Source organism: Taudactylus pleione, unplaced genomic scaffold, assembly GCF_031769625.1.
Source record: "Taudactylus pleione unplaced genomic scaffold, aTauple2 ptg000547l, whole genome shotgun sequence".
In the NCBI taxonomy this organism is placed as follows: Eukaryota; Metazoa; Chordata; class Amphibia; order Anura; family Myobatrachidae; genus Taudactylus; species Taudactylus pleione.
In genome coordinates this window covers 2,990,080-3,062,168 of record NW_028284949.1, presented here as the reverse complement: position 1 = coordinate 3,062,168, position 72,089 = coordinate 2,990,080, and the positions used below count along the sequence as shown (strand labels likewise).

The 72,089-nt window shown below is 44.5% G+C and overlaps 2 protein-coding genes across 5 annotated transcripts; both read left to right on the top strand.

Moving 5' to 3' along the window:
• The first annotated feature begins 22,201 nt into the window (after positions 1-22,201).
• On the top strand, positions 22,202-51,476 carry LOC148500779 (uncharacterized). Of its 4 annotated transcripts, none has more exons than XM_088451331.1 (8): positions 22,202-22,258; positions 23,915-24,081; positions 26,431-26,554; positions 26,671-26,768; positions 27,093-27,207; positions 30,953-31,050; positions 31,204-31,315; positions 49,470-51,475. In XM_088451331.1, exons 3-8 carry the CDS (start codon positions 26,470-26,472, stop codon positions 51,239-51,241), a joined length of 2,280 nt encoding a protein of 759 aa, XP_088307457.1. In that variant the 5' UTR covers positions 22,202-22,258; positions 23,915-24,081; positions 26,431-26,469; the 3' UTR covers positions 51,242-51,475. The 4 variants fall into 4 exon arrangements, with proteins under 4 accessions (XP_088307457.1, XP_088307458.1, XP_088307459.1 ...); XM_088451332.1 differs by having other exon boundaries at positions 22,254-22,312; XM_088451333.1 differs by lacking the exon at positions 22,202-22,258 and adding an exon at positions 22,260-22,338 and having other exon boundaries at positions 49,473-51,476.
• Positions 51,477-62,143: 10,667 nt separating this feature from the next.
• Positions 62,144-71,214, top strand: LOC148500778 (uncharacterized). Its single transcript, XM_088451342.1, has 8 exons — positions 62,144-62,221; positions 62,659-62,781; positions 63,791-63,947; positions 64,368-64,559; positions 64,881-65,004; positions 66,773-66,870; positions 66,976-67,087; positions 69,117-71,214. The coding sequence occupies exons 3-8, from the start codon at positions 63,870-63,872 to the stop codon at positions 70,667-70,669; spliced, it is 2,157 nt and encodes a 718-aa protein (XP_088307468.1). The 5' UTR covers positions 62,144-62,221; positions 62,659-62,781; positions 63,791-63,869; the 3' UTR covers positions 70,670-71,214.
• The last annotated feature ends 875 nt before the right edge of the window (positions 71,215-72,089 follow it).

The window sequence follows — 72,089 nt, the reverse complement described above, 5'->3', positions numbered from 1 at the left end:
GCCATAAGGATATATTCCCCCTCCATGCCCACTTGGATGGTAGGGAATGACGTTGGACACTGGCTGATCTTTACGCTACTTACGTATCTTCACTGACTAGTGAAGATATGTAAGTAGCGTAACCAGCGCCTCCAGTAGGGGGCTGCAATGATGAGGAAGTACCGATATCTCTAATTTACAGCCCTAGGTGACCCCTGTCCTCTATCGGTACAGGGCACCACCCCCTGCAACGTGAAGAGGTCACAGCACCAAAGATCCATACAGAGGTGACCATCTTCCTATATGTTACATGTCATAGATTTATTCCCAGAGAGAGGAGAGAGGACAGACTATTCCCCCATACACCACTGACCACCCTGCAATAATAACAGCTGGCTCCCTGCAGTAAGAGGGGGATGTACTGGCATAATGTACAGGTTACACAGCACCAGTACTTGTGTGACATCCCTGCTGCTCTCATACCACTTACATGAGCCATTAGTTATACATTGCAATATGGATGTGGGGATATCCAAGGCACAGATATATAATGATTATAGATGTATTTACCTTCTGCCAGTCACATTAATGTCTACTATCTGTCTGCTTCCTCCCACTCACCTCTGACACGGGAAATAATATATCTAACTTCCAGTCTTTGCGTTCCACCTGTCTCCAGGGTTACAGTACAGGGAAAGCAGCGTATTATGGGAGATGCAGTCCAGGTATCTGTAAGTTCCGTTTGTATTCAGTAACAGACTGACTACAACTCCTAGAATGCATTGCGATAAGAGAAATAATACAGACCTGTGACACAGCGCCCTCTGTCTCGGTACTGCAGCTTTTTCCCAAACATCATTACTCCGCCATCTGGTGTTCAGCTAGAGAACTGCAGCTCTTCTCACTAGGTATCACAATTCTAATTATAGTAATAGTAATAATAATAATAATAATAATAATAATAATAGTAATAATAATAATAATAATAATAAAATAATAATTCATAAATAATCAAAGTGCACAAACAACCTACAGGTAAGGAGCAGGTGGCGTGTCAGCACAAGAGAAGGAACCAGCCACGTGACAGCCGGGGACACCAGGTAACGGATTCGGTATGGGTGGCGGCGCAAATCCCAGCAGCGGCAGCCGGACACAGGTGGAAATCCTGAATGTCGGAAGGTAAGTATAAACTAACCTATTCTACACCCTAACCCTCCCTTAGGGGTGCCTAACCCTAACATCCCCCCAAGTGCCTAACCCTAATCCCCCATCTAAGTGCCTAAACCTACCCCCCCCTTCCCCGCTGCCTAAACCTAAGTCCCCCAGGGGGGTGCCTAACCCTAACCTCCCCTCGGGGGTGCCTAACCCTAACCCTCCATTCCCCTAGCCTGACCCTAACCTCCCGGTGGGGTGCCTAACCCTAAGTCCCCCCCGGGACCTCTAAACCTAACCCTCCCCCCCGCGGCTGTCCACCCCCGGTGCTCGGCATCCCTTCGATCGGGATGCCGGGCGCCGGTCTCCCGGTGCAGGTAAAATGACCGGCGTCGAGATTTCCACGCCTGTCATGTAACCTTTGCCGGGATTTAGCAGTCGGGAAGCCGACGGTCGGCATTGCGTCCGCCGGTTTCCCGACTGTTTCCCCAGGTAACACGGGGATAAGATTTACACTTGATCCTTATCATAAGTACTATCAGAAACTGAAGCCTATAGGAGCTGGGTCTGAGCAGATTTCTCTATAGAGATATGAGGGAGGTGATCTGCAGGTATATTGCATGTATACCACAATACAAAAGCACTGATTTTTACCCTCAAACTCACAGGCTGAGTGCCGCATGAATGTGAAAAATAAACATGAAACTATTATTTATAGATTATATTAGACATAGCTAATGGAGCAACGGGAAATAGCTGTTCACAGGGGCAAATGCAGGAGTTTAAATGGGGGGGGTTTCAAACGGTTGATTTAAAAAAAAAAAAAAAAACAACAACTATATTATATATATATATATATATATATATATAATATATATATATATATATATATATATATATATATTATATATATATATATATAATATGAGATATGGTAAGAACTTACCCTTGTTATCTCTATTTCTACGAAGTCCATAGGGTTCCACAGGATACCTTGGGGTATAGGCGATGGCGGCAGACATCCAGGCACCACAGAGTTAAATTTTCAGCCTCCCAGGATGCACTGGGGTCCCTCTTCTATACCCCGCCCCCGAGCCTCAGGCCACTCAGTTTCGTTACAAGCCATAGGCCGGAGTAGGAGCAAAAAAGAGAGAGAAGAGTCTGGAACACACAGGAATCACATTTTCACCAGAAGGAGACGGAGAAACCGGTGACCAGATCAAAGCCCATCTGCAGTACAGGTGCGACAGGGCGGGAGTCCTGTGGAACCCTATGGACTTCGTAGAAATAGAGATAACAAGGGTAAGTTCTTACCATATCTCATATTTTCTACTTCAGGGTCCATAGGGTATCCACAGGATACCTTGGGGATGTCCCAAAGCAGTATCCTTTAAGGGTGGGGACGCTCCTGTGCTGTAAGGAGAATCCGCCGCCGAAAGGAAGCATCCTGAGAGGCGAAGGTATCAAAAGTATAATACCTTACAAAAATATGGACAGATGACCACGTGGCTGCCAATCACCGCTGAGGCGCCATGTCGAGCTGCCCACGAAGGACCCACAGACCTAGTGGAAGAGCTTTAATAGAGGATGGAACAGGAAGACCTGTGAATCCATCCTGCCAAAGTTAGCGTAGTGGCAGGCCAACCCTTTTTATGGAAACCAGAAAGGACAAAACCGAGAGTCTGATTTCCTAAATGGACTGGTACGGTCAACTTAAATTCTTAGCGCCCGTACCACAGCCAAATAGGCCTCACCAGCAGACAGGACTGGGGAAGTTAAGGCAAGCACTGCCCTGTTCCTAGGAAAGATGAGAAAAAGGGAGGTCTACATGACAGAGCCTCCCATTCTGAGATCCTACTGGCCAAATTAAGAGCCAGAAGGAATACAGTCCTAGCAGTAAGCCATTTGAAATCCACTGAGCCCAGTGGATCAAATGGCGGTCCTCAGAGAGCCCTAAGGACCACAGCCAAATCCCAAGGAGCCACAGGTGGAACAAAGGGATGCTGAATATAACGTACACCCTGCACAAAGGTGCGGACATCAGGAAGAATAGCAATCCTACACTGAAACCGTACTAACAGGGCAGAAACCTGCACCTTCAGGTAAGCAAGGCGAAGACCGTTATCTAAGCCCACCTGTAGGAAAGCCAACCTCTGGATATCCGGAATACCCGAGGAGCCTAGCCTCTAGGGCGACACCTGAAAGAAAGTATACCATACCTAATGGTAAATTCTTGCAGATAAAAACTTCCGAGCTCTTAGCATGGACAGAGCCCCTGTTAACTATAGAGCTGGAAAAACTCCTAGACCTTAAGAGGGCAGTCTCCACCGCCACACCGTCAAGGACAGACAACCCAGGTCTGGGTATCAGCCAGGATCCTGAGACAACAGGTCCGGGCGTAGAGGCAACAGCTTCGGAGTGTTAACTGAGAGGCTCCGAAGATCTGAGTAATAGTGCCATCTGGCCTACGCTGGAGCTATCAGCAGGAGCGTGTCTCCTTCTTGCTGTTACTGGAGGAAGAAGGGATAACGGAGGGACGAGGTACACAACTTGGTAGGTCCACTGGACCTACCTACGTCTATCAGAAGAGTCTCATCTCTGAAAGGCTCCACTTGTTCACCAGAAGATTGAACACCTCCTGATAAAGAGGACATTTCCCTGAATGCACGTCTTGACGGCTGAGAAAGCCTGCTTTCCATCTGAGGATTCCTGAATGAACACTGCCGATGACGGCAGGGATATAGCCTTCCACCCAAGCCAGAATTCGGGACACCACTGTTAGTGTCGCCTGACTTCGGGAACCTCCTAGGTGGTTTACATAAGCCATCATGATGGCGTTGTCAGACTGTACCTGCACGGTATTTCCGTGGAGGACCTGTCCTGCATGCTGGAGAACCTTGAATACTGCTCAGAGTTCTCAGATGTTTATGGGAAGCGCAAAAACTACTGGTGTCCACCTGCCCTGGAACAAGTGTGGACCCGTCACTGCTTCCCAGCCACGGATACTGGCGTCCGTCGTCAGAAGGACCCTGTCCGCAATCCCAAAGGGGGTGCCCCTTGTTTAGGTGAGCTTTCTGCAGCCACCAGGCCAGAGAGAGACAAACCTCCGGGGAAAGCCTATTGACTTTATCCTATGGGGCAACCCATCCCATCCGGAGAGGATCAAGTTCTTTAGAGTGAAGCTGGGTACTCTCCACCATGTCGAACAGCGACACCCTGGAACTCAGGAACCACATTGCCAAGTGAATAGACACTCGGCGACTCTGCAGGCAACTGCGTACCTTTGCCTGTAATGCAGAGATCTTTTCCTCAATCACAAAGATCCTCAGATGTTGGGATATGGAGCATCCTCTGTGAAGAATCAGAGAGGACCATTTCCAGTTTATCAGTCAGCCCTAACGTAGCAACACAGATATTGTCCGTTGCATATGGCACTGAAGTATCTCTGGAGACCGTGGTAACAACAGGAGGTCACTCGGATAAGGTAACAAGCAGACCCCCTGCATCCGCAGGTGGGCTGCCATAACTACCATGACCCTGGTAAACCGTGAGGCCAGACCAAGGGGCAATGCCAGAAACTGGAAATGCTTATCGACGACTGCGAACCTGAGGAAAACACTGGTGTGCTAAGAAAAGAGGGATATTCAGGTAGTCACCCTGAATATATCCAACGACACCACAAAATTCCCAGGCTCCATTGAATGATGGAATGCAGGGTCCCCCTCCCAAACCGAGGAACCCTTAAGAATTTGTTGAAGGATTCGAGGTTGAGAATGTCCTGGTAAGACCCATTGGGTGTCTGTACCAGAAAGAGGATGGAGTAATACCTCGTTCCCCTTTGGGGCAACGGAATAGGTACTATAACTCCTGCCTGGAGCATAGAGTGTAACACCCTCAAAAATTACAGGGCCTTGTCCTGAATTGACAGAAGACCTGTAACGAAAAACCGTCTGGGAGGCTTTTACCGGGAGGAGAGGACATACCTTCAAGAAAATACTTCTCTTACCCCAGTGTCCGTGGTGGTCAGACACCAGCACTGGGCGAACTGGAGAAGCCGGCCTCCAACTCTGGGGGCTCCCGAGAGGAGGCCCGTCCCGTGAGGCTGAAGGCTTATAGTCCAACTTGGGAGTAGGACGTCCTGTTCTTATGGCTGAGCAGATTTCCTGGCTACTGACTGTCTTGGAAAGCTGTATTTTAGACTTACCCTGGCCTCACAGGGACGAAAAAACAAAGCCCCAGACCCTGATGGGACTGTAGCCGATGGCAGACATGCAGATGTAGCTGCTGCCTGCAGGGCCACAATTGCGTCCAGACGAGGGCCAAACAGGACTTGTCCCGTAAAAGGCAAAGCATTCCAAATGGAATCTGCGTCCGCTTTCCAAGAGCGCAACCACAGGGAGCGGCAAACCGCTACTGCTGCCGAGGAGATTCTGGAAAGGAGTAGGCTATATGTAAGACCGTCTCATTATGAACGTGGCAAAGTCTCTGAGAATTTGCCACTATCCACCTGCTCTGCTGGAGAGTCAGTGTGCAGAGATCCAGTTACCTACTCAGTGTTCCACGGCTCTGGATCCCCAGCACACGGCCATAGCCGGCCTGGAAGCCCCTCCAGCAAGGGAATATTGGATTTTAGATATATTTGCACCTTGCAATCTGGAACCTCCTTCAAAGAGGACCTGGAGGGCATGGGCAACGTAGCACTCCTCACTAGGCGTGTAACATGAGAATCTACCCGTAAAGGTAACTCCCATTCGGAAATGTAATTATCCGCAAAAGGGGTATGCAAAAGGTCAACCGTTTTTGAGGCTGGAACCGCTTACCCGGATTTTCCACGCCTCCTCTAAATGATCCACCTGACCAGATAGAGGAATTACAGTGGCAACACCCTTATCCTTAAAGAAGGCATATTTGGATTTAGCCACGGGGGATATGTAATAACCAAAGCCGCACGGACTGCCCGTAGAAGGCCAGGTATACAGACTTTAGACCCAGACTACGCCTCCTTTGCACTAAGGGGCTCATGTCTGAAAAAGTCAATAATGTCACCGTCATCAGACGTCATGTCTTTACCCGTCTGAGACCCGAAAGGCCGTTTAGAAGGCCGAAATGGAGACTCCCCCTGTAAAACGTCCATCAGGTGCTATACCATTTGGACAATAAATTCACCCACACAGGCTCCTGCGAGACCTGGGGGGGCGAAAAACAGGATACACTGGGGTACCATCAACTGTCCAGGGACCCCTGCATGTGATGAGACCACCACAGGCTGCAATAACCCCTATGGGGAAACACAGGGGGCGTTGTCCACAAAGGCTGTAAGCATCTTAGCCAGCCAAGGGCGGTCCCCTTTTTTTTTTTTCTTTTGTGCAGGCACAGTGACAGAAATGGGGCGTGATATATAATACAACATGCCCTCCATAAACCCTCAGCGTCTACATATCCCTCCGCTAACTGCACATGATATCAGTACATTATAGCTGGAAGAGGATATCCTCGTTCACTTTCCGACATGAGGAGTGTGAACGGAGCGTATGTGACCTCCCACACAGAAAAACCACGTTTACTGTGAGGTAATAAACACCCTGCAACACCGCACCGCAAGGGCTGTAGCAGAAGAACAGGGATAGGAAAAGGCTGACAGTCAGAAATGAAAGTACAGGCAAACAGCGCTAGCATTTAAGTCACATACAATGCACAGATAACATCCTGCATTACAAGCACTGCGATCACCTACACAGACCAGAGCCTGGTAGGAAACAGTGCTGCATACACTGACCTTAATTGAAGGAGAGGTATGCGGGGGACCCGGACTGCAATGGCACCTGTAACAGCTTCCAGCAGCGTTTGTCATTCCCAGCACATGTAGTGAGAAAATGGCCACCGAGGAGCAGAGAGAAGGCAGGGCCCTGGGGAGGAGCGCTGACACAGCCCGCTCAGACCGCTGTGGAATGGAACTGTGCAGCGGGGGAGACGCCGGCTGTGAGACAGGGAAGGCGTTCTCCGCTGACATGCTATTAACCCCTGGGACGCCGCGCTGTACCGCACATGCTGCGGCCCGCTGTCCCTGGTGGTCTAGTGGAAGGCGCAGGATCAGTACCTGGCCCCACGCGCAGCCGGTCCCCAGGGAGCCCCCTGCCTGGGGACCAAACAGGACTGTGTTACCGGCGGGTGCCCACCACGGGACCCCGCCGCTTACCTTGTTCCCCGTGCATCCGGCCACAGTCCAGGTAGCCGGGGATCTCCGCTAGCTGTGACCCCAGCTACCTACCAGCATCCCCGGATCAGTACCGACGTTCTGGTACCGGCGGGGTGTAGGAGTGACAGCATGGACGTCAATACTGACTGTCCTATGCTGGAGCACTCTAGTTGTGCAGCCACAGCTGCGAAGAAATATTCAGGGGCCTTAAAAAGACCCCCCTCTGTACGGTGCGACTGGTCCGGCCAGGCACCTACGAAAACTGAGTGGCCTGAGGCTCGGGGGCGGGGTATAGGAGAGGGACCCCAGTGCATCCTGGGAGGCTGAAAATTTAACTCTGTGGTGCCTGGATGTCTGCCGCCATCGCCTATACCCCAAGGTATCCTGTGGATACCCTATGGACCCTGAAGTAGAATATATATATATATATATATATATATATATATATATGTGTAAAAGCAATTGGGTAGCTGGCACTCTCCAAACAAAACACCAACTTGGCTTTATAATTCAGTTCAGCAAAGCTACAGATAAAAACACACTTTTATTAGCAGCCACCACCCTAGACCTTTGAAGCAAGGATTACCAAAATCTCAAATGATTCGTGTAGCCCGCATCAGAAGCGATCCAGGACAGACCATCTTGGAAATAAACAAAATTATTGATACATTTGTAGCGAGAGGATACGAATTGCCCTTGCTTAGAAAAGCCAAGGATGAAGTTCTGAAAATGACCAGAGACACATTATTGTATCCTGTTACTAAAGACAAGAAGAACATCATTCCCTGGAAAATGGAATTCTATACTGCCGGCCCTGTGGTCCAGCGAGCGACTAGGGCTTTGTGGCCTATAATTAAAACTGATGTTGATTTACCGTGTATGAAGAATAAAACCCCGATGGCGTGTTTCACCAGGGGCCGCAATATTGGTGACTTGGTTGTTCACACTGATATCACTCAGTTCTCTCATCAACCACAACCTCCTGCGTCTTTTCTAAGAAGAACACTCAGGTGCTACAAGTGTCTCCGTTGTATCACTTGTTCACATATGATGACTGGAGGCTCTTTTAAACATCCACATAAGGACAAATGTTACAATATAAAATTTGTTCTGAATTGTCTTTCTTCCTATGCCGTTTACATCATTATTTGTCCATGCGGACTTTAATACGTTGGACAAACCACCCGCACCATACGGGAACGTATGGCAGTTCACCGGTCATCTATTAAAATGGCCTTAAAAAAAACACAGACCAACCGGTGGCCCGGCATTTCTTGGATCAAGGCCACACCCTCGCTTCTTTACGACACATGGTCATCGATCACATCCCCGCCACACTTCGAGGCGGTGATAGAGCAGGCAAGCTTTTGCGTTTGGAGACTAGGTGGATTCACCAATTAGATACCATTTCCCCCAAGGGACTGAATGAAAAAATTAACTGGAACATGCTGATGCAGTGACACATTTCCATCTGTTTATCTCCCATGATGCCTTTTACCATCATGGTGCGCAGCACACAATGACATTGTTAGATTCTATTGCATTGGTATGTGTCAGTTATTGTATAATTCTCTTTTTTTCATTCATTATTGCATACGTTGTGGAGCATGTCACAGAATACCTTTTCTATTCGAGCATGGCCCTCGTTGTTTCTGTTAGGCATTTTTCATGTTTTAGTGTCTACACATAGGGTCCTCTATATTAGCTTTGGTTGTCAGTGTTGGTGGTCTTATGGCCGGTATCCTTTATGTATGTGGACAGCTGTGCTATCGTGTTACGTCTTTTTCATTATAGTGTATTGTGCTTCCTCTTTATCCTTTACTCCCTTTCTATGTTATACATTTAATTCCATGATCTTCCTTGCAGACCGGGTGAGACTTTTCCGGCAACAGGCTGGTTGCCATAGCAACCCTGCCGTGCCGTGATGATGTCATTGCGGGGAGACTCGGACCCGTCGGGCGCCTCCCCTGCCTGCCGGTCTGCAGTGGATCAGCGTGCTCCATGGCGTATATAAGGTAAGATGTATTTTCCTTGTTTTTATGTACCACATGGTGTAACCTTGATAAAAAAGCCTGGAGGCTTTGAAACGTTAGTTTGTTTTACACCAATACAAACGCTATTTTCATTAATCAGTCTTGGAGTACCGCAGTCATTTTTCTTCAGTGTTATATATATATATATATATATATATATATATATGTAAAAGCAATTGGGTAGCTGGCACTCTCCAAACAAAACACCAACTTGGCTTTATAATTTGTATTTATTGGTGATATAACACCCAGTGGATCAGTCATATATATATATATATATATATATATACGTATACATTGTGATTGTAATATATATATATATATATATATATATATATATATTAAAACAAAAATAGGGAGTGCAACATCGTGAACCATATAACAGGTATATTTATTCAACTTCAATGAGAACACTCACATTGTAATGGACATAAGCAAGCATATAAACAAGGCTCCAGCAACCACCGCACTGCTATCAGCCCGTGTGCTCCGACTGAGCGTCACATCTAGGGGTGAGATCCAGACCTTCTCTTTCATGCTGGCTGGGAACACAATCAGCGTCATTCCCAATCCCAAATGCATTTCGTTACACAATTGGACTTCCTCAGTGGCGTGCCTAGGACCTGATAGTCCACTGGATTTTATAGCAGGCATCATTACACTTTTAACTGTTCCTTTACCAGTACAAAGCTTAGCATTAAAAACAATTAGCACCACATGGTTACATATTAACACAATGAATACAGAGTAAATTCAATATGCCATTAGAAACACAATTACTTAAAAAGTCACATCATACATTTATAACACACTATTACATGTTAGTTAAATAACCTCATTATAATAGTTATATATATATATATATATATATATATATATATATATAAAAAGCTTTATCATTAAAAAATATATCGATTTATATAACATTTCCCATTGGTTTGCAACAACCAGGTAAAAGTACCTAAAAAGATGGACATTTAAAACACATAAGAAAAACCTTTTTTTAATTATTAATAAATAAATTGTATATTCAGACAGACAATCTGTTTTAATAAACAGAATTGATTATATCACTTCTCTTTCCAAGCTATAATAAATATACTACAAAGTCATACTCAATTGTAAAAATATATGGAAAATATTTATATAACTCTTCTAGTTGCTAAATTTAAATAAAAAGGACTAGAAAAAGGGAAGAGTAAAACAGCATGGATCATAGGAAGACAGATAACATAACCCTAAAACATGCCGGCTACTCGGGCAAAAAGGAATCCGAAGATTCAACAACAATTTCGCCCAGCCAAACATTATTACTAAACCAAAAGGAAGAATGGTAACACCCGATATGAATTAATAATAAATCATTTACTCTATCAGAAAGGGAACTAAATCACAACCTTCGTTCAATCCAAACAGAGTCATGGTATTTACTTTATGTATCCAAAAAGTCTCTCGTCTGGCCAATTTCCTTAAAATATCACCACCCCTCTCATCTCGCACAACGTGTTCAATAGCTTTATAGGACAGATTTTTACTGTGGAGTTCTGACAATCAGCAAAGTGTTGTGGAATGCTATGATTTTTTACATTATTTAGGATGTTTCTCATATGCTCTAGCATACGTAATTTTATTTGACGTTTTGTCATCCCAGTGTATTTCTTCTTACAACCATTACACTCAATTAAATAGATAACAAAAGTTGTTTGACAGTTCATTAGACTCTTAGGGGTAAATTTACTAAAGTGAGAGTTTTTAGAAGTGAGTTTTAGAAGTGATGTTGCCCATATCTTCATTCAAAGTAATCTTAGGAAGGGCACTCGGAGCTAGAACATTTTTTAGCGATCTCACTTTTTTAAAAATCACCTGGGGGTTAGTGGGTAAAACATTCCCTAAAATGGGGTCTAGGGATAACACACCCCAATGTTTCTTCAAGAAGAAGTCTGTGAACGGACGAAACGCGTTGGGAAGCTCCATACCTGCCTTATATTAACTTACCTGAAATATCTATCTATAAATAAGATAAGCACTTGGCACTTTTTGCCACTTATTCACTTTATTCATTTTTTTTACATTTGCTGGTCATCATGTTTATTATAAAATTCCTCTTTTAAACATAGAAATCCAGCTATATGTATGTATTTAGTTGTATCCTTTTTATACTACTGTATAAACTTTTAATTCATTAAATATTTAAATTTTTATATTATCTGTCCTTTTTTAAACTAGTCATAATACTTGGTATATGAGTGATTTTAATCAATTCTTTTTTATAGAGGTCTCATTATGTAGCACTATTTTGCACACATTGTTTGCACTGATATGGCTTAATATTGGAAACGCTATTTTCCTTCTGGGGAGCCAATTCTTAGGTACGCCTATAGCACATACAGTTATAATTGTGAATTTAATTTATTGACACTAGTCATATGTATATATATATATATATATATATACACATTACTTTATACAAAACCTCACAAATACTTAGTTCTATAGATGTGAAGCACAGGAAACCCCCCCGAATACACCTGTACGTTAAGGTAATAGTCCGAGAAAGAACACTGGTCCTGACTGATGCTTGGATAAGCTGCAGGAGCCCACTGCCTAAGTATGCGACACACTGGTCCTGTGTGACACTTGGGTAAGCTGCAGGAGCCCTTTGCCTAAATATGGCACAGTGCAGCACACAACAGTATATGTCAGACCTCACAAATATTACTTTTATATACAGTATGTGAGTAAAAAGACCCATCTTAACTACACCTGTATTAGGGTAGTATTAGAGGAAAGGTATAGATATATGCTGACAGTTAGGAAACAAAGACAAAGACAGGCAGCACTAGCATAAGTCACATACAATGCAGAAAGTATACTGCAACGTGGAACTACAATCAACTGCCCAGATTCAGTGTCTGGGAAGGCTATAGTGCTGCATACATCAATCCAAAGGAGAGGTATGTAGGGGGACTGGACCACACGCTGGCCTGAGAGATCTGCGATTAACCACCATAGAAAATGGCCGCTGGAGACCTCAAAGGGGGCGTAGCCACAGGAGGAAACAGCTCAGCAAAGCCAGACCGCAGTGGAAAGGCGCAGTGAGCTGAGGGGAGGAGCTGCTACAACAGGGAAGGCTGACTCCCCTGGCTGAATATTAACCCCTGGGACGCTGGTCTCCCGCGCTGATACTGTCCCTGGTGGTCTAGTGGAAGCGCAGGGTATGGGGGGCCTACGTTTACCTCAGCTCCTCCGGTCTGTCCCCTGAGACCGGATTCAATGACTGCTGTGGGTCACCGCAAGCGGTGACCTGCCTTACCTTGTCCCCATACGTCCGGCCGCAGGCAGGGAAGTCCGCGGGGCCCGGCTAGCACAGACCCCGGGGTCCCGCCGAGATCCCCAGATCGGTGCTGGCGTTGTGGTGCCGGCGGGGTGACGGAGCGGCAGCACAGATGTCCAATGGACAGTCTGTTGCTGCGCGCTCTGAAGATAGTTAAAAAAACTACCAAATCGTAAAATAAAATCAGCTTTGGGGCTGATTTTGCGTTAACATTGACCCGGCTCTGGCCGGGCACCAACTACAACTGAGGTACCTCTGGCTCGGGGGCAGGGTACAGGAAGGATGGACCAGTGCATCCTGGGAGCCTAAACTTTAATTGTGTGATCCAACCTACACCCCAAGGTCTCCCTGTGGAGCCTATGGACCCTGAAGAAGAAAAGGAGTGGTGCCCACACACATACCGATGTGCTCACGATCCGATTTCTTGTCCAATTTCCTCATGAACTTTCACGGGAACTCCCTTGCCGTCGTGATCACGATTTTGGAAACAAGATACCCAATCTGTTTTACGATCTCATGATCTATCGGATCGTACGCATTGTGAGATTGGCCATAACAAATCAAGGAGAACAACCCGGATGACTATTGGAACTACCTGCGCATGGATGACGCCACCTTCCAGGAATTGTTGCATCTGGTGACCCCCCACATCCAGGGACAGGACACAAGGTGGCGGAGGGCAATCCCTGCTGAAGACAGACTGGTGGCTACCTTGAGGTACCTGGCTACAGGAAGGTAATTTGAAGACCTGAAGTTTGGGACACTCATCTCACCTCAGTCCTTGGGCATCATCATTCCAGAGACCTGCAAAGCCATCGCTATTGCAAGGTAAGTAAAAAAAACACACCACACATTGGTTTCTTGTGTAAAGAAAATGGGTACTAGCATATTTTGATGTCCCTAAAGTAAGTTATTAAAAATTCTGTATTTGTGCACCTGCCGCTATAATTCTATTCTTCAAAACACCTGCCGCATACTTGCAGAATAGCCCTGAACCTATTTCCCTATTGTTAAACAATTTTTTCCCTTTTTTTTTTTTTTTTTGCACCCCAATTTTTAAGTACATTTTTTGGGGTGTCCCTATTTTTTAAAAAAAACTTTTTTTGACACAGTTCTTTTTTAAATGTCATTCTCAGGGGTGCAGGCTATTTTTTTTAAGCCTGCACCCCAAAACCCCAAATCTGCACTTTTTTTCGACACCTATTCAATGGTGAAAAGTTATCACCGTTTTTTATCAAAGACTTTTCAAAACTGCGATAAGTCTTTGAAATTGAATACGGTGTAAAACTAAAACCAGTGATATTAACGCAAAAACGTTAAAAAGTGCGAAAATTAACGCAAAAACAGACTTATCGCACCCATATTGAATACCCCTATTAATGTTTTAATATTTTATTTTTTACAGGTTTTTAAAGGTTATGGTATTCTAATCGTGTTTTCTTTTACAGGAATGTCATGTGCTCATTGCTTGCTAATATAATGTTTTTCTTTGTTTGACAGCATGGGTCTTCCACCTTTGGGCCTATCGCTGTTGTAGAACTACAGATCCCAGGATACCCTAAAAACATTTTTAACATGCTGTTATTTCCCAAGGGTGGGTGGCAGGTCATCCTGGGATCTGTAGTTCCACAACAGCTGGAGACCGAAAGGTAGAAGACCCCCAGCTTTAAATAATGTGTGTTTTTAAATGTAATGTATGGTGATTATTTTGTAAAATATGTATTTTTTTTTTTTTTGTTATATTACTTCAAATGTATTTTTATTTAATCTGTATTGAATTGATTTTTAAACATGTTTATTATTAATATAATATGTTATTTTAATATGAATAATCTTCCTGGAATGTATTTGTTTATTTTGATTAAATATTATTGTCTATTAATAAAAAAAAAAATTGATTGGTTTTCTAATTAATTGTTAGGTGGCCCCATGACGTGGTTAGGTAAGGGGGAACACATTGGTGGGCAGTGGGAGCTTAAATGCATGACCCAGCCACCACCCGCCTCAATACGGCGGGCGGTGGCTGGGTCATGCATTTATTACCTGGGGGCACACATTGGTGGGCAGTGGCGGAGCACATATTGGTGGTCAGTGTGGTTGCATTTAAACTGTACAAATACTCACCAAACTTCCAGCAAAACAAGACTTCCAGTGTGCAGGCCCCCAAAGTGCGTTTATCATCCTCCATACACGATGCTGCACAAGATGGCGATGGGGCGTGCACAGGAAACTGTCAATATAATTATGCGTTGTGCGATGAATCGTAAGATTCGTCGTGAGGGAAAAAATCCCTCACGATCGGCTTCCATCGTGTTCCAGGTTGGCTAATCTGCCCTACAGCATGGCAGATCAGAGGATGCGCATCGGCATCGTGATCGTGAGTATTAACTCACGATTTGTACTTTTATTACCCGATTCGTCGTCACAATTGGTCGAAATCGCCCAAATTGGATGAAAAGTCGGTATGTGTGTGGGCACCTTAAGTCTGACTATGAGAGATTGTTAGCTGTGAATTATTGTTATTTGCAACAGTTCAATTTATAACATTGTATCAGCACGGGTCCTGTAACTTTGTATATTTGTTTCACTGACAGAATGAAAGCACAATTACCTAAGGTTTTATTACCAAACTCCTTATGCTGGGCATACACGGCCAGATAAAATGCCTGTCAGACCTTCAGACATTTTATCTGGCAGCCTGCCAGCTGCAGATGTTGCCAGCATGCACTGTGAGATTTCTCTCACAGTGTATCAGCCCGACATCCGCGCTCCACCCCGGGGGAGGAGACATTTCCCTGTTCCTTCTGTAGGAAGGAACACAGGAAATGTCTGTCTGTCGGCCGCGGCTGGGCATACACTGCCCGATGCGGCCGACAGATTACCGGTAAATATCGCATCGGACGGGCATGCTGGACAATCCAGCATGCCCGACCGAGCAATATTTAACCCTCGGTTTCCCCCCCACACGCTACAATTATCGGGGCGATCCACCGATATCGGGCGGATCGCCCCGATAATTGTAGCGTGTATGGCCAGCTTTAGGCATTCTTCTATAATCAGACTATTAGTAGGTGATCTATCTGATCATTTATAACTACTTGAGTGGAACAGATCCCGATCTTCTGAGGAAAGATAGAATACACAAAGAGGAGTGAATTGCTCCAATAATATTCCCTTACGGTTCTGTTGTAAAATCACTGTCTTTAATAACTAAGAGGAGATTAATATTCCCAGGTGAGGTGAATATCCAGCAATTATAACAGACTCATATGCGTATTCTCATAATTTACCTCACATGAGGGAAATTACCTGCTGCCACAATTATAGACTACAATCTCTATTTTAAATTGATCCTACTAGTGGTGATTTAAGTGGTAAAAGTATACATATATAGGGGCCTATGTATCAAAGCTGTGAGAGAGATAAAATTGTAACTTATGTAAATAAATCGCCAACCAATCAGCTCCTATCATTTTTAAAATACAGCCTGCAAAATGTAAATTGGAAGCTGATTGGTTAGCACTTTATCTCTCATAATGTTATCTTTCTCACAGCTTTGATACATAGGCCCCCATAATCTTGTGACAGAATAGAACACCATAGGCCTGATTCAGAGCCGCTCGCAAAAAGATAGCGCTCGCTCTGAATCAGGGCGGACGTTATTTTTTAAAAAAACGACCTCCTGGCTGCTCGCATAGCTGTGGGTGACCATCCACAGCTTTTGCGAGCGGCCAAGTGATGGTCGCGACCATCGGGCTTGCGACGAGACCCTTGTGGTAGCTTGCCGCTTGCCTGCCGATTGGCCGGCTACAGTGGTGCTTGGAGATGACGTCATCTCCAAGCTTCCACTTCAACGCCGGAAAAGCGGGGTCCGGTGTGAACGGCTCCGACTCGGGAATATCCTGGGTCGGCGCCGGGGGAAATTCCGGGTCTGATCCGGATTGAAACCCTGTTCCAAACTCCTGGACCATACCCGGAATTTCGGTATAAAAGCAGTATTATTGATATCATGGAAGTCGTTGTGAGGGTGTGAGAATACCCTTGGCATATGGTTTTAATCTTTAAATTTCATTCTTTGATCTATATTTTAATATTTTGCTATTATTCTACTCCTGGAGGGGAATCATTTATCATTTTTTTAATGAATATCCAATAAAAGTTGTTTTTTATTATTTTTTATTCTATTTTGATCTTTATAATATTCGACTTGTGCACCAAGATACTACCCATTTCTCTTCTCCCTTCAGAAGAATCAGTGAGTCAGGAACCGGCATCCATGCCATTGGGTGAGACACCAATTGATTCAGAGTGAAATGAGGTGTTTCGATGGGGGGGGGGGCAATACATTGACTTATCTGCCTAAAGTTGAATGGTCAGTGACCACCATGGAGAAATGACAGGATTGTCCCTAAAATTGTAGACGTGAAGTCTGTTCATACAAGAAGTGCAATTGTGTGTGTGTATAGGCAGAGATCTACACCTATCAAGATGCGTACAGTTCTACATTAGCAGCGATTACGCCATGTCAGGCATATATCAGATACACATACACGGCACATCTATCGCTGTTCCCCATGTAAAAAAAAAATCAATACAGGAAACACCTATGAGCTTCACAGGTAAATCAGTCAATCAGAGGCGGATAGCTGGTGCTGGCAATCGTCATCAATAGCAGCACATAATTGTATCAGCCCTCCTCAACCCACGAATAGTACAGCGTATATATATATATATATATATATCTCCTTGCCAGTCCGATTCTGTTTGTTATTACAGCTTACTGCACTCAGTCTGCGTTATTCCTCCCCATCCCCTTCTCCGGGTGCAAGTTAACAGGTCAGATACTCGCTTTTTTGACCATGAGCCGTCCAATATTTGTGTATTTGATGCTGAAACATAGGTAATTACATCCATCTCTCCATCAGGCCCTATGTGTTTTAGATTTTAAGTGTAATTGAGGGGTATATGCCTAAATAGCCATGAAACTCAGCATATCCCCCAATTTCTTGTGAATGCATAGACCAGACGCCATTAGGCCTCTCATCGTGCTGTTGAAGCAGCATTTCTTAACCACAAGTGTGTCGGCTGCAATATCTGAGCTCTATATTGCTACTGTAAATGTATATGACATTTATAAATCAGAACTTCCATTTTAAAGATATAAATAGTGTTCACTATGGGCTGGGCGCCTGACCTAGAAAAAGGGCATTTTGGAGCGCGTGTGCCCGCAAAGGGGGCATGACCTAGAGAAAAGGGGGGGTCTTTAAGACGCACCCCCTTTTCATCACTCTTGGGGGCATGCCTGGCACTTATAGAGAAAGCGGGCTGCCCCCAATCTCTCCCTTTTCTGTGTATAGATGCTGGATGCATGCGCCCGGAATCTATTCACTGGCAGTAATCGACGGCATCTAGCAGGCTGTTTAGCTGGGAGATGCCAATGGAGGTAGAGCACATTCTGCCCTCTTTGAAATGAGGCAGGGTGCGGCGCCCTGCTAAAACAGCCAGCGGGAACGCTAATTAATATGTAAAGGTAAATATGTAGACAGTAACAGTGTTATTGAACAGCTTACTACAGGCTACATCAGTAGTAGGTAATCAGGACTTCCGGTGGTCAGAACATTGCATATGGCCGTGTTTTCACAGAAAGGGTAGTGGACAAGTGGAATAGCCTCCCATCAGAGGTGGTAGAGGCTAAGACAGTAGAGCAATTTAAACATGCATGGGATAGACATAAGGATATCCTTCAGAAGAAGTAAGGATCAATAAGGGTTGAGGTAATAATATGTTTAAAAATGGGACAGATTAGATGGGCCAAGTGGTTCTTATCTGCCGTCAAATTCTATGTTTCTATGTTTACATGGGCTCAGAGTGAAGATTATCCATCCCTGTCCATCACCACTCTCTCGTAGACTTATCAGTGGTTTAGTGCGCACCATCGTCCCTTACCACCCTTCTGCATCCCCTTTGTGTGCTCATTTTGGCCATTCAGAGCCCCCTTTAGTTTCCTTGGAGTCAAGGGCCTACTGGGATGAGCTCTATGCTGCTTCCCTGCTGTGGATGCCACCTCGTGGCCTTGACATTTAAGAAACTGAAAGTTTGGAACAATCCATGGATATATACAAAACACACAAAGAGTTCATTGAAAAACATAAAACAGTTAATGAAAGAGTTGAAAAATTTGAAAAACATCTTGAAACAACACCAAGAAGAGAGAAGAGATCATTTAGAAGGTTATAAAAAATAATGCAACTCGATCATTAAGGATTAGAAATAATCAAAATAGAAATAAGCCTCAGTATAGGAGTAATGAGGGTTCCAAAACTCTTCCCTCTAAGAATTTAGGTAGAACAGAACAAGACCTAATGAGGGAATAGAAACCAGGATCGTCAAATCTATTCTCTACTGTAGGTGATCGGAATAACCAACATCACCATCATACTTCCAATTCTCATCCTAACCCACCTAGGATCTAGAAACAAAACTGAAAGAAAATGCAAAAACCTTATCCATAGGTTTTTTTAGGGGATCATCCCAATTAGATCTATTGGGATCCAGAACATGTATGAAGAGAGACCCTAAAAAGATCAAGGGATTCAAGCGCAGAGGGAGAATAGAGTGTACTAAAATGAAAGCAAAACGCAAAAAGACTTAAAACAACATCAAATAAAATTGAGATTGAATACATTATTGTAAGAAATTAGTCCAAGACCAACTCTCTCTACTCAGTAAGGGCTAAAAATGATCAGCCACAGCAACACCAAATATATTTGATTTCTTTTTAGATCTGAAAAAAATATATTAATTTCCAATTCTCCTAGATTCCACTGATAAAAAACTGCCATCAATCCTAGAAGAACTATGGGAGGAAGGTGATATCATTGAATCAGGAAGGACTGAGGAATGGGACACAATAAAAATTCATGACACTATAAAGAACACTTTTACACTTAAATCAATTTTGTTTCCCAATTACGGCAAAAAGTACCAACATTGAACCCTTACATAAAGTAACTATGGATGATTTTAGGAACATATGCTTAAACACAGGAAAAGAACCTTCTGTCACATGTGCCAGATCCCGGCAGGTACGTCCAAAGATGACATCTTTGTGGGCGGCGGGATTGAAGTCCCATTATATAAAGGAGGATCTTGGACACTTCTCTTTTGACAAACAATGGACTCCCAAACCATACTCCAGCATCCCGGTGATTACGTCTGCTCGTTTCTGACATTTGATTTGGTTGTGACCTGACTCCGTCCCATTGTTGGTACTGCGATTGGTATTCCGGTTTTGACCTTGGCTTTACTCCATGATCTGTTTACGTCTGCTTCCTGGTACTGTTTTGTCCTTTAGGTTCTGACCAGGCTTGTCGACTACCTGATACACCTGCATTATACTTTACAAGGGAACCGAGTCTGAGGGCCGCGATCTGAGTGTCGGACGCAGCTGAGTTCAAACCTCCTTGCTGGGTTCCCTGGTGAATACCGCCGGCATGTTAGACTCCGCACCTCAGTACTGGGTCTTGCCAATCCCGAAGTACGGGCTAGCATCCACTATCCATCCGTGATTTGCGACACCTCCAAATCCTGTAATCTATCAAAAAAATAAAAGGAGCCCTTAAGAAGCTCACACAAGATACATCCATCGTCCTAAAAGAGTCCGAGAAGGGGGTGTCTGAAGGTTCAGGACAAGAGTAACCCTTTCCTTTCCACAGCAAAGCAATTCATTTTCTTCTTTAAACACCAACACCTTTAATTTATCTTTTACTTACACATACAGTATGATAAGAATCGGAGAGGTTTCCTGGCTGTGACCCTAGAAGCCATTGGGACTCTATATAAACTTCAAGTTTCATCAAGCCAGTAGGCACCCAATCTCACCTCCATTTCAGAAGCGCTGACTTCAGGTTGCGGAGAATTAATATCCCAAATGGCCAATTAATGCCGCAGCGTGAATGACCGGTCACAACGGGATTGGACATTTGTCGTCATGAAGTCGTTTCTGAAAGGTGTCTTGAGTATGTTGATGCATCATGATATGCTATGGAGCATAGGTAGGCGGTGGTGTGGTATAGGTTGGAATTGCGAGTGGGGTATGATCATGTCATCTTGGCATCATCCCCAATATACAATGCCAAAATTACTGGCGTAAAACAAGGGGCGAAGCTAGAAGGACACGATTTACCACAAATTGCGCCATTGGCCATCTGAACCGCGCTCTATTCTGGGCGGCTGAGAGGACCACCCGATATTCAGAAGCCTCCGGCTGTTCAGCTAGGGTAGGCAAGACAGTAGTAAAATAATGTCAATAACACAATAATACTGTATTTTCAATATGTAACTGCAGTAAATATTTACACATTGGATAACATTTTATTATTATTATTATGTTTTATTAAGTATGTGAGGATAAAGATGTTAGATAGTATAAGAATATGACTGGTTCCTCTGTGACAAAAAATATCGGTACTTCCTAATCTTTGCGGCCCCCTGCTGGAGGCGCTGGTTACGCTACTTACGTATCTTCACTAATCAGTGAAGATACGCAAGTAGCATAAAGATGAGGATATACCATTCGGCCCCTTGCGGGCTCGCTTCGCTCGCCACGCTGCGGGCACAGAGATATTCCCCCTCCATGCCCACTTGAATGGTAGGGAATGACGTTGGACACTGGCTGATCTTTACGCTACTTACGTATCTTTACTGACTAGTGAAGATACGGCAGTAGCGTAACCAGTGCCTCCAGCGGGGGCCGCAATGATGAGGATATCCAAATTATCTTCAAGTGCTGAGCGACATATAATAAAGAGAGATATAACATACAACCTGTATAAAATCATATCTATAACCTCCCTCCCAATGCCTTACACTCCCCCTAATGCCTAAACCTAACCCCGCTACCCTCCCTGTGCACCCTGATACTTACCATTCGGGATGTTGACGGTCGGGATACTGGTGCCGGGATCCCGACCTGGTGGGATTTCGGCGCCGGTATTTAGACCGTCGCTATCCCGCACGCCGGGATGCCGACTACATCCCCTATAATAGTGATATAGTAATATTGTGTTACTCTGCCATACACTATAGAAGAGTTACAGGATCCTGAGAGTCCCCTCTGTGCTGGGTGAGCCTGGGGCTGGGAGTCTCTCTGATCTATTACTGTAGAATAGTGATCTTACATATTATATTACATATCCTAATAGTACTGTGTAACCACTGAGTAGGGGAGAATAAGCTAAATACCGGCGGCCATTTTCTTGTAGTACAGCTGGTGAATATCCTCTGATGGACAGACACGGTGCTCTGTTTATGTGGGATAAATCAGACGCTGTCTTGTGAATAGCGGAACCTGTATGTGGGCTGACTGGTAACAATGTTGTAATTAAGAGTAAAATGTGATCATATTATTATTATTAGTGTACCGTACTCAGTTAAGACGGTGGTGGCCATTTTGTTATAGTCTCCAAGGCAGCGCTGATTTTACCCATTTTATCTCCCGCCTGTAACAAGTGACGCTACGGAGGGGGCGGGGCCACGGAGGCAGGAGGCGCCATATTGTCCCAGGTGAGAGTCTGCTACTTTAGATCTCCACAACGGTGATTTCATCCGGATTATTGTGTGAGACAGAGTTTAACTAGGCTGAGGTAATATATATCTGTAATACATATTATATAGAGGAGAGGGGACTGTACAGTGATATATGATAGGGGATAACACAGCTCCCAGCACACACTGATATGTGGTATTATTATATAGGGAGAGGGAACTGTACAGTGATATGATGGGGATAACAGCTCCCAGCACACACTGATATGTGGTATTATTATTATATGGGGGAGAGGGGACTGTACAGTGATATATGATGGGGGATAACACAGCACCCAGCACACACTGATATGTGGTATTATTATTATATGGGGGAGAGGGGACTGTACAGTGATATATGATGGGGGATAATAACAGCTCCCAGCACACACTGATATTTATGAGGTATTATTATATATGGGGAGGGGACTGTACAGTGATATATGATGGGGGATAATAACAGCTCCCAGCACACGCTGATAATTATGTGGTATTATTATATATGGGGAGGGGACTCTACAGTGATATATGATGGGGGATAACAACTCCCAGCACACACTAATATGTGGTATTACTTATACAGAGGAGACTGTACAGTGATATGACGAAGGGATAACACAGCTCCCAGCACACACTGATATGTGGTATTATATAGAGGAGAGGGGACTGTACAGTGATATATGAGGGGGGATAACACAGCTCCCAGCACACACTGATATGTGGTATTATTATTATATGGGGGAGAGGGGACTGTACAGTGATATATGATGGGGGATAATAACAGCTCCCAGCACACACTGATATTTATGAGGTATTATTATATATGGGGAGGGGACTGTACAGTGATATATGATGGGGGATAATAACAGCTCCCAGCACACGCTGATAATTATGTGGTATTATTATATATGGGGAGGGGACTCTACAGTGATATATGATGGGGGATAACAACTCCCAGCACACACTAATATGTGGTATTACTTATACAGAGGAGACTGTACAGTGATATGACGAAGGGATAACACAGCTCCCAGCACACACTGATATGTGGTATTATATAGAGGAGAGGGGACTGTACAGTGATATATGAGGGGGGATAACACAGCTCCCAGCACACACTGATATGTGGTATTATTATTATTATTATATTGGGGAGAGGGGACTGTACAGTGATATATGATGGGGGATAATAACAGCTCCCAGCACACACTGATAATTATGTGGTATTATTATTTATGGGGAGGGGACTGTACAGTGATATATGATGTGGGATAAGGAAGCTCCCTATACAGACTGGGACCTGCTGATGACTGCTGTGTGAGGGACGGCATAGCTGCCACTTGTCTTCATATATCTCCTCTAGTGGAGAGAGAAGAGGGTGAAGGGAATGAAGTAGGAAAACTGACAGTGAAATAGCCTGGGCTAGGATGTAGAGAAGACGATAGTCTTGATATATATGATGCTGATACAACTATCATGTGCAGGAGGAACAGCATTTATTATAAACCAGGATGTGCACAGTGAGAGCAGCCCCCTGGAGATTATCCCACCAGTGTTACCATCTTCCATGTGATGCTGGTACTTGTACAAGGCAATATCACATGGGCTTTTCCTTACTTATTTTATTTATGGCAGATCCAGCCCTAGATGGAGGCCTGATGACGAAGGGGCCGGATGTAAAGGAGACCAGATAAAACCAAGCAGGAGGAAAGAGCGGAATTCTCCCAAAGAGACGGAAGTGTAAATGGTTGTAAATGGAGTAGAATAACAGCAGTATGTGCTGCAGTGACTAGTGAGGACGGGTGAGTTATTATTAGGTAGCATTGCATGCAGCACTGAGGTGGGGTAATGTGTGGGAGGGAATGGTGGCTGGGGAATGGTCCGGATAGGCATCTGCAGTTGTTTGGGCTGACAAAAGAAGATTGAGAACCAGGCAGTGGTGCAGGAGCACAGCAGGCCTGTGGAGGAGGTACGCCAAACCTCCTCCTACCTTTACTGCTGTCTGACTCCTTTAACGAAACTGGATCAGAACCTCTATATACCCCTGCCTATACCTTCTAAAATCCTACCTATAAACCTCTAAGAATGACGCTAATTTGCGTACGCAATCATACAGTAAATGGAGACTCCAGACTTAGAACATGTGGTTCCAAAGCACAAAGTATTATTCAAGTAAAAGTACAGTCAGTTACACGCTATTGATCCAGACACAATTAGACGCAAAGGAATTATACAGACACCCAAGTACAGTATACATACGCAGCGCTTCCGGACCCGGTGATAGGTATCAGCAAGAGACCCCTCGTCATTCAACATTCAGCAAGAAGACTAAGAACCCAGCGTTTGAGCACACATATTTATATCCCCCAGAATAGAACGGACAATAGAGAAGTTTGTTGCTGATGTCATTGGTTCCCAGGGGAGAAGCATCTGTTACAGAGCATTTAACAGACTGGTTCAAATAGACTCTCCCTGCCTCTAACAGCTGGGGGTCTTTCCCTCCCGCCCCCAATGCTGCATCCTAACAGTTGTTCATAAAATATACATTTTGTTGCTTGTAGTCTCTGTGGTCCATAAGTTGCGAATGCATGATGCGATCTCCACACCGATAGTACCAGAATTCTGTTGAAAGAGTACGCATCAGTACGAAGCCAAACACTGCTTTCTTAGCATGTACAGAACCTAAGTTATCAAATATCTTTATTTCACAGCACTTAAACTAACTGAACCAACTTAAATCTTATACTTTAAAACTTACTAAACCTTATGTGTGAATATGTAATGTGTGAGTATTCGGGGTTTGATATAAGGACGCTAGCTAACTTGGGGCAGATGCGTGCGCATAAAGCTAATAATACAGCGGTTTCATACAAAGTCCTATGCATTCGCTAATATGCGACTAGTTAACAGCGCAATTGTGCGTATTAATGTGTGTATGAGAAATGATGAAAGATGCAATCGCATGTTGCTAATAATAATATCGCCACATGTACTAAAGGGTAAGTTTATCTAAAATGGCGCTTAGGCGGCCATTCGCAAAATGGCGTCTTGCGGCCAGTCGCAAGATGGCGTTGCTGCGATTTTAATTTTAAACTGATCTGGTCTCAGCCAATTATCCAGCTTCGACACCTTCATAAATGCAATACGTATATTAATGTATATAACTAGTAATAACTTTGGAACTATGGCCCTCATTCAGAGCCATACGCTCTGAGCAGAGCGCACGCTCTGAATGAGGGCCGCCCTCCATGAAAATGGAGCGTCCTCCTAGACGCTCGTATAGCTGTGGGTCACCACCCACAGGCTATACGAGCGTGCAGTTTGATGGCCGCGATGGTCTTGACCATCGCGACCATCGAAACTGCGTACAAAAGCCTGTGGTTGAGTTTTTCAACCACAAGGCTCGGAGTGATTTTGGCTCTATCAGAGCCAAAATCACTCCCACTGACATCACTAGTGATGTCAGTGGGCTGGCTTCTGACGGGAGGCGTTCCCGTGGGAACGCCCCCGTCAGGGAGGCACGCCCCCGGCACGCCCACCGAAGGGGGCGTGCTGTCAGTCAACATCGACAGCACGCCCCCTTTGAAGAGACACTACGAGCGAAGGAAAATCCTTTGCTCGTCGGTTCTGGCGCATGCGCACGACGGAGCTCCCTCCGTCGTGCGCATGCTCAGTGCAGAACATCGACCCACTTGCAGCGGACAGCCGCTCGCGAATGGGTCTGAATCAGGCCCTATATTTTTTTCCCATTTTTGAACAAAGCTTTGAGAACAGAGAACAAATACTGCTGTGCTGGTCTTTTTTTATTTCTTGGTCAACAACACTTTATTTGGATGTCTCCTCTTAGCATTTTCTTTTGAAAGATAAGGATGATTACAGCCTGGCAAATGGGGAATGTACATGAGCTAATATGGTCAATGATCTTTTATATGCCTCTCCCACTATTTCTATACCCCGTTTTTTCTCTCTCCATCTTTTCTCTTTCTCTTTTGTTTCCTTTTTTTCTTTCTATCTCCTTTCTCTCTCCCTCCCCTGCTCCTTTTGCCTGATCATTCAGCTGCTGACTGGAGAGGTGACTGCTGGGAATGGGACATTATACAGTAACACCAGGGGATGTGTCTGGGTGATGACTGTATCATTGTGTGTTTCAGGTTCCTATAAGGTGTGAGGAAATCACTGTCTATTTCTCCATGGAGGAGTGGGAGTATATAGAAGGACACAGGGGTCTGTTCAAGGACGTGATGATGGAGAATCACCGACCCCTCACATCACTGGGTAAGAGGAGACTGTCACTTACTGTAATGGAGAGAGCAGCTATGGGGCCACCTATATACACATCATCTGATAATCACATATATACAGTGTAATCAGTCACTGGGTGTCTCCTACAGATGGAGCCAGTAACAGGAATACCCCAGAGAGATGTCCCCGTCCTCTTTATTCCCAGGATGATACAGAGGAGAATCACAGTGTCCTACAGGGGGATCAGGTAGGTGGGATTTAGGGTCTCACCCAATACCAGAAGAAACTGTGTGCGTCTCATGCGCTGATATTCTACTAGTATGGCATAGAGCAGCTAATCCTTGTACAACCTAATGCTACCTTCTTTTATAAGGGCTCTCACCATTTATATAAATAGTAGACAAAGTAAAAAAACAACAAAAAACCTAATGCAGCAGGACTTGTATGTGTACAAGTAACCCAAGGACCTGTAGCTACACTACGCTTTGACTTTCTGATCAAATATTCTACTGTTTAGTCTTTGTTAATGAAATTGGTGTTTCTTACAGTGCTGTTTTATTGGGCTATTTAGGGTGAGCTCCTGAATATTATTAAGGTAGAGAATATCGATGAGGGAGAAGAAGAGAAATATACAGGTCATATCTTGGAGTATAAGGAGGAGGAAATCCCTACTGGTGTCGGCACAGGTGAGTGACAAACACTAAGTGCAGAACAGAGGGATTGATTCTGCTTGGATCGCTATTGCGACAGCGTACGCAGACGGCCGATTGCTGTGCATGAGTATGCATCGCAGTGCACGTCTGTGAGTTAGCATTGCGATTGCTCTGCGATCACTCACGGAGATACAGAGCCATCGCAGAGTGAGTGACGTCAGGGCAGCCTTTGGGGGTGGTGACAGGGGAGTGGTCGCAATAACGCAGGCGTGCCTGTCCGTTTGAACGCTGTTACTTGGGCGTGCATTAATTATCCACTGTGACAGCTTGAGTACTCACTGCGTGGGACGAGGTTAGCAAATTCTGAGTAAGATCTGACCTGTTGTAATTGTGCGTGGGGGGCCGTTGTTACGTGGGGGGCCGATGTTCCCGATGTGTATGCAGGACTGCAAAGTGTTACGGAAGTGAGATAGCGATTATGGGAGGCAGTGGGCGTCTCTATACTGGCTGTGCAACGGCATTGCGATTGCATTCATTAGCATATTTTGGCAGCAGATCTGCGTGCGTAATCGCAGCCTTGATCTCGGTAGCGATCCATAATCCGGCCCAGAGCCACATATTCTCCTTGTTCAGTCTCCTATTCTGCACCCTCCTCTGTCAATACAAAACTAATGAGGACAACGTATCTTTCCAGTGGGGGAGTCAGAAGCCATCAGCCCCTATTATACTCCTGCTCTCCCCCTCACATCATGTCACTGTGTGTTACCAGCCCAGAGATCTGACCAGTCTCCTCCCCACACTTTCTGGTGTATCTAATACATCAGGAGCCGTCAGCCCCTATTATACTCCCCTCACATCATGTCACTGTGTTACCAGCCCAGAGATCTGACCAGTCTCCTCCCCACAATCTCTGGTGTATCTCATACATCAGGAGCCATCAGCCCCTATTATACTCCTGCTCTCCTCCTCACATCATGTCACTGTGTGTTACCAGCCCAGAGATCTGACCAGTCTCCTCCTCACACTCTCTGGTGTATCTCATACATCAGGAGCCATCAGCCCCTATTATACTCCTGCTCTCCTCCTCACATCATGTCACTGTGTGTTACCAGCCCAGAGATCTGACCAGTCTCCTCCCCACACTTTCTGGTGTATCTAATACATCAGGAGCCATCAGCCCCTATTATACTCCCCTCACATCATGTCACTGTGTTACCAGACCAGAGATCTGACCAGTCTCCTCCTCACACTCTCTGGTGTATCTCATACATCAGGAGCCATTAGCCCCTATTATACTCCTGCATTCCCCCTCACATCATGTCACTGTGTGTTACCAGCCAAGAGATCTGACCAGTCTCCTCCCCACACTCTCTGGTGTATCTCATACATCAGGAACCATCAGCCCCTATTATACTCCTGCTCTCCTCCTCACATCATGTCACTGTGTGTTACCAGCCCAGAGATCTGACCAGTCTCCTCCCCACACTCTCTGGTGTATCTCATACATCAGGAGCCATCAGCCCCTATTATACTCCTGCTCTCCCCCTCACATCATGTCACTGTGTGTTACCAGCCAAGAGATCTGACCAGTTTCCTCCCCACACTCTCTGGTGTATCTCATACATCAGGAACCATCAGCCCCTATTATACTCCTGCTCTCCTCCTCACATCATGTCACTGTGTGTTACCAGCCCAGAGATCTGACCAGTCTCCTCCCCACACTCTCTGGTGTATCTCATACATCAGGAGCCATCAGCCCCTATTATACTCCTGCTCTCCTCCTCACATCATGTCACTGTGTGTTACCAGCCCAGAGATCTGACCAGTCTCCTCCCCACACTCTCTGGTGTATCTCATACATCAGGAGCCATCAGCCCCTATTATACTCCTGCTCTCCCCCTCACATCATGTCACTGTGTGTTACCAGCCCAGAGATCTGACCAGTCTCCTCCCCACACTCTCTGGTGTATCTCATACATCAGGAGCCATCAGCCCCTATTATACTCCTGCTCTCCCCCTCAGATCATGTCACTGTGTGTTACCAGCCCAGAGATCTGACCAGTCTCCTCCCCACACTCTCTGGTGTATCTCATACATCAGGAGCCATCAGCCCCTATTATACTCCTGCTCTCCCCCTCAGATCATGTCACTGTGTGTTACCAGCCCAAAGATCTGATTCAACTGGGCCCTTTCACTCTGCACAGTAACCTGGGTTGCTGTGTGCTCATGTGAAATAACCCGGTTATTGCTGGCAGTGTGAAAGGGGTATTGCATAACTATAATCAAATAATGCAGTTCTGTAAGCTGAAATAATAAGCGGCTGTGCAGTCGGCTACAAGGGTTGCAAGAGTGGCTTTCCGCCAGTAACTGATGTAATAATCACGCGTTATGTAGGAGATAGGTGTTCAGCTCCTGCAGTAGCTGCACCAGTAGTGGAATATCCAGAAACTTCTCCCCAGTGAGACGGCGTTTCTCCTCTATAATCACCTGGCGGTTTCATCAGAGTTAGTGCAGTGGTTCCCAAACTTTCTTGAATCAGGGCACCCTAGTACATCAGCATTGTTTTCACGGCACCCCTAAGCCAAACGTTTGTTATTGAGAAATTATTCAGAAAAAATGTAGTGAAGTAGTAAAGTGAAGTAAATTGTGCTACCTGTCATCCTTCGGTTCAGTTATGTGGTTGTGGACAGGTTTGTGCTTCTGTTTGTGCACATATTTGACCATAAAGAATTTGATTTGATGCTGGACCAACAACCTGAGGCACCCCTGCAAGTGTCCCGAGGCAACCCAGGGTGCCGCGGCGCACAGTTTGGGAACCACTGAGTTAGTGATGCCGCAATCGCGCATTGCAGTCATAAGTTAATTGGCCGTCATCTGCAAATTGTGTGTACATTACTATATATTATTACATGAAAACAGTAAACCTATTATAATGTGGGTGCAGATGAGCACATAAGTTTAGTACCATACATAAGGGGCATTAGGGTTAGACGGATAAAGTATATGAGAGGGAAGGTAGAGTAGACCCTACCCCTGAGAGCTTATGTTCTAGTGGGGGAGAGATGGGCTGGTGAATAGGGTTCATTCGTTCTTCCATTACCTCTTGGCATGTTAAAGATGGCTCCATGTCTGGTTATTTTCTTCCTCACTTCTGTGATCAAATGAAGCGTTTTCTATTCTTTTCTAAATAAGTAAACTCTTCCCATTCCCGGACTCATTTTGATGTTCTGTATATCTATCAGACTCTTATCTATAGTATGTTTTTGGGTTTCCGTTGTTTGTGCTATCAGGGATTGTTACAAAGTGGAAGGGAGTGTTTGGGGAGACTATTTCAGCTACACAATGATCTGAGATGGGCTTATTAATGTACAATGACTTGCCACGCTGCTGGAGACGGACCCTGGGATGGGTAGGCAATGTGTGGCACTCCAGCTGCTATGGAACTACATATCCCAGCATGTCCTGCTAGGTTTCTGTTGTTAGATCATGTTAAGACTCTGGCAGGGCATGCTGGTATGTTTAGTTCACAGCTTTAGAAATACATTTTCATACATATCTTTGTGATGTTTAACTTATGACCTTTTTAAAAGGCTTCTTCATATGGACATATTCCATTGGGTGTGCATTGCTGTATTACAGTAACGTTAAGGTTAGAACGTATAAGAGATGTCTCCTTATAAACTTAATAAATATAGCATTTTGAGTACTTATGTGATTGAGATGATGTGTATACATTAACCTATGTACAATGTAGTCAGTCACTGTGTTTCTCCTACAGATAAAGCCAGTAGCAGAAATACCCGCAAGAGATGTCCCCGTCCTCTTTATTCCCAGGATGATACAGAGGAGATTCACCGAGTCCTACAGGGGGATCAGGTAGGTGGGATTTATGGTGATACCAAAGTGACCTTTCGCTGTGTGATTTACAGAGAAGCTGTTTGTGCCTTATATACTCAAATAAGGTCTAATTTCACTAATTGAGCTTAAACAGTAATATATGTGTTATATTATTATTAATGCATTATTTAGGGTGAGTACCTGACTGATTTTAAAGTGGAAGATATAAAAGAGGAAGAGGAGACGTATGTGAGGGGTGATCAGCAGTGTAAGAAGAAGAAAATGCCTACAGATATCCGCACAGGTGAGTAATAATCTCTAAGTACAGAACAATATTGCATTCTCCTTGTTCAGTCACTACAGCAATCTCTTATCCTACATCCTCATCTGTTAATACAGACTAATAAGGGGAAAGTAGCTGCCCATTGGGGGAGTCAGGAGCCATCAGCCCCTATTATACTCCTGCTCTCACATCATGTCACTGTGTGTTACCAGCCCAGAGATCTGACCAGTCTCCTCCCCACACTCTCTGGTGTATCTCATACATCAGGAGCCATCAGCCCCTATTAGATTTGTTCTTTCTTCATCGCAACATTCTCTTAATTTTATTTGAGCAGCACTATACGAGCACTGCACCAATCTGTGCTATTACTTGGTTAATTACTGGTAATTGTCTAATGGTTACTCATGGTGCTCCAGGTCATATATTTAGAATATTAGTCTTTCTAGAAAAAAAAACCTGGAGCAATTCATAAACCGTGTTAAAGTTGCAACATCGATATTCCTGCCCTCTGAGGTATTGGACACTGGAGCTGTTGAAAATGAACCTCCTAAAGCAGTAGATGTACATTTGCATCCCCAAACTCGCACAGTTTTGATTACTTGGCATCAGGCACAGAGCGAACAATAAGTCTATGGGGGGGGAAGGCGATTCAATTCAGCGCAATGTGAATAGCACCTCAGGAGGGTGCCAGCAGAAATCCTCTAGTCGGACCTGGCAGCGCTGTCGATTGAATAGCTCCGGGAACTCCTTCCTGGCGCTATTCACATCTCGCTGAATTGAATTGCTCACTATGGATCTGTAAGGATTGGACACTTCCTGTTCAGCATCTGTTGCCAGGTGTCCTCTATGGAGACTGGTACCGGCTGTTTCCACAGATTAAAAAAAAAACCTGAGACGTTGTATGGCGCATTGTCATTTACAGCAAAAGGCAGTGCTAAGAAAAAACAAGCATATGTTATCAATTTCAGAATTAATGTTCTCAATTGCTTCTAATACCCCTCTTACACAAGAGCAAAAACCTGGGTTTTTGCTGGGTCTTCCCGGGTCGCAGCTCAGTGTAAAAGGGTCCCTGAAAAATAACCCAGGTCAAGTGACCCAGCAATCCAACCCAGGTAGCTACCAGGGTTGGACCCAGGATGGACCTGAGTAATGGTGCAGTGTAAACGGTGCAATCCGGGTTATCTGACCTGGGTCATGCCTAAAATGAGCTGATTGGTGGTTGTGGAGCATTCACCTCCCCACTTTTTATGACCTCACAGGTTTAGCAGGGCAGACCTAAGTTCAGTGTGAACAGGGCTGACCTGGGAGTAACCCAGATCGAAGGTGCAGTGTAAATGGGTCTGACCAGGGTTGGAACCATGTCCAAAAACCCAGGTCAGACCTGGGTTTTTGGTGGAAAAGAGGTATTATATAAGTTGGTATTATCTGCATCCAAGAGTTACCAAAGAGAAAATAAAGCTGCGCTGTTTAAATCAGAGATTTTATGTGACACATACACCATTTAATAAAAAATAAATAAATATATATATATATATATATATATATATATATATATATATATATATATATATATAATATATATATATATATATATACACTACCGTTCAAAAGTTTGGGGTCACCCGGACAATTTGGTGTTTTACATGAAAACTGACTTTTATTTATCAAATGAGTTGCAAAATGAATAGACCATATTGTCAAGACATTGGCAACGTTAGAAATATTGATTTTTATTTGAAAGACTTTGCTTTCGTCAAAGAATGCTCCTTTTGCAGCAATTACAGCATTGCAGACCTTTGTCATTCTAGCTGTTAATTTGTTGAAGTAATCTGAAGAAATTTCACCCCACGCTTCCTGAAGCACCTCCCTCAAGTTGGGTTGGCTTGATGGGCACTTCTTGCGTACCATACGGTCAAGCTGCTCCCACAATAACTCAATGGCGTTGAGATCTGGTGACTCTATTACAGACAAAATACCAGCTGCCTGCTTCTTCCCTAAATAGTTCTTGCATAATTTGGAGGTGTGCGTGGGTCATTGTCCTGTTGGAGGTGGAAATTGGCTCCAATCAAGCGCTGTCCACAGGGTATGGCATGGCTTTGCAAAATGGAGTGATAGCCTTCCTTATTCAAAATCCCTTTTACCTTGTACAAATCTCCCACTTTACCAGCATCAAAGCAGCCCCAGACCATCACATTACCTCCACCATGCTTGACAGATGGCGTCAGGCACTCTTCCAGCATCTTTTCACTTGTTCTGCGTCTCACAAATGTTCTTCTGTGTGATCCAAACACCTCAAACTTCGATTAGTCTGTCCATAACACTGTCCAATGTCTGTGTTCTTTTGTCCATATTAATCTTTTCCTTTTATTGGCCAGTCTCAGATATGGCTTTTTCTTTGCCACTCTGCCTAGAAAGCCAGAATCCCGGAGTCGCCTAGTCACTGTAGACGTTGACACTGGCGTTTTGCGGGTACCATTTAATGAAGCTGCTAGTTGAGGGCTTGTGAGGCATCCATTTCTCAAACTAGAGACTCTAATGTACTTGTCTTCTTGCATTTGTGCACCGGGGCCTCCAACTTCTCTTTCTACTCTGGTTAGAGCCTGTTTGTGCTGTTCTCTGAAGGGAGTAGTACACACCGTTGTTGGAAATGTTCAGTTTCTTGGCAATTTCTTGCATGGAATAGTCTTCATTTCTAAGAACAAGAATAGACTGTCGAGTTTCACATGAAAGTTGTCTTTTTCTGGCCATTTTGAAAGTATAATCGAACCCACAAATGTGATGCTCCAGATACTCAACTAGCTCAAAGGAAGACCAGTTTTATAGCTTCTCTAACGAGCACACCCGTTTTCAGCTGTGCATACATAATTGCACAAGGGTTTTCTAATCATCCATTAGTCTTCTGACGCACTTGGCAAACACAATGTACCATTAGAACACTGGAAATGGGCCTCTATACACCTATGTAGATATTCCTTTAAAAACCAGACGTTTGCAGCTAGTATAGTCATTTACCACATTAACAATGTATAGAGTGTATTTCAGGTTAATTTAATGTTATCTTCATTTCAAAAAAACAGTGCTTTTCTTTCAAAAATAAGGACATTTCTAAGTGACCCCAAACTTTTGAACAATAGTATGTATGTATATGTGTGTGTGTGTGTGTGTGTGTGTGTGTGTGTGTGTGTGTGTGTGTGTGTATGTGTGTGTGTGTGTATATATATATATATATATATAATAGAAATAAATATGGATTTTGTAGGAATTTATATAGGTGTGTCTCCTCTAAATCTGGTTGTGTAATAGGTAGCAGTACAGCCTCACCGTTCTGAGGTCTTGGGTTTGATTCTTACAATGGCCCTGATTGTGTTGAGTTTGTATATTCTCCCTGTGCTTGTGCAGGTTTCCACCGGGTACTCTAGTTTCCTCCCACAATCCTAAAATATACTGGTAGGGTCCGTGTCGAACTGGCACATGAAGGGCCCACCGGGGGAATGTAGTGGTAGGAGCCCATGCTTAAGAGGTGTGCTCATCCACTGGAGGGAGTGTGGCCATCCACCACAGATTCTTGGCTAACCAAACTTTGGTGTAGTTTCTGTAGAAGTGAACCAAGCCCCCATGCTGATCACTGGTCCTGCTCCACCAGGTAACTGACAGTCTAATAGAGTAACAATCTATAATTTGAGATCTGGAACCTGACACCTAGAGGAAAAGATTGGGTCCACAGGCAGTGGGGCCCACTGGGGATTTCCCCTGTACTCCAATGGGCAAGTCCAACCCAGGGTAGGGCAACTCCAGACAAAAATCCACCTGTGTGTAGATGTACATGTGGTAAGGAATATAGATTAAAAGCTCCACGGACATGCTGGGCTGCCCCTAACCTCTCAGCTCACTGTGAATACCATGCGCATGCGCACGTAATCTGTTCGCTGGCAGTGAGCGCTACACCGCAACTTTTTTTCCTCCGTGGGACACTGCGGTGCGCGGTTGGGGGAGGCACCCCACACATTCCTACTAGTGATGGCCACCAGACAAATACTGCAGGTGCTATCTGTGCACTAGTTGTAGTTCACTGGAACAGCTTACTTCTGGCTGCTGCGTATAGTTGTTGCAGCTCTTCTTTGCTGATGACTGTGGCTGGTTCCTCCTGACCAATACCTAAGGATTACAGGGAAGATGTATCAAGCCGTGGAGAGAAAAAGTATGATAGGTTGCGCAAAGTAACCAACCAGCTTCTGTCAGTTCATACACTATGCTAGATTAATGAGTCAGTGGCTAATTGGTTGCCCTGGGCAACTACTTCACTTTCTCTCCCCAAGGCTTGATACATCTGCCACTGAGACTGCAGGGAGACTGGCACTGTACAGCCAGAGAGGGGATTATAGTGATAACAATTATCTGTAATTCTTTGAGATACATGGTGGTAAAAGCCAGCCTCTTCCTGATACATCAGATCAGATGGCAAAGGATCTCATACATAAGGAATGGTTATGAATCCCCAGGGTGCAGTTGCTCAATAAGTCACAGGATATAGCAAAATGCTTGCAGTGATATTTATGCTTAGCAAAATACAATAACAGGAGTGCAGGTGTACAGAGTCTGCTGCTAGGATGCACAAAGCAAGGCAATAAAACTTTGCAGATCACAGGAGCTCAGGAATAGAAGACTAGAAACATTAATCCTTAATAGCAGGTTACTTTGATTAATGGCAGAAGTTAAGTTGCTTAGCAGGCTCAGAACACAGAATTTTATGTTAAAAACAAAGGCCAGAAACATTGGAATACATAGGAGCAAAACTGGAACAGGAATCCAGAAATCTTGGCTGAAACATCAGTGGCAGGTTCTAGGCATGGCAAATCAGTACAGGCAGAAAAAAAACATTAATGACCCAGCGGTGAGTTCTGGGCTCATACATATTAAATAGCCAGCTGTCTGGTGTAGTCCATGCTGGTAATTGAGTCTCTAATTCCCTGACAACTGGGCACAGAAAGTGTCCAAATAGCAGCGCCTATGTTAAGAACCAGTAAAGCAGCTCACATAATCATAGGCCTGGCGACCCCTGATGGTAGGGTATCATACTGCAGGGGAACATGGCAAGGCAGAACATAGTGTTCTAACATCATGCCCCCCTCCGGAAGAAGGATTACAGACGCCTTAAGGTCATTTATTTGTATTAGTCTTCTGTGGGATACCATCAGGACAAAATGGATTATCAGAGTGACCAGAACTGCTCAAGCATTCAAGGGAAGAACCTAAGGATGTGTAGTCGGCCCTTAGGTCTATGGGTTGTAGGTATTGTTCCAACCTTGGAGATTGGACAGTGGTCTGCGAGACCAGAATCACTGGACTGGCAGCAGACCTGTCCTGGACATAAGACCTGGAGGGAGGCCTGCACTGGGCACACGACTTGGCAGGCTCAACTCGAGCTAGCAGGACCTTATGTTTAGAGACAAAGGCAGACAGACCCTCTGGTTTAAAAGCATAGGCATTTCGCAAGGCGTTAACCTCTCAGAGCTCGAGAATGGCAGGGGGTACCGTTCGGACCTCTGGCAAGGCGACCGACACCACTCGGACCTCTGGCAAGGTGAATCTCATGCCCGGAGGCAAAGGCATTTAGTTTGGAGGCCAACATGGTGGCACCTCCTCCTTTAACCTGCAAGGCAATTCGGGCACTGCAGCAAACTGGAGGGACAGCACCCTCTTAGGAACTGGCAAGGCTTTAGCCGCCTGCTGGGACAGCAAACTCAGGTCCCCCCGAGGGGGGCTGGACACTCTGGACTCCTCCTGGAATGAAACTGCAAATTGATTTAAAAGTAGATTCTTGTTCAGGTAGCAACTCAGACCTGAAGTGTCCCATATCAATTTTGGGCCTGCGGCAAAGGCACAAGAGCAAAAAGTGTTCAGGCTGGCACAATATAAACACAGTTGATTATATTTGCAAATAGCTTGCTATGCCTCAGTAAGGGGAGCACGAGGACAACTTGAACTTTTTGATACTCCAAGTAACTGTCTGTGCTTTACGCGCTGCTGTGAAACATGGAGCGGAGACCCTCTGAGATAGAAAGCACCTTTTGGGGTACTGGGGTGTAATTTTCTGTCGGCACCTCCGGAATTTCAGTTAATACTGGAAGGGGAAAGAACTCTTAGGAGTGCAGACATCTTCATAAGGAGCAGCAGTATAATGTCCATTTCCAGGGAGTGTAGTAAAACAAAACCACAGGGAGGAATGGCATTACAGAGCGCTCCAGGCAAGTTCTGCAACAAGGGGCTGACTGAGAGAAGCCGAAGTAATGCCCCTCTTACACCGACCCTGCGACCTGAGTTATTGGCGGCTCCACCTGGGTTTGGTTTTGGTGTAAAAGCGCTCCAGTAAAATAACCTAGGTTGTGCCATGCAAATTCAACCTGGGTAGCTTGCAGGGTTTAACACGAGAGTTATCTGCGTTGCATGGCAGAATGAACGGGCTGGCCCTGTTTATCTGACGGTTTAATATGCATAAGCTTCTGATTGGGCCTGTCTGGGGCACAAGTTCTGCTGTAGAGCTTAACGCCAGAGGACACAGGAGCTGTAGCGGCGAGTTCAGTGGCGGAACTCGGGAGACAATTGAGTCATTTGCCGCCAGGCGCCAGCTCTGAAGGGGGCACCTGGCTCCATTGTCTCCCGGAGCTGCATTGTAGAAGGAGCGCCGCTGATCGGCACTCCACCTCCAGTGGCGTAACTACGGAGGGTGCAGGTGGTGTGGCCGCACCCCCTACACTCTCCATTTGCTGGGCGCCCGCTGAGTGTGTTCCAGCGGGCACCCGGCTCCTTCTCTCCCCCCGGCGGTAGCCGGAGGATGGAGCTCACTCCTGAGCTCCGGCTTCCGGGTCCCGCAGTGCACTATGGGAGTGACGTCATGACGTCACTCCCATAGTTCCGAGGAGCGGGCGCCGGGGACGGACGGCAGCAGGCACTGGAGCGGGGTTTAAGGGGTTTGTGTGTGTGCGCGCAGGCACTACAGGGGCGTACTACTGGGGGCATTATGGGGGGGCTTACTACTGGGGGCATTACGGGGGGCTTACTACTGGGGGCACTACAAGGGGTATTACTACTGGGGGCACTACAGCAGCATTACTACTGGGGGCATCCTATGGGGCACTACAGGGGCCTTACTACTGGGGGCACTGCATAGGTGGACCACTACTGGAGGTACTGCATAGGGGGACCACTACTGTGGCATTGTATAAAAGGAACTGCATAGGGGGACAGCGGCAGCTGGGGCTGGCATAGGTACTGGGGGGGGTCGTATATTTTAATTGGGGGGGGGGCACCAACATTTATCTTGCCTCCGGGCACCTGGGATGAAGTTACGCCACTGGGTGAGTTTAAACACAGTCCACAGCGCCATCCAGCCTACACAGAGAGGAGAGAAGCGGCAGTAGAGCCGGGGACACTTGGCGGGCAGCCCTTGGCTTAGCCCCTCCACATCCTATACCCATTTAGGCGTATATCCTTATTCCATGACATTGGAGATGCACTGCCTGTATCCGCAGTTGAGTCCGGCACTCGCATATCACTGTAATGAATAATGGCCAGGTGTCCTAGTCCTTAGGAGTAATGAATCACTCCACAATCCAATCAACAGGGACGGCACTCGGGGCTTTGTATTCCAAAGTGCTGTATTGAAAATATACATATACATCTCCAGTGTCGGCGTTTCGGTGCTAACATGCACCTTTTGTCAAGACAATCATACAATAAAGTAATAAACAACCTACAGCAAATTCATAGCCAACTTACTCCACCTTAAATAGCGAGAGAGTCCAACCACAATGGCACCTCCGGATCCACGCAGCACACACGGTGGGACATCTGATGATGATGTGACGACGTGTCCCAGCAACAATCACCGGGCAGACAGCGTATGATTTCTCTCTACAAAATGCTTAGCCACAGACTGGTCACTTGAACGGCTGGTAATTGCTGTTCTAATGGCCGATCGGTGTACCGCCATGCGTTCCTTAAATGGTCTGGATGTTTTACTGACATAATATAGCCCACATTGACATCTGATAATATGAACAACGAAGCTTGTAGAACAGGTGACAACATGGCATATTGGAATGTGTTTGCCACTGTGTGGATGGTGTAACGAGGGAATGCGGTCAATAACCCGGTGTGCGGGATGCTGGTGCTTAGAATACCGGCACCAGAATCCCGAAACCTGTCAGAATCCCGGTGCTGGCATGCCGAAGGTAAGAAATGGGGTTAGGGTTAGACACTAGAGGGAGGGTTAGGCAATAGAGGGAGGGTTAGGGTTAGGCACTAGAGGGACGGTTAGGTTTAGGGAGGAGGAGGATAGGTTTAGGCCCCGGGGAAGGTTAGAGGTGGGTACAGGGGAAGGGTTAGGATACAGACTGGCATCCCATACCCAACCCTGGAATGAGGTTGGGTCCAAATATCTGCATGCTACGCAGTTGATACATTTGTAACATCCCAGTTTTCTCATTGTTGGTCTCAATTTACAATGGTTAAAGTTAGTGATGTCTGTATGTGTACCACCAAATCCCTGATGTTTCTACCTCCTCGAAAACAAGTCATTGGGGTTTTACCTTTTACAGGACTTTAATTCTTTGTCTGTGGTTACTATCGGCCATAACGCTTTTGTGCCTTTTTGTACAATGGGACTACTCATGGTGAATTCGCTGGTCCAAATGACACAATTTAGTTTCTAGTCACTTGGATTATTATCTTTTTAAGAAAACGTTCTTTCGGTTATCGCAGAACTTTATCCTTATGTTTTCGGAGAATGTTTTCAGGATATCCTCTGTCTGTGAATTTTTGTACCATCTCATCCAACTGGAAAATGAGGGAATCCCTGTCGCTATTGATCTTGGCCACTCTTAACATCTGCGAGTAAGGGAGGCCAGATTTCAGTGCTTCAGGATGGAAGCTGGAATACCATAGTAGGGTTTTATGATCACTTTCTTTTTGAAAAACCGTTGTACGTAACTTATTCTCTCTGCTTATAGTTTTCACATCCAGGTATTCAATGTCATTATAGCTGGTCTTATACGTGAATTTTATTGGTCCTCCCCTCATATTAATTGTATCAATGTAATCCTGCGGGGCCTGTTCGCTCCCAGCCTATAGTAGCTCATTAATATAACGTAAATATAATCTCTGGTTGGTCAAAGAATAGTTTCTGCTCCTGGGCAAACATAAAAATATTTGCATAGCACCCATTGCACAGACGGCCTCTTGCATATACAAAATTCCCATCAAACAAACATTACAATGTAACACCAAGGACGACAATTTAATGATGGAATGCTGGAATCGGGACCCTTGTAATGGGGTTATCATTGATGTACTGCTTGTATCCCTTCAGCTTGGAGGACAGAAGTATACAAACTGTACATCCAAGGTACACAAGGGTGTTATCCGGTATAATTTAGCTCTGTTGCAGTTGTCGCAAGAGTCGTCTCCTTGAGAGATGTTTTCTCCTTAATCACACAATGGCTGTAGGATGATGTCCAGATATTGAGAGAAGGGCTGGCAGATACAGTAGAGCCTCTAGCTGATTAAATTGGCCGGCCTGGTGGTCTAATTGCGTTTTTATGTATTTTCAGGACTATATAACAGCGGTACAATGGTGTGTTCCTGCGTTAGTGCTTTCATGACTGTGATCAAATATTACAAAATGCGGTGTCAGAGGATATTATAACAATCTCCAATTTGAACTTCGCATAATCTCATTCCTGTAGTCAGATGTATTTTGTAATACAATCACCCCGCCTTTATCCGTGGGCGTATGACTATTGTATATCATGTTTGCATTGCGACTTAGACACATTTTGGGCAAAAGAAGACGCCCGGCGCTGGCAAGTTGCACGGGAGCTTGGCGGGTCACTCATGCCGGGCAAGTTGAGGCTACATGTATGAGGCCATTACAATCTCTATTTGGGGTGGCAGTCCCTTACTATGACAGTTGCTCTCCGCCCCATAGATACACCTCTGTATAACATTATTGAATGTTTATTTAAAAAATATTTTTTAAATAAGCTGCAATGTTTTTTTTCATTGCAATTTTTTCAGAGATCTATCATCGGCCTAGAGCCCTGCAGAGCAGGCAGCAGGGAGACAAGCGCTTGCCAGAGACGGCGGTATACTGCAGCGACGGCTTTAAAAAAATACCAATAGCCACCTGGACAGAGGAAGAGGTTCGGAAGCTCCTGACTATAAGGGGAGATGAGAAAATACGGCGCCAGATGACTGGCACCGTTAAAGACTCTATGGTTTACCGGAAAATATCCAAAGTTCTGGCTTCACGGGGGGTACAGAGATCTCAACAACAGGTTGTTAACAAGCTGAAAGCCCTCCGGAAGCAATTCACGAAGATCGTCGACAGTAAGCGCAAAAGTGGTGCCGGCTGCATAGATTGGCCGTTCTATGAGCTCTGCTCTAATGCGTTTGGAAAAACGGCTTTGACAACCCCCGACAACTTGTCCTCCTTTAGCTGTACCTCTTCACAGGCATCTGTCGGAAAAAGCAGCCAGAGCAGCACCCAAGCAACGCGGGACAACACCCGTTTAGGCACATCGGCACCTGTTCCGATTCCAGACGACCCCACTGGCAACAGTGACTTGGAAGGAGCCAGTTACAACAGTGTATCCCCCACCATCCAGGAGATCATGGAGACGCACAGCCCTCAGTCTGGGACGTCGCAGAGCACCCATGCCACTACTTTGCGATCAAATAGTAAGTATAAAAAGTTCAAAATACACACTGTTAAACACTACATTCATTTAAACAAGACATAGACAAGGAACACCTTAAACCAGTAATGGTGCTTCATGTTTTCAGTGGACCTACTTTAACCTTTGTTACAGTGTATTTTCACATACTGAGCCCAAAACACGAGTCACTTTAAAATTAATGCAAAATAGAGACTGACAAAATGGCGGTGTCTGTTGCAGTGTGCAGGTGGGAGAAGTCCACAAACACGTGCGCTAACATTTCTGCAGTGTTTTGCATATGCTCAGTACAGATTGTAATGTTTTGTTTTTTATATCTTCTTCATAGTATTCAGTGTTCCGTCTGGAAAGCGAAAAAGGACCAAAACTGAGGTGGCAGCCAAAACCATCACAACTATCCTTGTGGAGCAGCTTCGTGACATGGACGCTACAATGTCTGCCCAGGAGGATGCACGCCTGGAAAGGTTCTTGCAGGGTGAGCGTGAGATGCAGCAGACCTTCATGTGCCAGCTCACCTCCTTACATGAACGCATGGCAAGAGAGGCACGTGAGAGAGACATTGCCTTCCAGGAACATCAAATGGCGCTCCTAGAGCGCATGTTCACTCGCAATCAAGCGCACCACACACAACCGTCCACCCACCATACCATGGACACGGACCCTAATGCAGCTCCTGCAAACACCGAAAATCCAGGGCTTAGCAAATTACCATAAATTTGCCTTTTTGTTTTAATTAACAAAATGCTGTTTTCAACTTTTGAAATATGTAAAATTGAATTTGGTTTTGAGCTTATTTTTATGCCAGATGTTTATTTTATACTAATTATATACATATTTTTAGGTATGGCTGAAAGAAAGCCGTTGATTGGTTTGTTTGTTTGATGTTTTAATGTATGTCTGCGTGCATACATTAAGTACGTGCAAATACGTACTTAGGGTCTGATTCAGACGCGCTCGCAAGCGGGTCGATGTTTGCCCCTTGCGCATACGCGAGCCCCAGCAAGCGACTGAAGTTCAGTCGCTCCGGGGCTCGCTACAAGACGGGGCGGCTGTCGATGTTGATTGACAGCTCGCCCCGTTTTGTAGGCGGGTAGGGGGGGGGGGGGTTGAGCAAACACAGGCGTTCCCAAAATAATGCCTGGCATTTGTGGGTGGCCCTAATGACATCACTAGTAGACTTCCTGCTCTAATAGAGCAGGAAGTCCACTGGGGCTTGCGGGAGCCGAGACCCTACCACAGGGTCTCATCGCAAGGTCGATGGTCGCAATAATTGCGACTGCCTCCTGGCCGCTCGTTCAAGTTGTGGGTGGTCACCCACAGCTTTGCGAGCGGGCTGGAGGAGGAAAAAAACAATAACGCCCTGATTCAGAGCGAGCGCTCGCTAGCAGCGAGCGGCTCAGAATCAGGCTCTTAATGTATATTCTAATTTTTAGGGTGTACTTTAATTTATATGTATACTAAATGTCTTTGCTAAATAAATTTGCGTTCTTGCTACTGTTCACTTTATGTACAGGGTGCTGATTTGGGAGGCGCCAATATTTAAATTAAAATTGCCCTAAATGTAGATGTGAAGTATTGCTACAGGTACGGCAGCTTCAGTTATGCTATTTTAGGTTTGAAAAATTATAAAATGTCCTCCGCACTGATCAGCACCCTGTACCTGTAGTGACCAGTTATAAGAGAGCTTTTTGTTTTATAAAAAGTTGTTTTGTTTTAAATTTGTATGTGTGCAAGGATTTGATGTTATGCCCACAGCTAGTAGGTGCTGTTTTCATCACCAGTACCACATATTTTTGTCAGGTTTTAAAAAAAAAAAAACCAAAAGATAGATATATATATATATATATATATATATAATATATATATAATAAAATAATTTAGGGGTGAGCGGATTCGGTTCTACTCGGTCCCGTTCGGATTTAAAAACCGAATCTTATTGGGTATCAGCTGTCACGAGTTTTGGATAGCCAATAAGATTCGGTTTTTAAAACCGAACGGAACCGAGTAGAACTGAATCCGCTCACCCCATATATATATATATATATATATATATATATATACTGTTTACAATTGTTTTCAAATTGGCCTAAAAACAGTTTATGAAAAAAAACATTAATGTGTCCTAAATTTATCATTTAAACAAGAACTTTGAAATAAAAAAAAAATTTTGAAGGCAAAAATTGTGTGGTGTTCCTTAACAATAATATTGATGTATTTAAAAAAAAAAAAAAAAAACTGGTTATGCAAGGCCTGACCAAGGTTCACTGTAAATGGGGCCTACCTGGGAATAACTTGGGTCGAAGGTGCAGAGTAATTGGGGTCTGACCCGGATCTTATCCAGGACTAACCCATGTTTAGTGCCCCAGGATTTTGGTGTAAATGGAGTATTACAGACTCTTCAGCATTCTCTGGTTTGTTTGGTGGGTCCTTCTGTTATGAACCACCTGGCTGCAGTTGCTAGTCACCGGATATAACTAAATGCTTGCAGTGATATTTTCTTCACAGTCCATAGGGGACACAGGGACTATGCTGGGGTATAGGCTGGCAGGCGGAGTCTGGGCACCAAACAGTGAATTTCTTCAGAGATGTGCAGTCCAGGCTAGTCCTCTCCTATAGCCAGTCTAGTTTGGTGCCGCAGGAGTGCCCACCTAGAACAAGAGGCCTCATTTTTCTTCAGTTTTATGTACCTTTCATGAGCAGGCAGCGCCGGGCATCCTATAGGACACCTGCCGCTCCACCAACCCCTGGTGGCTGTGTTGGCGACCTCGGCCGGGTCCTCACAGTTGGACACCACAGCGCGGCTGTCACTTCCGGTGTGGAGACCACCGGCGGTGCTGACAAGCAGGGTGGCCGAGTTGCCCGCATCCCCGCTAGACCACCAGGGCACTTGAAGGGATTGGGGTCTGCACGCTGGCAGTATCACTGTATTATAGTGACCGCCAGCAGGACACTGTAGGACCACAAGGTACCAAAGTAAGGATCTCGCACCAGAGACCCGGGGGCTCTACTGGTGGACGCCTTGGCGGTTCGGTGGACTTTCAATCTCATGTACATATTCCCTCAAATCTCACTTCTGTCGAGGGTTCTCCGCAAGTTCAAGTTGGAAGGCGGTACCGTCATTCTGGAGGCTGCCGATTGGCCGCGGAGAGCTTGGTGCGCAGTTCTTCTCAGCATCTCCATCGACGCCCCACTGCGTCTTCCTCTACGGCCGGATCTTCTGTCTCAGGGCCTGTGCTTCCACCCAGATATGACTCGCCTCGCTTTGACGGGGTGGTTCTATAGACATCCGTTTTGAGAGCTAATGGTTTTACGCGGTCAGTCATTCGCACAATGTTGAATGCACGGAAACCTTCCGCCAAAGTTTATTACCGGATTTATTCCAGAGATTTTAACCCCAGATCCTTCCGGCTTTCCCGAGTACTTTCGTTTCTGCAGTCCGGCCTGGTTTTCAGTCTTCGTCTGTCTTCCTTAAAGGTACAGGTTTCTGCACTTTCGGTTCTCTTTCAGAGACAGATTTCCTTGATGCCGGATGTTTTTATTTTCTTTCAGGGTGTTTTCCATGTACAGCCTCCGTTTGTTCCTCCGGTGTCTCTGTGGGACCTGGTGCTTCGGGCTCTTCAGTTGCCTTTGCAATCGGTGGGCCTTTGTTGGCTCACGTGGAAAACTTCTGGCTATTGCTTTGGCTCGGAGAGTGACCTTTTCTGGTCTTTCACTTGGACCGGGCTGTAATTTGGACTCTAGTAGGTTACCTTCCGAAGGCGGTATCCAGATTCCACCTCAATCAGGAGATTGTGCTCCTGGCCTTTCAGTCTCTGTCAGATGAGGCCTCTTTGGATGTTGTAACGGGCCCTCTGCATTTATGTTGATTGTACCAGGGATCTCCAGAAGTCGGATTCCCTTTTCATTCTCTATGGTTTCCACAAGCATGGCTGACCGGCTACAAAGCAGACCGTAGCCAGGTGCCTCCACTTAACCATCCGCCATTCATACGTGGCAGCAGACCTTCCAGCCCCAGCCGTAGTGACTGCTCATTCCATAAGATCGGTTGGTACCTTTTGGGCAACTTGTCGTGGTGCAGAGAAACTTTGCAAGGCGGCCACGTGGTCCTCTGTTCACGGTTATCTGCTTTTATGCATTCGATACCTTCACTTCCGTGGATGCGTCCTTTGGGAGACAGGCACTCAGTGCTGCTCAGGGGCGTCCCCTCCCTTAGGGTGTTTGCTTTGGGACGTCCCCAGTGTAGTCCCTTTGTCCCCTATGGACTGTGCTGAAGAAAAGGAGACTTATGTCTTACCTGTTAAGTCCTTTTCTTCAAACTACTTAGGGGACACAGGGTGCCCACCCTGATGCACCTGACTGGTGGGGTTTCTCCTTGTTTTCTGGTTTCCCTTTCTCTTCGGGTGTTTGTGTCTGTGTGCCTGCCTTCCTTCTCCTCCTTCCCGCTCCTGCCTTAGGCTTGCTAACTTGACTGGCTATGCTGGGGGTGGGGTATAGGGGAGGAAGAGCCTGGGCTTCACCTCTCTCTGAAGAAATTAACTGTTTGGTGCCCGGACTTCACCTGCCAGCCTATACCCCAGTGTAGTTCCTGTGTCCCCTATTGAGTTCGAAGAAAATAACTTAACAGGTAAGACATAAATCTCCTTTTTTCTTGGCAAAATACAATAATGGGAGTGCAGGTACACAAACTCTAATGGTAGAATGCACAAAGCAACGCAACAAAACTTGGCAGATCACAGGAGCTCATAGAAATATAAGACTAGAAACATGAATACTTAACAGCAGGAGGCTGACTTGATGAATGGCAGAAGTTCATTTGCTAAGCAGACTCAGAACACAGTCCTGAAACATCGGAGTGCATAGGAGCAAAACAGGAACAGGAATTCAGAAATCTTGGCTCAAACATCAGTGGCAGGTTCTAGGCATAGCATATCAGAACAGGCAAAAAAAACATCAATAATCCAGCCATGAATGCTGGGCTCATACAGATTAAATAGCCAGCTGTCAGGTGTAGTTCATTCTGGTAATTGAGTCATTACCTGACACCTGGGCACAGAAGCATGTCCAAAGAGAAGCACCTCTGGTTAAGGACCAGTACTGCAGCTGACATAACCCGAGGCCTAGTGACCCCTGGTGGTAAGGTATCTTACTGCAGGGGAACATGGCAAAGTAGAACAGAAACTCTTCTAACAGGAATGGTCACAGGTAAAAACTCTAATTTTAAAAGGCTGCAATGCAGGTATAGACTAATTTTAAAAGGCTGGAATGCATCTATCCATTTAGTGATGAAGATATACAAAAATAGATTTCTGTCCATAAGACAGATGCTACAACTAGAATTTCTCTAGAACAGTGATTCCCAACCTCGGTCCTCAAGGCACACTAACAGTCCTGGTTTTAGTGATATCCGTGCTTGAACACAGGTGGTTAAATCAAAATAACTAAGGTTCTAATTAAGTCACCTGTGCTTAAGTGTTGCTATCCTTATAAATATTGACTGATAGTGTGCCTTGAGGACTGTGGTTCGGAATCCCTGCTCTAGGAGATGGGTGTTAGGGAATACCATAGATAGAAAGATGGAAAGTTCTTTTAAAAATGTTCATCTTTCAGCATGAGCCACTTTGATGTTACGTGTTATAATGGCCTCAGCGATTAGAGCCCTGAGCTTATACAGATGCCCAGGTAAAAGTAAATGGGCAATACCTGTTAAGGGAGGAAATCATGCATAGAGGGTAAAATCTCCAATGGCGTCCATAGAAGAGGCTAGAAGAGCCCTCTGCTTGCAGCTCTGGGCAGCAAGACAATCCGTCAAAACAAATTGCCTAACAGTGGTTCTCAAGTAAGCCCAACAGGTCATGTCTTCATGATTGCCAGAGAGGCAGCAGAAGTAAAGCTATCATCGTAGAGGTAGTGAAGCTGATGTCTTGGGCAGAAGAAAATTTGTCACTTTCAGTGTTCCATGTAGCAGGCAGGGAAAGTCGGTAGAAGGCTATCTGTTTTAGGGGGGCGGGATCTACATTCGGACGTCTTCCAAATACTGATGTAAATATTCCGGTTTCCTCAAGTACTCCTTGTGGCAACAAACTAGAATCCAAAAGTACCCAAATTCTTTTCTTGGCAAAAAGTTCCAGGGACAGTGGAGGTGAATGTATTAACAGTCTGACGAATAGAACTAGTGAGTGTAGCAACAGTCTCACGTACTTCAGGGAGTGGGGGTAGCAACAGCCTCACAGACGTATCAGCCAGTCTGTGTCTTCCTTGTATTCTTTTCCTACATCCTAAGAAAGAGAACATAGAGGTAATAAAAATCATTTTGGCCATTGCCTCAGTGGTTCCTGGTATATGGGGAGATTATTCAGGAAGAACCATGGCCTCAGCCCCCTCCATCCAGATATGTTACTCCAGTTTCCAGTCTTTTCACCCAATTACAGAGCTACATATAATGGCATGAAAATTAAGGAGCTGCTCAGAGATAGAAAAATATCTGAGTCTATAATGTGAAGGTTTTCAGTAGTACTGTATATTGCACGTTGTGATATAGATTTATTACATAGCGTAAATCTAACCATAGCAACTGAATCAGTGACAGGCTTGGCACTTGTATCTTGAGCGTATGTAAAGCTAGGCGGCGTGCTTTCTTTATTACAGTATTGGCCTCCGAATAATTACCCGTTCACTTCCAGACAGTGAGGAGGATTCGCCCCTCTATTAGCTCCTTTGTGGAACCTCAGTCTAGTTCATGCTTAATGCTCTGTTAGATGCCCCAATTATAGCAGAGGCTCTGACACTGAAGAGTAGTAATCCTGGGGGCAGTTACTGCCAGAAGCATTGAAGAATAACCTGCACTTAGGTGCTGATCCTGAGTGAGATGTTGCAGTGCCCCATGTGTGCATCTTATGCACTACCCTGGTGTACGTCCAAATGTGCAAGGACTGAGATTCCCACTGTAGACGCTTACATACCGCTTGGTGCTTTAGACTCCACCATCGGTCGCACAATCAAAACTTGCATCAGCCCCACGTCACATGCAGATTCTCTGTCATTATGGTCTCCAATGTGAACGATTATGTATAGAGTTTGCAACCACTTCAGTGCCAATGCCTATAACATTCTCATAAAGTGGACCATCTACATGTGTCCACCTACCAATGTCCCAATCACCTTCCAGGGATACCCAATATACTTTCAAGACATACCGGAGACCGTGCACCTCATTCGCAACTGTTATCTTGTGCTTTCAGCTTTGCATTTATGTATAGATCATGCCTAATTCTAAAGCTCATTTCATCTCTGTTAAACCAACATAAGCTTTCAATGTGGCAAATTAAACTTCAGCTCAAACGTCCTAGTTCTTATAATAATCATGTAAAGACTTATAAATATAGCGATTAATTAAATTTCTTACGGGAAATATCCATATTTCCATACATCTATTTTATTCCCAGCAGATGGACGCAAAAACAGGAATGTCATGGAAGGACATCTCTGTTTCTCTCCAGATGGTGAAATAAAAGATGACGAATTTGGACAAGATTCTCTGGGAGTGAAACCTGTTACCCCAATTATACAGCCAGTACCTCAGGCTGCAGCGATTTCTTCTGCTCCCTCTAATCCTGAGGAATATTCCTATAACTGTGATATTGATACATCTAATACAGAATTTAGAGCAGATAAAATATTTCACTGTCCTATAGATTCCAGATGTTTTACACAGGACACAAAGGTTATTACCCACCAGCCAACTAAGATAGGTCAAATACCCTTTCCATGTTCTGAGTGTGGGAAATGTTTTATGCGCAAATCAGGTCTGGTTAAACATCAGAGAGCTCACACAGGGGAGAAGCCGTTTTCTTGTCCTCAGTGTGGGAAATTTTTTACACACACATCCGTTCTGGCTATTCATCAGAGAACTCACACAGGGGACAAGCCGTTTTCTTGTCCTCAGTGTGGGAAATGTTTTACACACAAATCTGCTCTGGCTACACATGAGAGAACTCACACGGGGGAGAAGCCATTTTCCTGCTCTCAGTGTGGTAAATGTTTTACACACAAATCTGTTCTGGTTACACATGAGAGAACTCACACAGGGGAGAAGCCATTTTCCTGTTGTGAATGTGGGAAATGTTTTATACATAAATCGGCTCTTGCTAGACATAAAAGAATCCACACAGGTGTGAAGCCATTCTCCTGTTCTGAGTGTGGAAAATGTTTTATGCACAAATCTGTTCTGGTTAGACATCACAGCACGCACACGGGTGAGAAGCCATTTTCTTGTTCTGAGTGCGGGAAATGGTTTTTACAGAAGTCAGATCTTTTTAAACATCAGAGAACTCACACAGGTGAAAAATTGTTTCCATGTTCTGAGTGTGGGAATTGTTTCACTGAGAAATCAAAACTTATCATACATCAGAGACTTCATACAGGAGAGAAACCATTTTCATGTTCTGAGTGTGGGAAAAGTTTTATGCGCAGATCAGAACTGGTTACTCATCAGCGCCATCACACAGGCGAGAAACCATTCTCCTGTACCCAGTGTGAGAAATATTTTACTCAAAAATCGGCTCTTGTTAGACACCAGAGACTTCATATAGGTGACAAACCATTTACATGCTCTGAGTGCGGGAAATGTTTTGCACAGCAGTCAGCTCTTGCTTCACATCAGAGATTTCACACGGGTGAGAAGCCATTTTCATGTTCAGAGTGTGGGAAATGTTTTACACAGCAATCAAATCTTGCTACACATCAGAAAACTCACATAGGTGAGAAGCCATTTTCTTGCTCTGAGTGTGGTAAATGTTTTGCTTATAAATCAGCTCTTGTTACACACAACATAATTCACACAGGTGAGAAACCATTTTCCTGTTTGGAGTGTGGAATATGTTTTACACAGAGAACATATCTTGTTGCACATCAGAGATTTCACACCGGTGAAAAACCAATTTCATGCTCTGAGTGTGGGAAATGTTTTACACAGAAATCCAGCCTTGTTGCACATCAGAAAACTCACACCGGTGTGAAGCCATTTTCTTGTTCTGAGTGTGGGAAATGTTTTACACAGAAATCTAATCTTGTTACACATCAGAGGAGTCACACAGGTGTGAAGCCATTTTCTTGTTCTGAGTGTGGGAAATGTTTTGGACATAAATCCACACTTGTTACACACAAGAGACTTCACACAGGTGAGAACCCACTTTCTTGTTCTCAATCTGGGAAATGACACGTTATTCTGACACGTACAGAGGTGAAACTTTTGTGATTTTACATGAATTATATTTTATCTGAAGAATAAATTGTATTACTCATAGTATATTCTCTGAAGCTGATCTGTAACATTTATTTTTTGTGTTAATGATGTTGCTTGTGTTTTGTGTTCGTATTGTATTACTGATCTAATTATATTTTTGAGGTTTTGTTGTTTTTCTTATAATAAATTTTTTTAAGATATGTTCTCATGTAGGGGATGGGAAGGAAAGTTACTTTGTTATCATGCATAGAAGGTTATGTAATAAGATTACCCAAAAGGTTTAAAATAGTGTTGGTAGACACAACAGTGCTCAATTCGTTAATTGGGTGTAATCATTACCAAACCAATGGCTGATTCAAGATGACAGCTGATGTGTTTTTCTGCTCCAAAATCTGCAGGTTCATCAGAGGAAGATGAGGCATTAATCTACAATTATTCTATTAATATAGTAGTGTATATTAAGTACTCTACTACCATACCATCAGCTGAGTAACTGGATCCAATTTACAATTAACACTACTGTAACACAAAAATTGTGTTTTCATGTACAATGTAGCACAAGCATATTTGCTATTACACTGAAATGCCAAAACTCATGGGATAAATGTCTAGAAACTCATCGTGGCATTAATTCAACAAGTGGACAGAAGACCTCTGGAGCGATGTTGACTAATGCCATCTGGATAGCTTCCCACAGCTCCCTGATATTTATAGGTGCAGGACCTTGGGTGCATATTGAACTCTCCACCACATCCCCTCAATGCTCGAACGAGTTCATGTCGGGTGAACGGGGTGGCCACATCATGTGTCTGAACTCTCCAGAATGCTCCTCGAACCAATTCTGGACAAGTTGGGACTGATGACACAGTGCATTATCCTGCTGTAATATTCCATTGTGGGGGTACATGACGCCAAGAGAGCCGCTGTGTACGGTGTCATAGTGTTAACAGAGGCACTTGGGTGGGTCTTCTGTTCCCATATCCCTTGGAAGCTAAAAAACACTGCACTTACCTGCTGGATATGTGTCTGGTGCCTTCTGCATTGAATAGAGTTGATTTGAGTCAGTGTCGCTTGTCTATTACCATACAATTCTGACCAGGTGCCACTGGTCTAAGTACCCATGGTCGGCCACTGTGTTGTCCATGGTGGGTGGTATTGCCTTCTATGAGGCATTACAGATACACACGTGACATAGATCGAAGAATTTTGAATGTCCCATCCTTCAGGCACTGCCTCATTTGAACTCCCGATAGTTCACGTCGCCTTGTCATGAGCAGCCTAGCCGGTGTCCAACCTGACTCATGAGATTCAGATCACAATTGATGCAGGGCAGGGCATTTCCAAGATGCTACAGTGCGGTGATGCAACCTACCATGACTTTGGGAACTTCAGTGTATGTTAACATGGGGGTATCCATAGGAGCCGATGATCCTTCCCAATCCCCCTGTTGTCATAATCCCAAATTGGAATCTTTACACCATCTGTTCCTATCGCAGGGTTCTGTCAACACTGCCATCCACTCACATTTGGTTCTAAAAACATATAGCATTTACATCAGCCAAGAAAATATTAAGATGTGCCAAGGTCAGTCTTTTAGTGAAAGATATGTGAATGCGGTGAGTCTTTTTAAAGTCCCCACTGAGTTTTGAAGATATGCACTAAGTCGCTTCACTTTTGTCCAATGTCCTGAGTACTGGAACCATGACACTGAACACCCAGATGTCAAGAGGAAACTCCGTTGCTAAGCAACCACTATAGGACAACGGTGTTGAGATTGTCCAATGCCACTTTGTCATTTATATGGTGTTTTTATATTCCACCATACACAGACACAACTAAACAACAGTATACACTGATCTAGTTTTCTTTCCATTTATAAGCACATTACTGGGAGTAAGTGATATCATTTATACACACCAATAAAACTGAGAAAGCACCAGGATAAAACTCCTTCCCCCTGGAACTGAAGTTGAACTGCTTATCCCTGGTCTTCACGACTAACGACACATGTGCCACAAGTAAGACTTCCTGTATGTGCAGATTCTGCCTATGTGCAGATCTCCAGCAATTAGAGTTGTATAGAAACAATTGGGTTTGCGTAACACTCTGAATTAAGTACATTGTCAACATTCTTTGAAATATCAAACAATGAAGTCCTGTTACCATATGGATGGCCTGATTTAGAGATGGACTGTATTGATGGCCTTGTCCCCCCTGGAAAACGGGGGTGAAAGGCCGGATGGTGGCCAGCCACACCTGCGGCTTGGGGGATCTGCAAGCGAGATCTCAAGACCCGTTCTGCACATGCACAGAGCCCAGAATATCTGAGATGTACGCAACCCATCAAGTTTGTGTACATCTCTGAATCAGGCTGCTGTGAGCTTCAATCTCTATTTTCATGAAGTGAATCTTCTCTTAGCTCTTGTGTAGACATTGGCTTATGTCCAGCAGCTTCGGCACACAGTTGTGACTGACACCATTTCATATCCAGACCTTTTGGTGGGTCCCTTTTGTTCTTATTCATGGACCATGAACACAAACACTTGCTGGTCTACTGCACATATTCCAGCTTGGTTTGTCCTATTGGACCATTTCTGTGACTGTCTTTCCAATTGACTACCTGCTGCTTCTTGGCTTAGGGATGACCATCAACTATCGATAGTTAGCAAATATCGATGGTTTACTTACAATGGTTGATTGATTTGTTATTGATGGCAGAGAGCAAAAGGTTTTCTGTCATCGATGGAAAAGTGTAACCCAATGGTTTTTTTATGCTCCTGACACAGCTTAGCCCCGCCCCCTGGCAGTGCGCTTAGCCCCGCTTCCTGTCTTTTATTGGTCAGCCGTGCATATGGCAGAGGTGGCCATCGAGTGGTGCAAACCATCGATTGATCCCCATAGATGGTTATTGTACCATCAATGGTTATCACTGATGGCACCACCGATGGTGGCCATCGATGGACATCCCTAGCTTGGCCCCACATTTAATAAAGGAACCCCACATTGCATTATTAATCCCTATTTAGATCCTTATAATTGTCACTTCCAACCCCAGATTAAATTCATAGGCTCCACATTCTAAATTAGTCCAATAAGTAGCATAAATATGAGGTAGTATGATTAGAGTAGAGGTTACCATGTGTGACTCACAGCACTGAGATCTTGGGTTCAAATCCCAACACCGCCCTGTGTGCAGTTTGTATATCCACCCCATGCTTGTGTGGGTTTCCTCCAGGCACTCCGGATTTCTCTCATAATCCAAAAATATACCGCTAGGTTAATTGGCCCGGACAAAAAATTAACCCAAGTGTGAATGTGTACATGTGGTAGGGAATATAGATTATAAACTCCACTGGGGCTGGGACTGATGTGATTGTCCAAATATAAAGTGCTGCAGAATATGTGTCCGCTCTATAAATAACTGGTAATACATAAATAAAAAATAAAATCATATGATACTACCAAGACTCTAGTATCACCACTTGCAGTAGTTTTCCATCACTATTACTCAGGCAGCTGCCACTAATTATACCGGAGATCTTTACAAATACCACATAGTGGGGCAGATGTATGAAGCTCTGGGAAGTGATAAAGTGCAGAGAGATAAACGACTAACCAATCAGCTCCCATCTGTCATTTTTCAAACATAGCCTGTAATATGACAGTTGGGAGCTGATTGGTTGGTCGATTATCACTCTCCACTTTATCACTTTCCAGAGCTTCATACATCTGCCCTAATTACACCATTTATATTATATTATAATATTATATATTTAATTAAGAATTGTTTGCAGAGAGCCTCACCTACATTCACAGGCAATACTGCTAACAGCGTCATGGCCTCACTAGTCCATTTTACAGTGGACAATGGGATTCATTCAGAGATGAACGCAATGATTACGGAGGCACTTTGAGCGATTGTTTGCCATTGTGCATACGTATAAGCCGCACTGCAATTGCATTGCGATTACAGGCACACATAGGAATCCATTGCAAAATGAGTGACAGGTGACTTTGGGGGTGGTCAGAAAAACACATATGGGTATGTACATTAGAATGCTGTTTTATGGGCGTACATAAATTAGCCACTGTGAGTGCATACGCAGCACAAGAACCCTCTGCTTGTGAGGAGAGCTGCAGAGTCTGCAACTGGTCAGACCTGCGGCAAGGGCAAGATGGCCACTGATCGACTATGTTACCGATATTTACGCAGGTATGCGTTGTCGCGCCAGGTGAGAAGGCAGCAGTGGGCGTCTTTACGCTCGGGTGATCTTTGCACACAGCATATTTTCACAGCTGCAATCGCATTAGCCTCTATCTGTCACACTCTGCTCAAATTGTGTGACATATTACCATTTGCTGCAGGTCAGGATTTCTGCCTGACCTTGTTCGAGAACTATGCATAACAAGCGGAATTGGGCTTGTTTTTTTAGCAAGTTGCTTGTTTTTTTTTGCAAGTTGCTTGTTTGTGGGCTTGTTTTTTAAGGTTGCTTGTTTTTGGGCTTGTTTATTTTGTGTGCATTGCCAAGGCACCCCTGGAGGTAAGTAAGTGTGTGTCTGTGCGTGTGTGTGTTTTGCACTGGTAGTAACAGAGAGAGGGGAGGTTGTGTCTGGGGCATAGAGGGCAGTAGCTGGAGTACAGGGTGAAGTTGGAGGGGGCAGGCAAGAAGGTGAGGTAAACTAGATGATAGAAATGAGGCAGGTACATGGGGGTGAGTTAAAATGACTTAGGCTGTTAAAAAGGGTATGGTCCAATCATAAATGTGTACCTTAGCTAAAAGAGGTGGTGCACTTGGGGCCTGATTAAGAGAAGGACATTAATGCATACGTAATGCAGCTGTGAAAATATGCTAATGGTTGCTTAGATCACCCGAGCATAGGGACGTCCAATGCTGCCTTCTCCCTCTGTGTACAACGTCGCTTATGTGTGTAAATATCGGTAACATCAACTCAACTTTCCGGCTACTGCGAATCCTTCCAGGTACTGCTGGGTTCCCGTGAAATGCGCAGGCAAACCATTGTGCATGTGCATTACACCGGCCCACCAGGGAGTGGAGAACCCCGCCGATGAGAAGGACTTCATGGGATCTCGCTGGAGGGGTAAGTATTGATAAATACCAGTGGCATTTTCTTTGTATCACAGTGATACTAAATGAAAATTGCCGCTGGTATTTTTATTCATTTATAAATGTGGCTCAGTGCTGTTATATTTGGTAGGAGAGCCGGACAAAAGAGGATTGTAAAAAAAAAAAATTATATATATATATATATATATATATATACATACAGTGCTCAAAAAAATAAAGGGAAGACTAAAATAACACATCCTAGATCTGAATGAATGAAATATTCTTATTAAATACTTTGTTCTTTACATAGTTGAATGTGCTGACACCAAAATCACACAAAAATTATGATTGGAAATCAAATTTATTAACCCATGGAGGTCTGGTTTTGGAGCCACCCTCAAAATTAAAGTGGAAAAACACACTACAGGCTGCTCCAACTTTGATGTAATGTCCTTAAAACAAGTCAAACTGAGGCTCAGTAGTGTGTGTGGCCTCCACGTGCCTGTATGACCTCCCTACAATGCCTGGGCATGCTCCTGATAAGGTGGCGGATGGACTCCTGAGGGATCTCCTCCCAGACCTGGACTAAAGCATCTGCCAACTCCTGGACAGTCTGTGGTGCAACGTGGCGTTGGTGGATGGAGCGAGACATGACGTCCCAAATGTGCTCAATTGGATTCAGGTCTGGGGAACGGGCGGGCCAGTCCATAGCATCAATGCCTTCATCTTGCAGGAACTGCTCACACACTCGAGCCACATGAGGTCTAGCATTGTCTTGCATTAGGAGGAACCCAGGGCCAACCGCACCAACATATGGTCTCACAAGGGGTCTGAGGATCTCATCTCGGTACCTAATGGCAGTCAGGCTACCTCTAGCGAGCACATGGAGGGCTGTGCGGCCCCCCAAAGAAATGCCATCCCACACCATTACTGACCCACTGCCAAACCGATCATGCTGGAGGATGTTGCAGGCAGCAGAACGTTCTCCTTGACGTCTCCAGACTCTGTCACGTCTGTCACATGTGCTCAGTGTGAACCTGCTTTCATCTGTTAAGAGCACAGGGCGCCAGTGGGGAATTTGCCAATCTTGGTGTTCTCTGGCAAATGCCAAACGTCCTGCACGGTGTTGGGCTGTAAGCACAACCCCCACCTGTGGACGTCGGGCCCTCATACCACCCTCATGGAGTCTGTTTCTGGCTGTTTGAGCAGACACATGCACATTTGTGGCCTGCTGGAGGTCATTTTGCAGGGCTCTGGCAGTGCTCCTCCTTGCACAAAGGCGGAGGTAGCGGTCCTGCTGCTGGGTTGTTGCCCTCTACGGCCTCCTCCACGTCTCCTGATGTACTGGCCTGTCTCTTGGTAGCGCCTCCATGCTCTGGACACTACGCTGACAGACACAGCAAACCTTCTTGCCACAGCTCCCATTGATGTGCCATCCTGGATGAGTTGCACTACCTGAGCCACTTGTGTGGGTTGTAGACTCCGTCTCATGCTACCACTAGAGTGAAAGCACCGCCAGCATACAAAAGTGACCAAAACATCAGCCAAAAAGCATAGGAACTGAGAAGTGGTCTGTGGTCACCACCTGCAGAACCACTCCTTTATTCGAGGTGTCTTGCTAATTGCCTATAATTTCCACCTGTTGTCTATTCCATTTGCACAACAGCATGTGAAATTGATTGTCAATCATTGTTGCTTGCTAAGTGGACAGTTTGATTTCACAGAAGTGTGAATGACTTGGAGTTACATTGTGTTGTTTAAGTGTTCCCTGTATTTTTTTGAGCAGTATATATATATATATATATATATATATACACATATACTGTAAATAGATATACACACACACATATACTGTATGTATATATATATATATATATACATACATAGGTTTATATATATATATGTTTAGATATATATGCATATGTTTATATATATATATATATATATATATATGTATATATATATATATAATATATATACACAAACACACATGTAAGTATTGATAAATACCAGTGGCAAAAGAGGATTGTAAAAAAAATAAATAATATATATATATATATATATATATATATATATATACACAAACACACATATACTGTAAATAGATATACACACACATATACTGTAAATGTATACACACACATATACTGTATATATATATATATATATATATATATATATATAAACATGTTTATATATATACACAAACACACATGTGTGTGTATGTATATATATATATATATATATATATATATATCTCTCAAGATAGCTATATACGTGCTGTATATGCTCACACACAGATGTAATATACTGTACTGTAAATGTATAATGTACCAGGAGCAGGACAGGCAGTCAGGTCACAGGGCTGGTTTGGCTCAGGCTGTATGTGCTGGGCTTTTCTTTTTTAGCGCTGGGGACTGTCACAATACGTCAGATCCCCGGCGGCAACTGCAGGAGCAGAGCGGACACAGGCGCTGGGGGAGAGATGACCAGAGGTGAGTGGAGACAGAGAGACCTCCCCCTACCGGCCCAACTTCTTTTCGCTCTTCACTATGGCCCGCGCGGCAGCGCCGCAGCTGCCAGTGCCGGCGTACCATGAGTCAGTCTGACTCACAGTTTGTACCTGACTGGGGGGCGGCTGCAGGCCCCTTCATAGTGGCGGCTCGACCGTGGTGCCAGGTACCGGCCGCCGCTAGTTCCATCAGACCAGCGTCCATTTCAGTTGCTGTCCCTGCCAAAAATCTCCTCCGGCCTTAGGCTTGGAATGCCCCTAGGCATTTGCCTATGTTGCCTGGGCCTAGGGCCGGCTCTGCACGCGGTGCAGTCTGTGTCACAGTGACACAGACTGCACGCGGCCCGCATGACGCTGCAGCCCGGGGGGGCACATGGCACCTTGCCCCCCGGCCCAGCCTGCCACTGGTGTGAGAACTGGTTGTACTACTGAGCTGCTTACACTAAGTGGGATCTGCAACCCACTAAAGATGCAATATAGAAAAGGAAAAAAGTGTAGCGCTGGTAGACAATAATAATCATTTAATTAACCACAATGTAATATACATGCACATAAACATATAGTTAAATGATCCTGATAGATGTTTGTACCTTGCACCTTTATACACAAAACATCTATCAGGATCATCTAATTATATGTTTATGTGCATGTATATTACATTGTGGTTAATTAAATGATTATTGTTGTCTACCAGCGCTACACTTTTTTCCTTTTCTATCTTCCCTTTGCGACAGGTCTGACCGCAAACACTCCAGCTCTCCTCGCACGCTGAGTGCTTTCATGTTGCGAATGCAATCGCAATGGCTAATTTATGCACGCCCATGAAACGGTGTTCAAATGATCAGACACGTTTTTCTGAACTCACCCGTTACCTCCCCAAATGCTGATTACCTGTCACTCACTTTTCGAGTGGATCCTCTGTGCGAACGTAATCACAAAGCAATCGCGGCACGTGCGCATTGCAGCTTATACACATGCGCAGTGGCAAACAATCGCTCGACCTGTGTAAATATTGCCATGGTTGCAGAAGTGGGAGTTTGTTTACTTCCCTGGAAGATGTGTTCACCCAGTCCCATATTTTGCCTGCCCCAGACTTTAACAATAAATGAATTATTCAGACTGATACCTCCCTGTTAAGTCTATACATTGTACTGAGCCAGGAGGAAAACATCTTGTGGTTCATTTGTTATTGGTGTTAAAAAATATACAGTATATATATATATATATAAGTGCTTCGCCTATCATAGAAAAAAAATTAAATGACCAATAAACAATTAATATTGACCGTAGAATATAATTAATACATAATATTGCTCTCTTAAAAAAACAAACAATTTATTCCCTTAGATATTAATAAAACAGTATTCCCATCATAAAATAATTATTAATGTTACAGTATCTGCCTCCTTATTCAACACATAATGATTGCCCTCATTATAAGTGTATTGTGATTCCTCTCCTTCTGATTGGCCAGATAGCTGCGGTAATTTAATGTCGGTTTTAATAAAAAAAGTAAATTAAAAAAAATCAGAAAACCCTAGCAGTAAATTCAGTGGTTTTTGTGCATAAATTTGCCAGCAAAATACACGGGTCCACTACCGTGCTCTTTACCAGGATCGGGCCGAGACCCGGGACTTGATAGACCAGGCAATTTCCTGGATCTTAAATCTGAATGGGGTATTAGTAAATGTAACCCCTAGTCACCCTCTTTTCAGCAGCTACAAATACATACAGAAAGCCCATTAAAATGCTCACTCAGCCCAAGCTCTATTCAGACTGGTATGGTTCCAACTATAACCGTATGTGGTTCCCTTCCTAAAGTGTTTAACCCCACCAGGCTTACTGTACATAAGGGTCCCTTTACCATAGTGGGAACTAGCCCCAGTCTTCAGCACGGCGCTGGAGCTTATAGGAGGCGGAACCTGCAAAAAATGACCAATCAGGTTGACCTCTTCCCTATGATAGCACTGGGGCTGTTCTTGGCACCTCAGGGCCAGTAAGTGCTAAGCTAATAGTTATATGTAAATAATGAATTGGAAATGTTTTTCCCATGTTACAGCCAATCAGACGCTAGTTACCTACCCTCCAACATGACCCGTTCCATTAGGTACAAAATGCTCTGCTCCTGGACTTCCCACCTAATTAATGATTGCAGACACCTGTGTTGAACTAGGTAATTGATGACAGGTATTTCAGCACAGGTGGCTGCAATCATAAATTAAGAGGGAAGTCCAGGAGCAGAGCATGTTGTACCTAATGGAATGGGTCATGTTGGAGGGTCTGTAGTTACTGTAACTGGATGAGTATGTATTGACCCCTCCAGGTCGGTTTAGTGGATGTTAATTAAAAAAACAAATTGGAAGTCTCGCTCGCATTTTAGTGGTGATTTATTATGTGTATTTGGGAGATTTTTTACAACATTTGGGGATTTTGAGGGCTTTTTTTTTTTTTTTTTTGAAAGGCGGCGATTATAATGCGCCATTACCTGTAATACATTTAGAGATTTGACAATCACTGTGTAACTCACCAAACGATAGTTTTGTTATGGTTTCAGCAAATCTGCATTTACTTGGATTCCCCCCTAAAACGCATATATGCAAATACACATTAGTCAGTGACATATATGGGGTCTATGTATCAAGCAGTGAAAAGTGTGGAGAAGTGGACCAGTGGAGAAGTTGCCCAAAGCAACCAATCAGCTTTCAAGTAGCATTTATCAAGTACAGTCTATAAAATAATAAGTAGGAGCTGATTGGTTGCTATGGGCAACTTCTCCACTGGTCCACTTCTCCACACTTTTCACTGCTTGATAAATAGACCAAAGTGAGTGACACCTGCTCTAACACTAATGAGGGAATAGTGCATTGTTGTGACCCCAAGGTAAGTGACATGGCTACCCTTACCCTACCCAATGTGCAGTTGTGCACAGCACCCTATTTAACTTTCACCTTGCTGACTATATCGATCGATCAACACATTGCAATCACTTTTTGTCCTTCGTACAAGGGACTATCGGCCATTTTGTTGTGGGCCAGCAATTTTACAGAAATTACAAGAAAATGACTCTCACTGTCCAGACCCATCCACCTCACACCCCACCTTTCTCCCGTTATTTCACTTTACACCCCACGACTCCAGCAATACGTTCAAAAACAAACACTAGGATTAGATTTAACAGCGGCGGCCATTTTCCTGTGGCCCATGGAAGTAAACGATGAAATCTGCACACTGGTCTCGTTTACGTTCCGTGACTACAGACTTACAGGACTACAACTCCCACAATGCATTGCTGTACTCTATTTCCTGTTATGGCAGCAGAGCAGATGTGGACAGCAGGATTTCTGCTGTTACTGACACAGACACAGGGAAGAGGTAATAAAAACCCCTTTTAGCTATTATTATTATTATTACTGAGTTTCTGCTGGAAGAGATAATAACCCTGATATTATTATCATTATTACAGTGCTCAATGTCTCCTGGGAAGTGGTCATTACTAATAGTATTATTGTTACTACTATTATTACTGAGCTCAGTTTCAACTGAAAGAGATTATTATTATTTGTTATGTGTCTTACATAGAGTTGCTATAATATCCCTTTAATCAGGGACAGGAATGAATAATACAGGTTCTGTGGCTGGATGACTTCATGTCTGCATTTCACCTGGTTTAATCAGCCACAGAGCCTGTGTAATTCATACGTGCCCCTGATTACAGGGATATTATAGAAACCCTAGTATGACCGTAATGAGGATATCACTGTAGAAATCTCAGGCACTCACCTTAACCCCTTATGTTCTATATTGTGTAGGGGAGACCACCGTCCTTGTCCTGTGTGGATACTGGATCAAGCTTCACTTGTTATCGGGTGGTTTACATTGCCGCTAACGACCCGGTCGTTGATCGATGGACTAAGCCAGCGGTTCTGGACATTGTAAGTTGCATGTAAATCCTTAATCCACCCGCTGTCTGTTTTCTATCGTATAACGATAATTACTGTCGGCCTCTCCATGTCTGTAGTTTCATAGTAACATCATGTGGGACTCTTTCTGGAGACAGATAGGGGCCGATCCTCTATAGCTGGGTACACACTGGGCGATATATAGATCGGCTGTTCAATCGAACGGCAAGTATATCGCGAGCGCATTGGCGGGTGTTTCCCCCCCAGATATATCTTTGAACTACGTCATTTACAGACATATCACATCTGCTCTGTAGCACAGCAGATTACCGGTATACTGTATCAGCAGATATATCGGTGAAACTGCTGGCGTGATCGCCCGTACACTTGCTGCAGGGACAGCCGGTGACTGACAGCTCAACTGGGTGGGCAAATTCAAATGCCCGCCCAGTTGTGATGTCAAGGAACATACATCGAGTGGCCGATCACTATAGCTTACCTCGTCGGCTACTGTGTCAGCGGATCCGTCGGCACTGTGTGTGCCGATCTGATTAACATAACTCCCTGGTAGACAATGAGATTTACTGATTCATTGTTTTGGACAGTTCATATCCTGTAATTGTCACTTAAGGCTTAAATGATAATTACATATTTTGACTTGGAGAACTGATTAATTGGGTCCTGAAATATTAACCTTTTATAATATATACACAGCTGAGCTATTAAGCATATTAACATAAGAGTTTGATGCTGTTGATCATTTAATTACCTATATAGAAGCTGCTGCTGTAAGGCGCAATATTGACTGGTAAATAAGGATTAATATCCCATTGTATGGTGCTTGGTATAAATTTATGTATTTTTAGCTCTAGGTTACATTCCTGACTCCAAATAAAGTAGTTACTTTTATTATATAACATTATCTGCATTAATATATCATCTGCATTATTTAAGCTTATACCCAACATATTCAGTGGTAATTTATCTTGATCCATTTAATTATGTGATACACTTTTTTATCATTAATTTTACTGCATTACAGGATCTTCTCTGTTGATGTCTCCTCGTGATTAATCTCCTCAATAAAATCCACAGTCTATTCCCTGATTGATACACTGATTATGGACAAGAACAGAAACAAGATGGCTGACAGGATATTAAATCTTACGTTTCAGATCATTTACCTGCTGACTGGGGAGGTGAGGGAGTCTGGGAGTGTCACAGTGACATCACTCTTATCTCTATTACTAACACAGGGACCTGACTGGGGAGGTGAGGGAGTCTGGGAGTGTCACAGTGACATCACTATTATCTCTATTACTAACACAGGGACCTGACTGGGGACGTGAGAGAGTCTGGGAGTGTCACAGTGACATCACTATTATCTCTATTGCTAACACAGGGACCTGACTGGGGAGGTGAGGGAGTCTGGGGATGTCACAGTGACATCATTCTTTCATTGATAATAAAACGGAGCTGACTAAATAGAATAGGGATACTGGGTGTGTTACAGTAACATTGGGTTTACCTTTGCTAATAAAACAGGGACATGAATGTAGAGGTGAGGGATTCTTATAATAAATATTGTGCTATTTATCAGTGTCTCTGCCAATACACAGGATTACACAGTAGTGGAGAAGACATCCGGTGAGCGTGTGATACCCAGCAGCCATCCCTGTGTGTCAGGAAGACTGAGCAGGACCCAGAACCCCATCACGGTGCCTCCACCTCACTCACTGATACATGAGAGACACAATGACCAGAAGATCCTGGAACTCACCAACAAGATTATTCAGCTGCTGACTGGAGAGGTGACTGCTGGGAATGGGACATTATACAGTAACACCAGGGGATGTGTCTGGGTGATGACTGGAGAGGTGACTGCTGGGAATGGGACATTATACAGTAGATGACTGGAGAGGTGACTGCTGGGAATGGGAGATTATACAGTAACACCAGGGGATGTGTCTGGGTGATGACTGGAGAGGTGACTGCTGGGAATGGGACATTACACAGTAACCCCAGGGGATGTGTCTGGGTGATGACTGGAGAGGTGACTGCTGGGAATGGGACATTATACAGTAACACCAGGGGATGTGTCTGGGTGATGACTATATCATTGTGTGTGTCAGGTTCCTATAAGGTGTGAGGACGTCACTGTCTATTTCTCCATGGAGGAGTGGGAGTATATAGAAGGACACAGGAGTCTGTACAAGGACGTGATGATGGAGGATCACCGGCCCCTCACATCACTGGGTAAGAGGAGACTTTCATGTATTGTAATGGAGAGAGCAGCTATGGGGCCACCTATATACACAGCATCTGATAATCACATACAGTCAGGTGCATAAATATTGGGCCATTGACAGAATTTTCATATTTTGGCCTCTATTCACCACCACAATGGTTTTGAAATGAAACAAACAAAATGTGCTTTAACTGCAGACTTTCAGATTTAATTTGAGGGTAATTACATCCAAATCGGGTGAATGGTGTAGGAATTACAACGGTTTCTATATGTGCCTCCCACTTTTTAAGGGGCCAAAAGTAATGGGACTATCAACTCAAAAGCTATTTCATGGACAGTTGTGGGCTATTCCCTCGTTATTTCATTATCAATTAAGCAGGTAAAAGGTCTGGAGTTGATTCTAGGTGTGACATTTGCATTTGGAATCAGTTGCTGTCAACTCTCAATATGAGATGCAAAGAGCTGTCACTATCAGTGAAGCAAGCCATCATTAGGCTGAAAATCAAAACAAACCCATCAGAGAGATAGCAAAAACATTAGGTGTGACCAAATCAACTGTTTGGAACATTCTTAAAAAGAAAGAACGCACCGGAGAGCTCAGCAACACCAAAAGACCCGGAAGACCACGGAAAACAACTGTGGCAGATGACAGAAGAATTATTTCCCTGGTGAAGAAAAACCCCTTCACAACAGTTGGCCAAATCAAGAACACTCTCCAGGAGGTAGGTGCATATGTGTAAAAGTCAACAATCAAGAAAAGACTTCACAAGAGTGAATATAGAGGGTTCACCACAAGATGTAAACCATTGGTGAGCCACAAAAACAGGAAGACCAGATTACAGTTTGCCAAACAACATCTAAAAAAGCCATTACAGTTCTGGAACAACATCCTATGGACAGATGAGACAAAGATCAACTTGTACCAGAGTGATGGGAAGAGAAGAGTATGGAGAAGGAAAGGAACTGCTCATGATCCAAAACATACCACCTCATCAGTGAAGTATGGTGGTGGTAGTGTCATGGCGTGGGCATGTATGGCTGCCAATGGAACTGGTTCCCTTGTATTTATTGATGATGTGACTGCTGACAAAAGCAGTAGAATGAATTCTGAAGTGTTTCGGGCAATATTATATGCTCATATTCAGTCAAATGCTTCAGAACTCATTGGACGGAGCTTCACAGTGCAGATGGACAATGACCCGAAGCATACTGCAAAAGCAACCAAAGAATTTTTTAAGGCTAAAAAGCGGAATGTTATGCAATGGCCAAGTCAATCCCCTGACCTGAATCTGATTGAGCGTGCATTTCACTTGATGAAGACAAAACTGAAGGGAAAATGCCCCAAGAACAAGCAGGAACTGAAGACATTTGCAGTAGAGGCCTGGCAGAGCATCACCAGGGATGAAACCCAGCGTCTGGTGATGTCTATGTGTTCCAGACTTCAGGCTGTAATTGCCTGCAAAGGATTTGCAACAAAGTATTAAAAAGTGAAAGTTAGATTTAGGATTGTTTAGTTTGTCCCATTACTTTTGGCTCCTTAAGAAGTGGGAAGCACATATAAAAATCGTTGTAATTCCTACACCGTTCACCTGATTTGGATGTAATTACCCTGAAATTAAATCTGAAAGTCTGCAGTTAAAGCACATCTTGTTTGTTTCATTTCAAAGCCATTGTGGTGGTGAATAGAGGCCAAAATATGAAAATTCTGTCAATGTCCCAATATTTATGCACCTGACTGTATGTACAGTGTAATCAGTCACTGTGTGTCTCCTACAGATGGGGCCAGTAACAGGAATACCCCAGAGAGATGTCCCCGTCCTCTTTATTCCCAGGATGTTACAGAGGAGAATCACAGTGTCCTACAGGAGGATCAGGTAGGTGGAACTACTAAGGGTCTCACCAAATGTGATATATGATTTATAGAGAAGCTGTGTGCAATATATATACTGATTTTATTCTGGTTAATGTCATCTATTTAGGGTGAAGTTCTGATTGATATTAATGTAGAAGATATAAAAGAGGAAGAGGAGACATTTGTGAGAGGTGATCAGCAGTGTAAGGAGGAGGAAATCCCTACAGCTATCAGCACAGGTGAGTAATAATCACTAAGTACAGGACAGTCACATATTCTCATTGTTCTGTCACTACAGCCATCTCTTATCCTACACCCTCCCCTGTCACTACAGCCATCTCTTATCCTACACCCTCCTCTGTCACTACAGCCATCTCTTATCCTACACCCTCCTCTGTCACTACAGCACTCTCTTATCCTACACCCTCCTCTGTCACTACAGCAATCTCTTATCCTACACCCTCCTCTGCCACTACAGCCTTCTCTTATCCTACACCCTCCTCTGTCACTACAGCAATCTCTTATCCTACACTCTCCTCTGTCACTACAGCAATCTCTTATCCTACACCCTCCTCTGTCACTACAGCACTCTCTTATCCTACACCCTCCTCTGTCACTACAGCCATCTCTTATCCTACACTCTCCTCTGTCACTACAGCAATCTCTTATCCTACACCCCCTCTGTCACTACAGTACTCTCTTATCCTACACCCCCTCTGTCACTACAGCACTCTCTTATCCTACACCCCCTCTGTCACTACAGCAATCTCTTATCCTACACCCTCCTCTGTCACTACAGCCATCTCTTATCCTACACCCTCCTCTGTCACTACAGCAATCTCTTATCCTACACCCTCCTCTGTCACTACAGCACTCTCTTATCCTACACCCTCCTCTGTCACTACAGCCATCTCTTATCCTACACCCTCCTCTGTCACTACAGCACTCTCTTATCCTACACCCCCTCTGTCACTACAGCACTCTCTTATCCTACACCCCCTCTGTCACTACAGCACTCTCTTATCCTACACCCTCCTCTGTCACTACAGCCATCTCTTATCCTACACTCTCCTCTGTCACTACAGCAATCTCTTATCCTACACCCCCTCTGTCACTACAGAACTCTCTTATCCTACACCCCCTCTGTCACTACAGCACTCTCTTATCCTACACCCCCTCTGTCACTACAGCAATCTCTTATCCTACACCCTCCTCTGTCACTACAGCCATCTCTTATCCTACACCCTCCTCTGTCACTACAGCCATCTCTTATCCTACACCCTCCTCTGTCACTACAGCAATCTCTTATCCTACACCCTCCTCTGTCACTACAGCACTCTCTTATCCTACACCCTCCTCTGTCACTACAGCCATCTCTTATCCTACACCCTCCTCTGTCACTACAGCACTCTCTTATCCTACACCCCCTCTGTCACTACAGCACTCTCTTATCCTACACCCCCTCTGTCACTACAGCACTCTCTTATCCTACACCCCCTCTGTCACTACAGCACTCTCTTATCCTACACCGTCATCTGTCACTACAGCCATCTCTTATCCTACACCCTCCTCTGTCACTACAGCCATCTCTTATCCTACACCCTCCTCTGTCACTACAGCCATCTCTTATCCTACACCCTCCTCTGTCACTACAGCCATCTCTTATCCTACACCCTCCTCTGTCACTACAGCCATCTCTTATCCTACACCCTCCTCTGTCACTACAGCCATCTCTTATCCTACACCCTCCTCTGTCACTACAGCAATCTCTTATCCTACACCCTCCTCTGTCACTACAGACTATTGAGGGAAAGTATCTGCCCAGTGCCCCCCTCACATCATGTCACTGTGTGTTACCAGCCCAGAGATCTGACCAGTCTCCTCCCCACACTCTCTGGTGTATCTCATACATCAGGAGCCATCAGTCCCTATTATACTCCTTCTCTCCTCCTCACACACATCTCCCCTCCCTCGACTCACCTCTACAGAGCAGAGAGCGACACCCCAGGCAGGAAAGAGGAATTGCATGGGTTGTGACAGGTGCAGGGTACTAGAATGAACACTTTGCAGATGTGGGCCGAGGCAATGTTTGTGACATGTCAAAATCAGACCCAATCCTGGTGGCTACAGTAGAACGCAGACCCTAGTCCTAGTGGACAGTGTAAGAAAAAAAGTTTATAAAGTGTTCATAAATTGCTGCATCCTAATTTCTGGGCAGTGTGATGTCATCAATTAGTAACTTCATATTTACATGTTTTAATCTATCAGGACTCACCAGCTGGAATACCTCGGCGGTACCCCAAGTGTTCTCTCCAGATTGCAGCATCAGACAAGATTCTTCAGGGGAATATCCCATTAGCCCGAATAAACGGGTAAACATACTCAGTACGGATATATCCCCTGATCCCCCGATTGATGAGAAATGTTCCCCCGATAACTCGGATATTGTTATACATAGAGTAGGCCATGCAGGTGATAAAATATATCAGTGCTCTGCGTGTGGGAGATGTTTTACAAAGAAATCGAACCTTGTAGTACACCAGAGGATTCACAGGGGCGAGAAGCCATTTTCGTGTTCTGACTGTGGGAAACGGTACACACAGAAAACGCTTCTCCTCAGACATCATGTTTCCCATACCGGAGAAAAGTCTGTTACGTGTTCTGAATGTGGGATCTGCGTTGGCGGGAAATCAGAACTCGTTAAACACCGGAGAATTCATGGGGGCAAGAAGGCATTTCCGTGCACTGACTGTCCAAAGTGTTTTGCACAGAAAGCGGATCTAGCTAGTCACATGCGAATGCATACAGGCGAAAAGCCGTTCCCATGTCCTCAGTGTGATAAATATTTTACACGGAAATCGACCCTCGTTGACCATCAGAGAACTCACACGGGCGAGAGGCCATTTTTATGCTCTGACTGTGGGAAGTGTTTCACCCGGAAGTCATTTCTCAATGCTCATAGGCGAATACACGCAGGCGAGAAACCATTTTCCTGTTCGGAGTGTGGGAAACGGTTTACACAGAAGGCAGCTCTCCTTAAGCACCAAAAAGGCCACGCCTGCACAAAGCCTGTTGCGTGTCCTGAATGTGGAATTTGTTTCACACGAAAGCTACAACTGGTCAAACACCTGAGACTTCACACGGGGGAGAAACCGTTTAGGTGCTCCGAGTGTGGGAAATGTTTCTCACAGAAAGCGCATCTGGATACACATGCGAGAAGTCACACGGGTGAGAAGCCCTTTCCGTGTTCTCAGTGTAACAAATATTTTACACGGAAGTCGACCCTCGTTATTCACCAGAGAATTCACACGGGTGAGAGGCCGTTTTTGTGTGCCGAGTGTGGGAAATGTTTTGCACGGAAATCTTTTCTCATTAGACATAAGAGAACTCACACGGGTGAGAGGCCGTTTCCGTGCTCTGAGTGTGGTAAACGCTTTACACAGAAATCCTCTCTCGTTAAACATCAGAGAAATCACACGGGTGAAAAGCCTACTACGTGCGCTGACTGCGGGATGTATTTCGCGCGGAAATCAGAACTTGCTAAACATCGGAGAAATCACACGGACGAGAGGCCGTTTTCATGCTCCGTGTGTGGGAAATGTTTTTCCAGTAAAGCAGATCTCGTTAGACATGCGACAATTCATACAGGCGAGAAGCCGTTTCCATGTCATCAGTGTGAGAAGTATTTCACACGGAAGTCAACCCTGGTGAATCATCAGAAAATCCACACGCGGGAGAAGCCATTTTTCTGCTCCAATTGCGGGAAATGTTTTACACAGAGATCACTGCTCTTTAGACATCAGATCATTCACGCTCATTAGTGAGGCTGAAAATCGATTGAGGTATTTGATCGGCCATTTTACATTCAAAATCTTTTCCTCAGCCTGATGCAGGCTCCATTTTGATATCCGTCCCATTCCGTATTTATATAAACGTTTAATTTAACACCTTTTTTGATAGTGTTGTGTGTTGTATTTTTTTTATTTATTGTTTATCTGCTATTACCTTGGGAAATTGATATTAGTGGGGAGATGTGTCAAAGCTTTCAGAGAAATAAAGTGGAGAAGTTGCCCAAAACAACCAATCAGCTTCTAACTCTTATTTCATAGGCTGTGCTAGGTAAATGTCAGCTGAAAGCTGATTGGTTGCTATGGGCACCTTCTCCACAGTATCTCTCTCGATACATCTCCCCCTAAGTATCTGACTGTCATTAATTTTCTCATTTTAGCGTAACTTATTTTAGGCCAGAGTCGTATTTTCTTTATAAATGTACATTTTAATGTATTTTGAACATATTTTACATTATGTTGACTCTTTGTTCTGTGTCTTGGAACTTCTAATAATTGGGTGAAAGTAAAAAATATTGTCCCGACTGACTCTTCTGTTTCTTAGCGTGATGTCCTGGTTAGCACTGGTAGCGTGCAGGCGTGTGTAAGAGTTATACCCCTTTTCCACTGACTTGAAAATACCGAATTATTGCACATGATAGCGCAACAACCCAGGATTTTTGACAGTGGAAAAACTCACCCGGATCTAGTCACCCGGTAATCCTAACAGGGTTTTACATGAGACAGACCTGGGTGAGCTTCAGTGTAAACTGGTAACCCGGGTTGTCCGACCTGGGTCCCTTTTTCAGCATAGGGTGAGCCACAATCCGGCGCAAGGACATGTCACCTCCAAGCGCCAGCAATTTCACTCGTGTGCGGTGTGACCGGCGCCAATCCGGGAATAACCTGGATCGGCGCCGCCATGGAAATGGAGTCTGACCCAGTTTAGTAGAAAAGTGGTATAAGTCTACAAACGGACATCTATTCTTTGATGGTAATTTTGACACCTGTGTTAGGCTTGAATAAGGGGTGTAACTATAATAGGTGCAGGTGGTGCAATTGTTATTGGGCCCAGAAGCTTAAGGGACCCACCTCTCCTGTATCCAGCTTATGTTTGCCTCAGACGTATGACAGTGTTTCTGAGGAATGACGGTACTCCGTGATACGCAACTGCAGACCAATCAGGAGGAGTGTAGCTGGATCTAAGAACAGAGGGCCCGAGAGACAGAGGTGAATCCCAGCAAAGACAGCGGGTCAGCCCTGAAACGGTGGTTTGTTTGGAGCAACGCTTGCTGTGTGTCTTGTGTGTATGAGGGAGATGCGTCTATGTGCAGAATGAGGTTTAGTGTGTTCTGTGAGATGCTTAAGCTGAGTACACACTAGATAGGCCAATCCAGCAATCCAACGACCATCA

Excerpts from the sequence above, each read along its gene's own strand:
- LOC148500778 (XM_088451342.1), top strand. The coding sequence starts at position 63,870 with ATGGACAAGAACAGAAACAAGATGGCTGACAGGATATTAAATCTTACG. Across the intron at positions 66,871-66,975 it reads GTGTCCTACAGGAGGATCAG|GGTGAAGTTCTGATTGATAT; the intron begins GTAGGTGGAACT and ends TCATCTATTTAG. Across the intron at positions 67,088-69,116 it reads CCCTACAGCTATCAGCACAG|GACTCACCAGCTGGAATACC; the intron begins GTGAGTAATAAT and ends TTAATCTATCAG.
- LOC148500779 (XM_088451331.1), top strand. The coding sequence starts at position 26,470 with ATGGAGGAGTGGGAGTATATAGAAGGACACAGGGGTCTGTTCAAGGAC. Across the intron at positions 27,208-30,952 it reads CCCTACTGGTGTCGGCACAG|ATAAAGCCAGTAGCAGAAAT; the intron begins GTGAGTGACAAA and ends TTTCTCCTACAG. Across the intron at positions 31,051-31,203 it reads GAGTCCTACAGGGGGATCAG|GGTGAGTACCTGACTGATTT; the intron begins GTAGGTGGGATT and ends TGCATTATTTAG.